The following is a 72,089-nucleotide window of genomic DNA, read 5'->3' as shown; positions in this document are numbered from 1 at the left end:
GAATAAATCCATCTCTTCCATAGTTTGCCAAATTTTCAATTTGTTAAAGCATTCTTATATGTAGATTTTATTTTTCTTGGTATGTACATATGCTGTTCAGATGAACGTGATTGGCAAATACTAGAATTATTGTCAATTTCTTTATAATCATGGTTTGATATAACAGTCTGTTACCTCTGATTATGTTATGTTCAGATTTTACAAATTTGGAATATTATTCTTTTAGCTACATTGAAACTATTAGTGGCATATCCAAAATTTCATTACAAGAGTTTGGGTAATAAGGGGGTTTACTGTAACTGACTTGGATTCTTATTTTTCTAAGCCATACATTTTACTGTCACATTTAATTTTATTATGAGCTTATTTTTGCTAAGCTAAAATGATCCTCGTCTGTTTGCTTGGTTATGGTTTTAAGGCAATTGAGGAAAAACACACACATGGAGAAAAAGCCTATTTAAAAAAAAGTAAAGGTAATAATTGGTTGATAAATTCTGCGTAATTCTCTTGAGGAAAACTTGCTGCCTTAAAGGTCAAGTTTACTGTTCCTTGGAATTTTTCACTTCCTCTGACTAGGCCCAGGATACACACCTAGGAATATATCTGATAGTAAGCATTATAATGCTACTGCTTGCAAGCTACTGCAGAAAGATTGTTGATTAATGGCTACTAAAAGGCGTATCTTTCTAATCTCATTTATGAATAACTTGGGAGATTGTAGTCCGAAGCATTGGTTCAGAATAGGAAAATGTCCAAAAGACTTCTGATCTGCCACTCTGCTTCCTTGAAGGTGGTAAATCATTCCATAAAACCTTACACTGATAAAATAGTTAACTGATGATGATTCAACTAAATTAAGAAAACCCACTGCCCCACCTCTGTAAATATACTGTACCTGCCCCCCCACTACTACCACCATCCTCTCCATGGTCACATTCAAATTTAGTGAACGTATTTCCCCACTATAGATTCTGAAATCCCTCATTTAATGGAATTGAGGTCTGAGGACTTTGTTAATCCATGAAGGGCAAAACAAAAATGAGGTATTCTCCTAGCACTCAACACGGAATAAACTTTTTTTGAAGATAGAGCTGGCTAGAAATTTAGACTGCATCCTAGAGACTATAGGTCATCATCAAATAAAAACAAAATGAGGTAGACTAGTGTAGAAAACAAATGTAGGAGTCAAGATTTTAAGTTTGGTGAAGAAAATTCAGGGCCTGAGGATGGTAAATAGATTTTGCTCAGCCTGAAATAATGGACTGCTCTATGCTTTTTAAAAGCAATTATGTTACTTTTATATCACATACATGAGGATCATACAAACTTGGTGTATTTTGGTGTATGACAGAAGTGACAAAACGTGATACTTTAATTATTGTATCCAGATTCCTTTACTACCAGAGTCACTCAACCAGGGAAACAGATTGCCTTAATGGTTATAACATTAAAGATACAGCCCTTAGTTTGTACATTCTTTACTTATACCAACTATGGAAACACTCCTTTTGGAGACAGACCTCCCAAAATACACAGCGATTAGTGTAACCTATTATATCATAGTTAACTCAAACTATTATCACCATCAGGCTATGTGTGTAAAACCATATGAAACCACTATAACCCCTGATTATTTTATACAATGTAACATATAATGCCTGAAATTAAAAGGCAAGATTAGATTTTTAAGAGGATAGAATTAAAGTGTTCTTGAGTTTTGTGAGAAATTTCCTATTACCTGAACACTGCTTAAAGCCTTGTTTTAAATATTTTCTTAGAAATGCATATTACTTCAACTCCTATAAAATGAGTGTTAAACTGAAACTTTCCCCATATTTCACAAAATAATGCCCCATTATCCCAGCACATTTAAAAAATATATGACCGTTAGAGAATCTGGATCACTCACATATTTCTAATAATAATGAAAATGGTATAGCTACTCTGGAAAACAATATGGATGTTTCTCACAAAGCTAAATATGTGTTTTCCATCTGACCCAGCAATTGCACTATTGGGTATTTATCCTAGAGGAACAAAAAATTATGCTAACATAAAACCTGTATAATTAATAATAGATTTATAATAGACAAAACCATAGAAATATTGTCCTTTTATAGGTGAATAGTTAAAAAGACTGTGACATCACACCACAGAATACTATTCAGCAATGAATAGTATTGAAAAGGAACAAATTATTGATCCATGTAACAACTTGGATAGATATCAAGGGAATTATTCTTTTTTTAACTTCTTATTTTATATTGGAGTATAGTTAATTAACAATGTTGTGTTAGTTTCAGGTGTATAACAAAGTGATTGAGTTGTACATATACATGTATCTATTCGTTTTCAAATTTTTTTCCCATTTAGGTTGGTACATAATATCGAGCAGAGTTCTCTGCGCTATACAGTAGGTCCTTGTTGTTTATCCATTTTAAATATAGCACTGTGTACATGTCAATCTCAAACCCCCTAACTATCCCTCACCCCAACCCTTTCCCCCTGGTAACCATAAGTTTGTTCTCTAAGTCTGTTTCTGTTTTGTAAATAAGTTCATTTGTATAATTTTTTTTTTAGATTCCATATATAAGCGATATCAGGAGATATTTTTTTCTCTGTCTTACTTCACTCAGTATGACAATTTCTAGGTCCATCCATGTTGCTGCAAATGGCATTATTTCATTCTTTTTAATGGCTGAGTGATATTCCATTGTATATATGTGCCATATCTTCTTTATCCATTCATATGTCAATGGACATTTAGGTTGCTTCCATGTCTTGGCTATTGTAAACAGTGCTGCAATGAACACTGGGGTGCATATATCCTTTCGGACCATGTTTTTCTCCGAATATATGCCCAGGAGTGGGATTGCAGAATCATATGGTAGCTCTATTTTTAGACTTTTAGGGAACCTCCATACTGTTCTCCATAGTGGCTGTACCAATTTACATTCCCACCAACAGTGTAGGAGGGTTCCCTTCTCTCCACACACTCTCCAGCATTTATTGTTTGTGGATTTTTTGATGATAGCCATTCTGCCTGGTGTGAGGTGCTATCTCATTGTAGTTTTGATTTGCATTTCTCTAATAATTAGCGATGTTGAACATCTTTTCATGTGCCTCTTGGCCATATTTATGTCTTCTTTGGAGACATGTATTTAGGTCTTTGGCCCATTTTCTGATTGGGTTGTTTGTTTTAATGATATTAGGCTGCATGGGCTGTTAGTAAACTTTGGAGACTAATCCGTTGGTCATTTGCAAATATTTATTATATTTGAAAAATTATTCTGAGTGAAAAAAAAGCTAACCTCAAAGGCTATATACTATGAGTCCGTTTCTATAGCATTCTTTTGTTTTGTTTTGTTTTGTTTTGCATTACACGAGCCTCTCAGCGTTGTGGCCTCTCCCGTTGCGGAGCACAGGCTCTGGATGTGCAGGCTTAGCAGCCATGGCTCACGGGCCCAGCCGCTCTGCGGCATGTGGGCTCTCCCCAGACCGGGGCACGAACCCACGTCCCCTGCATCGGCAGGCGGACTCTCAACCACTGCGCCACCAGGGAAGCCCTCTATAGCATTCTTTTTTTTTTTTTTTTTTTTTTTTTTTTTGCGGCACGTGGGCCTCTCACTGTTGTGGCCTCTCCCGCCGTGGAGCACAGGCTCCGGACACACAGGCCCAGCGGCCATGGCTCACGGGCCCAGCCGCTCCGCGGCATGTGGGATCTTCCAGGACCGGGGCACAAACCCGTGTCCCCTGCATCGGCAGGCGGACTCTCAACCACTGCGCCACCAGGGAAGCCCAATTCTTAAACAGATAAAATCTTAGAAACAGAGAACCAATTAATAGTTGCCAGGAGTTGGTAGGGAGCAAGATGGCTGTGGCTATACAAGGACAGCACAAGGAATCCCTGTAATGAAACGCTTATGCTATATCTTATTGTGGTGTATTCATACGAATCTACACATAAAATTGCATATACATACATAGACACACATACCCACATAAGTGCATGTAAAACTAGTGAAATCTGAATAAGGTTGTTGGATAGTGTCAATGTCATTTGACTGTGATATTATACTGCAGTTTTGCAAGGGGTTATTTACCATTGGGAGAAAATGGGTAAAGGTATATGAATCTTTCTGTATTATTTCTTATAACTGTTTATCTGAACATCTCAAAACAAAATTTTTAAATGATACGTCTTTTAGAAAGCAAAAATGAGTTCTCTGAAGGCTTGTTTATGACTCATGAAAAATGTTATACAGTTTAGGCTGCCCAGATACTCGTAAACTTTTTAGCTTATTGCAGTAACAGGAACTACAAGAACAGTACAGTATAGGCTGTAAAATATATGAAATATTTGGAACAGTCCATTAGCCAGGCTATTAGATTCTGTGGTAGATTAGATCATTGTTCCACAAATATTTTTTCCCTTCCTCTTTCCTCTATGGACTTTGACCATGTGATTTGCTTTGTCAAATGGATTGATAGAAGAAATGTGAGGAGAGGCTTGAAAGGTATTTGTGTGGTTGGGTTTGCCCTGTTCTACTTCTGTCCTTGCCATGAGAAGAGCATGCCCCAGGAAACCCACTGGTCCCAGGAGAATGAAAAAGACAAGGAACAGACCTGAACCAAACCCATGGTCAAGAATTAATCACAGCCTTAGATCAACTGAGCTCCAGCCAAACCACCAAAAGAGTGAGAAATCAAAGTTTGATTTGCATGCCACTTTTTTAGAGCAGTTTGTTATATAGCCTTATTGTGGCTGTAGTTGACTAATACAGAACAAATAATTAATGAGAATAGATTTCAAGACACTCTTACTGAGATTATGGCTTAGGTAAGATAGAATGTGGTATAGAAGCGTATATCATAACTGACAGTTATCAAATATCTGCTTTTTCAAAGTTGAAACTGACAGTTTAAGTACAGATCTTGGTTATCTTTTTCTCATACTTATTAATGCTTTATTTTCTCTCTGCCCCAAACTTCATAGGGTTAAAAAAAAATCTTAATGGAACTATGGCTACACTTTGATTTTTCATTGAAAGTGGTACAGCAAGAAGTACATTAACAACCTCTACCCCTCAACAATTTGATCTCGATTTTTCCACTGATGTGTCAGGAGAATAACTTTGTCAGCTTTTGTTTACTGCAGTGTCACTAGTACTTAAGCATTTAATAAATATAAATATTTATTAAATAATTGTTCAACTTCCTTAATTTCCCATCCCCCTAGAATTGTTTGCTAAGTTGTTTTTAGTCTCTCACTCCTTGCTTTTTAAGTCTGTATTAGTGATATGAAAACTGTCTGCTTTTTCTGGAAAACATTGTTGAAATTTTTGTTTATTGTGCTACCACGTGTAATCACCAACATGGCAATTTCTATCAATTTTTACTTGAAAGAAGACAAGTATTTCTTACAATGAATCAGCATGCTTTTATCCACCGATAAAAGAAACAAAAAACATTTCTCTAGTTTGTTTTGGCTTCCATGAATGTGAATCCAATTTAATGATCAATAATAGTAAGTCCATAGTGCCGCTAAATACGTAAGAAGCCTCTTTTTAATTACCTTCATTTCTTTTAACTAAATGAAATAAAATATTGTTCTACCAAATACAAATACTCGTAAATAAATCACAATCTAGAATTATTGAAATTTATGAAATATTATTTCATCAATTTATTTTATCCTTCTAAAATATACTTCTGAAGACCTGTCAGAAGGTCTTCAGAAGTACTGACTGTCTTCAGGGCAGACTGAAAAATAATGTCTTATATGCAAATAAGTGATTATGTGATTCTTATAAAAGAGTAAAATACTCTTAAGATAACCTGCTGGGGAATGTGGGTGTTTGGAATAGATATGGGAGTTATAATAGGGCAGAATGTGGTAGACTTGGATAGGACAAGACAAAGGCAAAGGAAGAACTTGAGGGAATTTATGGCTTCCAAAGCAGAAGTAGCAACAGGAAATCTTTAAGCTAAAAAAGAGCATGGGTTGCTCCAATAACAAAAAAGGAGACCTGGACACCTGTGTACTAATCAAGGGACTATTGTTTGATATAAGTTTGAAAAAATAAACGGGTTGAGACATGGAAGCCCTGCTAAGGATTAGGGTTTAATTCTAAGTACTATATGAATCCATTGAAGAAATTTAAGGAAATTACATGATCTTATTTATGGTTTCTTAATGTGGCTATCTATTGTGGGGGAAAAAGACTGGCTCGAAGTAAACAGGAAACTACTGCAATCACCCAGGTGAGAGGTGGTGATGGTCTGAACAGGCTGATGGCAGAAGCATATTTTATTTCATAAAAGGTGACCTAGAATAAGTGATAGTATAAATAATAAAACTACTAAGTTGCATATTTATTTTACTCCATGAGGTTAAAGTTTTAAAATAGTTAATGGTGATGAATTCTGAATATATATTTTAAAATAAACTCCAGCCAAATTAAAAAATGTGATAATAATGCAAAAACTTACTTCAATGACGTCTAAAACAATTATCAGGAAATTTTAGTTAATAGACCTCAAGTTAATGAATATGGCATTTAATATACAACTGATGATTAATATTGGAATGTGGTGGCAATCAACTGAATAATGCTGCTATAATGTAAGCACTTGGATTTTATCTGTATTGTACACTCCAAATAAATTTTCAGTTTATGCAAGAGTTGGCACAATGTGCATGGATAAATATAGTAACACCTATATTTTAAAAGAAAATTTAAATAAAGAGAAAGTTACTGGTATGTCTTTTAAGCTTTCTTGAACTTATCTGAAGGAAGAAATAAAGAGTAAAATTAACACCATTTAAGGGAACATTTATAATTCAGACCTTCGGGGATATTTTTACCTCTGGGTTTAGATGTAAAAAGATAAAATACTGGTTAAAAGTAAATGTGTTGAACTACAGCTATTTAGTGAACAGAACAATATTTTGGTAAATAGACCTTTTGGTTTAGTCAAATAGACTGATTTAATTAGTTCAAAATTATAAAGCAAGTGTTGATATCCTCCATTAAGAGGCTCTAAAAGAGGGGACTCTTAAATAGAACTTCTACATGATTTATGTTTAAGATTCAGATTATTTCCTATAGGGGAAAAATGATTTAACTTGTTCTGTAAGCTAAAACTCAGGGCTCTTTTTTACTAGTAAAGGGGAAAAGCTGGAGGATTAAAAATCTATTATATCCTCATGATTGAAAGAAAGTGCTTAGAAATATATTCCCCATGCCACCACATGTAAGTGCTCCACAGATCACAGTGAACAAATTTATAATGAAGGAAATAAGTGAAGTATCATAAGAAGCATAATTTGCTTAGAACAAATTACTAATTTTGATAATTGGATGAATACAGGATTGCTATCTTCAACACAGTTGTGATTAATTTGAAGTTCAGAGTTATTTCTTCAAAGTATGTGTACTTTTAATTTTTTAAACACATTTGCTATTTGGAAAAATATATCTTGTGAGACCTTTGAGTATACATAGAAAGACTCAAGATGGCTCTTAATAGCAATGTCTCTATAGAGATTTATCTTCTGTAACTGAACTTAAGATTTTACTTCTAGTCTTAAAATAATAACAATAATATTAAATACTGACTAGAATTCTGTTAGAGGTTTGGCAACATATGTTCCCATATAGAATGAAATACAGAATTAGACAAGGAGGTGAGGAATATCTGGAGTAAACTGAAAAGACCTCCACAGAAGTTTCCATATTACTTAGGTAAAAAGGCAGTAGACTTATGTGGTGGTTAATTTTATGTCTACTTGACTCTCCATACATACATGTATACATATATATGTATATAAAATATATATACAATGTATAGTATATATAATATGTATATATTTTATATGTATATATAATTTTATGCTCTAATAAACATTATTTTTTATTTTTTTGCGGTACACGGGCCTCTCACTGTTGTGGCCTCTCCTGTTGCAGAGCACAGGCTCCGGACACACAGGCTCAGCAGCCATGGCTCACGGGCCCAGCCGCTCCGCGGCATGTGGGATCTTCCCGGACCAGGGCACGAACCTGTGTCCCCTGCATCGGCAGGCAGACTCTCAACTACTGTGCCACCAGGGAAGCCCTAAACTTTATTTTTTAAAAACCATTTTTCTATTTTTTTCTTGGAAATTAAACCCTTTTAATTTTTATCTACCTTATACATAATGGTTACTGAATACTTCACAATATATTAATCTACATGTTATGATACATGTATACACTTTCAGGCTGTATATACCCATTGTCACGAATAAACACAAATGCGGGAAGGGGAAGCTATGAAACTGTATAGGGCTGTATTTATACTTGTCTAAGCTTAATGCAGGAAATTATTCTAATTTCCAACAGTTTGTCTAAACAGTTAAAAAAATAAAACTATGAACAGAGTTCAAATACAGGATTCTTTTGAGGAGAATTTCTAAAGTATACTTTTAAATGTAGTTATTTTTACCTTTCACAAAACTGGGTTACAAAATATTTTTGTTTTACAGTGCATCCTTTGCTAGGAAGTCTCATTGAAACACATATTCTATATACACACACACACGGTATGTGAATATACAGACTCACAAACTACTGGTTCTGTTTCTCCAGAGAACTTTGATTAATACTACTTCTCTTATTCTCTTGGTATCAGGAAATTACATATTATGTGAAACAATGTTAAAAATGAATAACTGATAGATTAAAAGTTGTTTAGTTGAAGTGTTGAGCCCTGCTGTTTTGGCTTTTTATTTTTTGGCTAGTTTATTCAGTCTCTGATGGATCTGTGTTGGTTCCTAGCACTTCCTATAATTTTAAAAGAAAATATTTCAGATGAAATAATTTTTTTTTCTGTGAATTTCTTCACATATAATTTTATTGTTTGGATGACACATGTCCACAACATACGCTTTGTGGAATATGAACTCTTCCAGAAATGTTTCCCCCTTACACTCTATACAGACATCTTCTCTTTAAAAGTTTTAAAACTATATTGTAATATTTTCTAACATCTTCAGTATCTTATTTTACACTCATACTAAAGTGGAACTAGAAAAAATAATACTTTAAAATGCTGCATTAAATTGAACCTGAAATGTGTGCAGCTTTAAAAAACACTTCCAAAGTGTTGTGCAGTTATCATAACAAATGTATCAATATACAAATGAGTGGAAACATACTTCTGTACTTTTATGTGCACATTATTCAATATTACCCATTTTATTTTTTTCTTATTACTACATTTGGGCAAAAATCAGTGCTTTCTAAAAATTTTTATTGTGGTTGGATTACAATGCTGTGTTACTTTTAGGTGTACAGCAAAGTGACTCAGTTATACATATACATATATCCACTCCTTTTTAGATTCTTTTCCCATATAGGTTATTAGAGAGTATTGAGCAGAGTTCCCTGTGCTATACAGGAGGTACTTATTAGTTATCTATTTTATATGTAGTAGTGTGTATATGTCAATCCCCAATCTCCCAATTTATCCCTCCCCCCGCCCCAGTAACCATAAGTGTGTTTTTTACATCCTTGACTCTATTTCTATTTTGTAAATAAGTTCATTTGTACCATTTTTCTAGATTCCACATATAAGCAATATCATATATTTGTCTTTCTCTGACTTACTTCACTCAGTATGACAATCTCTATGTCCATCCATGTTGCTGTAAATGGCTTTCATTCTTTTTTATGGATGAGTAATATTCCATTGTATATATGTACCACATCTTTATCCATTCCTCTGTCAATGGACACTTAGGTTGCTTCCATGTCTTGGTTATTGTAAATAGTACTGCAATAAACATTGGGGTGCATGGATCTTTTCAAATTATGGTTTTCTCTGGATATATGCCCAGAAGTGTGACTGCTGGATCACATGGTAGCTCTATTTTTAGTTTTTTAAGGAACCTCCATACTATTCTCCATAGTGGCTGTACCAGTTTACGTTCCCACTAAAAGTGTAGGAAGGTTCCCTTTTCTCCACACCCTCTCCAGCATTTATTGTCTGTAGATTTTTATGATGGCCATTCTGACCAGTGTGAGGTGATATCTCATTGTAGTTCTGATTTGCATTTCTCTAATAATTAGTGATGTTGAGCATCTTTTCATGTGTTTTTGGCCATCTGTATGCTTTCTTTGGAGAAATGTCTATTTAGATCTTCACCCATTTTTTGATTGGGTTGTTTGTTTTTTGTTATTGAATTGTATGAGCTGTTTGTATATTTGGAAATTAAGCCCTTGCTGGTCACATCATTTGCAAATATTTTCTCCCATTCTGAGGTTGTCTTTTCATCTTGTTTATGGTTTTCCTTTGCTGTGCACAAGTTTTTAAGTTTCATTAGGTCCCATTTGTTTATTTTTGTTTTTATTTTCATTCTAGGAGGTGGATCAAAAAAGATCTTACTGCAGTTTATGTCAGAGTGTGTTCTGATATTTTGCTCCAAGAGTTTTATGGTATCCAGCCTTATATTTAGGTCTTTACTCCATTTTGAGTTTATTGTTGTGTGTGGTCTAGGAAGTGATCTAATTTCATTCGTTTACATGTAGCTGTCCAGTTTTCCCAGGGCCACATATTGAAAAGACTCTTTTCTCCATTGTATATTCTTGCCTCCTTAGTCATAGGTTAGGTGAATATAGGTGCATGGCTTTATCTCTGAACTTTCTATACTGTTCCATTGATCTATATTTCTGTTTTTGTGCTAGTACCATGTTTTGATTACTGTATCTTTGTAGTATAGTCTGAAGTCAGGGAACCTGATTCCTCCAGCTCCGTTTTTCTTTCTCAAGATTGCTTTGGCTATTCGGGATCTACTGTGTTTCCATACAAATTGTAACATTTTTTGTCCTAATTCTGTGAAAAATGCCATTTGTAATTTGATAGGGATTGCATTGAATCTGTAGATTGCTTTGTGTAATATAGTCATTTTCACAATATTGATTCTTCCAATCAATTTGGAACATGGTATATCTCTCCGTTTGTGTCATCTTTGATTTCTTTCATCAGTATCCTATAGTTTTGTGAATACAGATCTTTCACCTCCTTAGGTAGGTTTATTCCTAGGTATTTGATTCTTTTTGATGCAATGGTAAAATTTGTGCTTTTTAAAATGTATATTAATGTTGTGAGTTTTTAAAAATTTTTATAAAAGTATATTTGATATCTTGTGAGTTAAGCATCAACCTTAAAGAGAATAAATTGAATCATAAAGATGTTTATTATCACCTGAGTTTTACGTATTTAAAATTCATTAGAAGTAGTTACAAATAAATTTTTTGATATTATTTTATTAATATTTTGTACATTTCTTAGAACCTAATTTTCAACTCTGAATAATCAACAGCCAGATTAGTAGTGATCTATATGGTACTTAATTTGCATCACTGCTGTTGAATCATTATATGTTACCTGGAGATTGATCTCTTTTGTTATTTGTACATTCACAGGTAGTTGAAAGTATAAATTAATAACTGAATGTGTATTCTTGGTTTTCTCAATGACTGATTCATGAAGTAACTGGGAAACCCTTGGGATAGCAAATCGAACTAATGAATTTTTCATTAGAGGTCCTATTATAAATTTTTTTTTATCTCTTGAGTAAATACCTAAGTTAAAATCTAGCATTCACCAAGCAGCCTACTGTTCATTCTTATGTTAATGAGGCTAATTGCAAATTTCCCTAGGTAATCTCAGTGTCAATTATTCATGAACCACTGACAACAGACATGACATTCCGAATGACAGCTCTAAATCCTTTTGCTTACAAGTTTTAAAATGTGCAGGCTGATTTGAAAGACTTTAAACATAAAACTTGCCAAAAGGAAGTGGAAAGGGAAAAAAAAATACAACTCCTGAAGCTTGAATACCTAAGATGTTAGTTTAGAATTTATTTAAGGCTAACATATTTTAGAATTTGAAAAGCTTTAAAGGAAAAAAATATTTCAAAATTCTCTTTAATTACATTGTTGGATTGATGTTTTTGAATAGAAAATATGCCTTTCCAAAAGGATTTTATCTAATTGATAAAATTAGATAAAATCTAATGTTATATAAAATCTAAAAACATCTTTTTTGGAAAGATGTTTTTCTTTTTATTGTTGTTCTTGTTATTTGTATTATTGTAGTAACTTTTTTTCCCCAGGACGAAATGTCTCTAATCTCACCAGAGTTATCAAGTATAATTTTATTTAAATTTTCTTTTCCTTAATTAGATCTTTTTCCTCATGTTGGTCATTTTCTGAGCTGTTAAGTTTCTCCTAAAAGGCTAATGAGTCTTGATTTTTTTATTCAAATTTGTGTACAGTAGGTGGTGTGAGTTTCCTCTTCAGTTGGGCAGGCCTATTTCCCATGGGATAGTCAAAGTAAGTGAGAACTTGTATATTTTTATAGGATTTTGTATGTTATATATGGATTAGCAAGCACCACTTTATAGTGAAAAAGTAGTGGTAAGGCATTCAGATTGCCTCTGCTTGCCATCATGTAAAAAAATAAGAAGGGATTTACTCCAGGAAAACAATATCCATTGTAGAAAGCCTAGTCCTCTGCAGAGAGATCATTCAGTTCTTCAGTGAGCTGTTCTGCTTACCTTGGGGAAAAGAATAAGCACTGACAAATATTCTTTTTATAGAGAAAAGTGGGAGGACAAGGAGAGACAAAAAGGGAGGATGCAACCAGCCCAGCTGTTTCACAGACATTCGTTCCATTTATTTCCATGATGACAGTCCTTTATGTTCTTACTTTTAGAATTGATGTAGGTATTTCAAATTTGAAGTCTCTACAGGCTCGTCCAGAAAGACCCACTTCTACATGTTCTGTAGCTTTGCTTAGAATTGTTCTTGAGTATATAAATATAAATACATACATATCCATATATATATATATATATCTTTAGTCCTGATCTGGACTATGGAGTCCTTAAGAGACCCTGAAGAGTTTCATTCACATAGTGGCTTTTTGAGATTCTTGGCGATTAAGAAAGCACTCCTTTTGGAAATCTCTATTGCCATTTCAAAGGGATTTGGAGAAGGGGGTGGGGGGGCACTCAGCTGGCAGTTTTTTTCTGTATGCTTTCTGTCAAGTCCCAAAGCAGGAACTGAAAGGCCATCTTTCCTGATTGTTCTCTTAATCTCCTTTTTTTTCTTATCCAAAAGAAGGAATGTGGAAAATATTTATACTTGCAAGCCTGAATTTTTCTTTCTTCTCTTGTCTTAACTAAAGAGGGAAAAAAGAGCAGATAAATAAGAGATGACTGAATTAGCAGCAGATAAATAAGAGATGATTGACACAAGTCCACGTAATCACTACACACACACACACACACACACACACACACACACACACACACACACTTGTATTTTATATGTAGGTTTTGGAAACAAGAAATACGTTGGGTGAGTACATATGTAAGTGTTATGGGTATGGGCAGCGACTGGAGAGGCATAACTTATCACTCTGGATAAACTGTATAAAACTGTGTTAAACATTGGCCCACACCTAAAATGAATGCCTAATCCTCAATAATAGATTAACAAACTAATAAAATCCACCATTTGAGTAGCTAATTTAATTAACCCAATCCACCGTTTCAACACAATGCTTTTTCACTCCAATTATACCAAACTACTTGTAATTTCTCGTTCATGTCATAATGTTTCACATTACTGAGCTGTTGCATAAGAAACTCACACAGAAAGACCATTTGGCTCTCTTACATCTAATTTAACTCATCCTAAAAAGTCTGGAATGTAACCAAAAATAAACATACTCCTCACAAAATGTACATAGGTTTTTTTAAACCTATCTGTAGCCTATTGTCCAGTGTCCTGGAGTTGTCTGATTGTTTTTTCTTGTTTTGTTTTGCTTTGTTTTCTGATACATACATTCTTGGAGAGAAAGGCCCACGTCTTGATCGATTTTGCAGGACCAGCCCCTGCATGGTGCTTCATACACAGTAATCTTCAATAAGTTTGTGTTGAATAAATGTGTCAATTGTGCTGCTCTTCCTTATTATTCACTTCTATTTGAATTCATATTTGTAGGTTCTTTCAGTCTTTGTCACTTTCCCTGTTACCCCATGCACCTACTGCTTGCATTTTCCAACCATTTGATAAATCTGATTAGAGTAATGCTGCAACATTAATCTGTCATTGTTCTGGTTCTCTTTGCCTCTTGTCTCAATGTTACACTTTCACTTTGCCCAACTACTCATTAATAATTCTCAGGGCTTTGGGGAATTTAACCTTTGGCCATGGAACCACAACTTTAATTACCTCACTCTTCACATTAATGGTCTTCCAGGGATTGCTCAATGACTACAGAGCTCCAAGGTCTTGCACTTTTCAGTCTGTATACCCATCTGGATTTATGAAACACCTTGGCTAACCAGACCAGAAATCAAAATGGCTACTGTGGTTACTATAGTTTCTATGATAGAAAAATATTGAAGGAAAAAGGCTTCAAGTGAACATTTAGAGACAGTTTCTTTTCCAGCTCTTTCTGTCTTCTTTCTCCTTAGACACTGGAGCATATACATGTCCATACACATAAGCACACTTCCTTTCCTATATTGCATTTTGGATAATGAAGGAATACAAGTGAGTGATGTGTGTTTGTAGATATGCATTTGTTGTTATTGTTTAATGACAGAAGGAAATGTGCCCCAAAGAGTGATGCACTCATTCTGATCACCACATCTCTCTTATATCTCTGAAATGTGGTTCCCTTTATCCCACTCTTCTCTATTACAAGCAAGGTGTGAAGTGTTATTTATCAAACTATTGATTAATAACAGTAGTACTAAAAGTCCTTTAACTCTTTCTTTTAATAATGAATCTGTGTTACAGTGGCATTATTAGTGTTGGGTGGGCATTAATGTATTTTAGTGGTTAAGTGCATAGGGTTAGGGGTCAGATAGACATTAATTCAAATGTTGACTTGAATGCTCAAATGTGTAGCTTTGGGAAATCTTCCTGAACTCTACCTCTGTTTCCTCATCTGACAAACTGATATGATTATAACAGCAATCTACACACGGGGTAAACCTAGGGGAACATGCAGTTATTCCAAGGGAAACTCAGCCAGGAATTGTTGCAGAGAAAGCAATTTCCTGATGCTGATCCCCTGAAGTACTCTTTCCTAAAAGTGACCTGGCTGAGAAAATGCCTGTGATTAAGGCCCCACTATGGGTTCTTTCTTATCTCCTATTTCACAATATCCTTTCTTACTCTTTGGGAGAGAAATTCACACCCCTCACCCACATGGAATCTTAACTCCCTTGCATTGACTCTAGGTGCAAAAACTTTAGGTCATTAAAAGAGACATTGGGAAATACAGATGCCTCCTTTGATTAAGGCACCATATCTGTCGCCATTTATTCTCACTAAGAGGTGCATTTAGAATAAAATTTGTACCCCTTGTGTTAAATAATCATTTATACAAATTTGTAATATATGTATACATGTTTGAATGATTACATACTCATAATTATTATAAAGTTAAATCCGGTAGGAACATTTTGTTTTACTGAAATTAGATATGAACTGTAATTTAGGTATGTTTTTGTGTTTCAGAAAAGTATGGTGTTTGATAAGACTTTCAATCAGATATAGTAGAGTAGAATAAAATCCTGTGAGGAAAAAATGGAAACATGACTTAAGGAGAAAATTAAAACATACCATCATCAACTATTAATAAAAATTTTGTTTATTTTTAAATGTATGATGATTGGCATCAAATTGCTAGGGTTTTTATATTTTATTGGATACATTTAAAAAATAGATGTCAGTGTCTATTTAACGTGCTCATAATTTGCTGTTATGGTTATATGATGCAATGCATATAAAATGAATAGCACAGTTCTTAGTGCTTATTAATACCCACATAAAACTAAACTATATATAATTTTAATCTATGAAAAAGCTATATTAATTTTAGAAGAAAATGACATTTAAAAGGACACACATATTTAAGTACCATCTAATACTGTCACCAAATGCATAACAGCTTCTTCCCTTAATTAACTGGATATGTTTTAGAAATTATGTAAATTATATATATTTAAGAAGGATGTTCATCTTTAAAGTGATGTCAGTCATTGTTTTTAATAACTTTTGAACATAAAAATTATAGATGAATACTGTAGCAAATAGGTATGTTTTGGTCTATCCAACTCCATTTAATTTATACTTCTTAAGTAAGCTCTCTTTCCTTGAAAAACTTGTCCTCCCTGACTCCTTCCAGAAGTTTGAGGTGGGGCTGCTTATTTCAGCACCTTGACCGTGGGGGTGAGGGGGCTCTCTCTACCTTACCAATCAGTATCTATAATATTTTTAGGCCAAAGATATAAAGATAATCCAAGCCATATTAATATAAATTCCTCCCTAAGATTTTTTAAGTGGGGCTGGTGAGAAAATGTCCTTTCCTTATTGATAGTACAGTTAATCAAAGAACCCATTTCAGAAGGATTCCTAATATGCAACAGGGGAAAGTCAAAAGGCAAAGCTGGAGGATGTAAAAAGATTCAAATGCAATCTAAGAAACTGAGTGAGAGGGACAGTTAGTAATCAGAGTGGCCTCAGTAAACTAAGGAATTCATATAGATGGCATAATTATGAACAGAGCAAAAAGGTTAGTGACATTCTATCCTCACTGTAAGATCTTGTTTGCTGTGGGTGGTGTTTTAAGCTTTGTGCTGGGAGTCAGAGAGGGGTCAGTACCTCCTCTGGTCAAAACTGACTGGACTTCTTCTGACAGAGGGGACCCTGTCCCAAAAAGGAGAATGTAGTGGTAACACAGTAGTGAAATCTGTATTAGGTATTCTGAATATTTTACAATTTACTCACCTTTGAAATGTGAATCTAGCATACAAAGGAGACTAAACTAAATTTATTTAAATTAATGTCTAAGAATAGTATGTTTTACTTAATAGCTAGGAATTGTCAACAGATTATAGGTAAACACAATTATTTACTGAGTCATCAGGACAACTTTTTCCATATTTTAGTTTACAATGCAAAGACAGAGATGCTTTACAAGTAAAAGACCATAATAAAATATATGTGAAATATTGAAATTATTACAGGAATAGCTATAGGTTGTAGTCCATGGCAATTTGAAAATTCTACTCATAAGTTAAGAGTAAATGATATTTCTAAATCTCAATTTGAAATTCTACAATACATGGAAACTTTTGTCCATGTGGAAATAAAGAGTAAACTAGTTTGGTCAGAATATTCTAATTCCAATAGAACAGTGTTATGAGGTAGAATTTATTCCTCATGGAAAGAAGTCGATTGAAATATTTAGCCTTTATGAGTTCAGAATATATTAAGGAAACTAAACCAGTGGCTAAGGATACTTAAGTATATGTAGGGTACTTAAATGAACTAGTGAGTAAAAGTATTATTGTTTACTTATCCATCAATGCCACTTAACAAGACGAAGCCCATGAGGTTTAAATTGTGCTACATTCATATCTGTCAATTTCAGAGGCTACATAATTGGATTAGCAACTGAGGGAGTCTAAAAGAGATGAAAAATGTACCAACAACCCAACCTGACTAGACTGTTTTATAATATAATCCATTTTCAGTGTAAACTCACACAATAGATCTGGTGAATTCACTTATTCAAGGTTGTAACTAAAAAGCTTGCCTTTTATACAATTTCAGTATCATGACTTAATTTTGTCTTATTGTAACCTTCTTTTACAATGTGGCAGGACCATATAGCTTTCAAATTTTTCTTAGTTCTGTATAAGAGTTTTTGGAACTACCTCCAAGCAATTAAATACAGTAAGAGAGGCAGCCGTGTGTTGGACATTATTTAAAAGAAAGATCATTCAGTCACTAAATTATATTTGGATCCACATATTGTGAACTAATGAAGGTACTAATATTAAGTTTGAATCTGCTCAGTTATCATGTTTAAAGAATGGGACTTTTAAAATGATACATTCAAAGAAAAAGTGGGGATCTTTTAGGGGGAAATAAGATTGTTGGTGTGTAAATACTGTTTCATAAATAAGAATTTGTAAACATAGTAACACCATTACTGACATATCATATAATTAATGCCATTGTTCTAATTTCTTTTTTTAAGTATCATATTTTATTCTACATTTTATTTATTCATTTAAAAACAATATTACTGGTTTAAAGTTGATTATATTTTTTATAATATTTTCTTTTTGGCAATTTCTTAGAAGCAAGTGTGAATTTATTACCCCATTTTGTACTTACTAAACATTACTGCAGATATCCTTATATAATTCTTTTAAACATAATACTTTGGGTGAGCAACACTACTTTACTCAACAAGGGAACAACACAAATTATTTTAATTTTGTTCACAGAGGGGAGCTATGTTCTTCTGACTATTCTAATTGGCTAAAATAGAAGTTGACCTAATTGTATTATATTTAAAAGCCTCTGCCTAATCTCGCATTCAGATGGAAATCACTATCAGGGTTGTCAAGAGCAAACAATAACAAATGTCTCTTTGTTGAGATGCAAATGTGACAAAATATTTCACAATTTGGATGTCAAATAATGGTCTTAAATTTGGTGGTAACATATTCTTCAAACCTCTGTAATTATCTGGATATTGTTTGAGTGAACTTGACCAATAAGAAAACTTGTTGCAGAAACCAAGGAAACACACGTGAGGAAAAAGAAAGGATTTGGCCAAATTATCATTTGAAATTAGAATTGTTATCAGTCAATTAAATATAACCAAACAAAAAGAAATCTTTGTCCAATTGAAAAGGTTAATCCTAAGAATGACCCTTGACTGGGAGGATTGTGAGTATCTAGAATGGTAGATTGTTTTGGTTTAATGTCTAAGGAGAAATTAAACAAACTGAAGAATAAGTACAAGTTAGAAATCCATCTGCTTCTAATACATATGGCATCTTATTCAGAGGACAAATAATTTAATAGCCAACTTGTAAAGTGCCTTTTAGAGTTAAGTGTTTTATGATTCAAGTTAGAGTATTTAAAAGTGCATTAATCTACAGGGTAATTTTTGTTATTTACCACCATTGCAAATCCAGAAGAATAAAGTTTTTTTCTGCACAGAATCAGTTTCAACAAAGGACAGGCAACTTACTATATAGATGAAAACTACTAAAACTCTCAAGTAAGAAAATCTGCAGCCACAATTCCTATGCCGTTAAGAATAGACAAAAATGTGAAATAAAATGTGTTGAATTTTCCTGATTAACCAGAAGCAATTAATAAAAATGCTTCAATTTCTTTACCCTTCTGAGTTTTAAAAAAAATCTATAGAAGTCATGGAAGTTGCTACAAAACATTATTACAATCTCCACAAATTTTATTCTGAAATTTTAATACTAAAATGGGACAGTGTTTCTTAAAAGAAATGATTTGACATAGAAAATTATATTTTACCTGAAGCAAATGTTTAGACCATGCATTTTTACTGGGAATAATATGAAGTATTTAGGACCTGAATTACATTTTTAAATATTGGCCATAACTAAACACTTGCCATATTTTTATTTTATCACTTATAATGCAATTCAAGTACTCTTCACATTTTATTGTGTTTGGCAATATTCTTTATCATTTTGCTTAAAAAAATACAATATCCTGAATATAATATCTAGAACAACAATGGTGATGTTCTTGTGAGATATTGAAAAAAAATAAAAAAGGGATAAAATATTCACCATTGCTAAAGAAACATTTATCTTTAGGACTTGATCTGACTAACAGTCTCCCACTATGGAAGAACTGATTATGATGAGAGTATAAGAATTAATTCAATTCAATCCTACATGTTAAAATTCTAGTAAGATCCTCTTAGGGATGGAGAAACTTGGAATTTTAGCTACAAAGTTACCATGAATTTGTAGTCGTAGTTCCTGTATTTAAAGGAAAAATATATCTGTCTGAGTTTGTTAGAACTGTCATAACAAAGTACCACAGACTGAGTGGCTTAAACAGCAGAAATTTGTTTTCTCACAGTTCTGGACACGAGAAGTCAAAGATGAAGGTGTCAGCAGTTATGGTGTCTGAGCCCTCTGTTCTTGACTTGTAGATGGCTGCCTTCCCTGTGTCCTCACATGGCCTCTCTTCTGTACAAGGATATCCCTGGAATCTCTGTGTGTTCTAATTTCTTCTTATAAAGACACCAGTCAGATTGGAATAGGGCCACCCTAATGACCTCATTTAACTTAATCACCTCTTTAAATCCCTATTTCTAAATACAATCATTTTCTGAGGTAATGGAGGTTATGGCTTCAACATTTGAATTTTGAGGGACACAGTTCAGCCCAAAACCACATCATGTTGATTGTAATAAGGAAATGCAAATTACCTCAATTGTTTTCTTAGATATACTTTCCAACCTGTGAAAACAGAGGGAAAATAGGACAGTCAGGAAATATTTGCAAGAATCTTCAAAGAGTATTTAAATGACTGTAAATTTTGTTTTAAAAGAACTGATCTCTCACCTAAATAAATTAAGACAGAGTAAAAAGAACATCAGAAAGAAGCTGGTAAAGCTTTGTGTTAAGAAATCATAGCAGAACAACTCCCTACTCATTCCAAAAAATGAGTCTGGGACTCTCCCCTAAACAAAGTTTAGAGGTATACTGAATCTCTGTGTATCATATACAGTCTATAAATAGTTACCTTAATTGTGATTGTAAAATACAAAATACATAGTACTAGTTCTAAAAATTAGCGAAATGGTACAGGTATTGGCACAGAAGACCTACTTTAACCACTGCATCTTTCACAGCATGTTCCACAATATTTGGAATTCCACTGCAGTAGATGAGGACACGTTTTTAAAAATTTTATTTTATTGAGGTATAGTTGATTTACAATGTGTTAATTTCAGCTGTAAAGCAAAGTGATTCAATTATACATGTTCTTTTTCATATTCTTTTCCATTATGGTTTATTACAGGATACTGAATATAGTTCCCTGTGCTATATAGTAGGACCTTGTTGTTTATCTATTCTATATATAATAGTTTGCATCTGCTAATCCCAAACTCCCAATCCATCCCTCCCCAACTTCTCCTCCCCCTTGGCAATCACAAGTCTGTTTTCTGTGTCTGTAAGTCTGTTCTGTTTTGTAGATATGTTCGTGTCATATATTAGATTCCACATATAAGTGATATCATATAATATTTGTCTTTCTCTTGCTGACTTACTTCACTTAGTGTGATAATCTTTAGGTCCATCCATGTTGCTGCAAATGTCATTATTTCACTCTTTTTCATGGCTGAGTAGTATTCCATTTGTGTGTGTGTGTATATATTATATATATATAATATATATATACCACATCTTCTTTATCCATTCATCTGTAGATGGACATTTAAGTTGTTTTCATGTCTTGGCTATTGTGAATAGCGCTGCTATGAACATAGGGGTGCATGTACCCTTTCGAATTATGGGTTTTGTCCAGATATATGTCCAGGAGAGGGATTGCTGGATCATATGACAAATCTAGTTTTAGTTTTTTAAGGAACCTCCATACTGTTCTCCACAGTGGTTGTACCAATTTACATTCCCACCAACAGTATAGGAGTGTTCCCTTTTCTCCACGCTCCCCCCAGCATTTGTTATTTGTAGACTTTGTAATGATGGCGATTCTGACCGGTGAGACGTGGTACCTCATTGTAGTTTTGATTTGCATTGCTGTAAAAATCGGTGATGTTTTGAGCATCTTTTTGTGTGCCTATTGCCATCTGTATGTCTTCTTTGGAGAAATGTCTATTTAGATCTTCTGCCCATTTTTCGATTGGGTTGTTTGGGTTTTTTGTTATTGAGTTTTATGAGTTATTTGTATATTTTGGAAATTAAGCCCTTATTGGTTGCATGATTTGCAAATATTTTCTCCCAGGCCGTAGGTTGTCTTTTTGTTCTGTTAATGGTTTTCTTTGCTGTGCAAAAGCTTATAAGTTTAATTAGGTTCCATTTGATTATTTTTGCTTTCATTCTATTGCCTTGAGAGACTGACCCAAGAAAACATTGATACAATTTATGTTAGAGACTGTTTTGCCTCTGTTCAATAAGGATACCTTTTTGAGATCCAAAAATCTCTTAGGAGGGATAAGAGACACAGTTGGGCAGATCAGAGTGAATTCAGATGTCGTGAAGACAGTATAAATAGAAAAGTTTGGGCAAGAGAATCCAAAGTCATATTATTGTACTCTACAAGTGCATATATTTTGTGGTGCATGTTACCACCTACTTATATTCTTTACATGCTAATTCCTCTGTTTAAAAGAAATATAAGTGTCTACGTGGAAATCTAAGATGCAAAGTGGACAGGTATTTTGTAAAGTCACTTGATTCTTCTGCATAAAAAGGAAATATTAGAGTTACAGAAATTCTTCATACCTTTATAGTTGAAAATTTAGGAGTCAGGACTCTGAATTAAGATTCAGGCTGATCCTTTTTATTTGTTTTAAATATTATTAAAATAATACATTTATATTATATATATTTATATATTTAAATCAGATTCACTTCAAAAGTTATATAGAAATCATTTATTGTTACAGAGAGTCTTAGTAGTTAATTCAAAATAATATGAAATGCAACAAAAATGTTATGTAATAGGTGCAGGTCTCCAAAACAACGGTCCATAGTGGTTACAAATGAATGCTATTACAATCACTGTTATATTGCTGCAAAAGGGATCTTTTTCCTTCAACATATAGAAACTAAAGCATGAGAAGGGATTTGTTTCTATAACAAAGCAAAAAGATAAAAAATAAAAGGCAATTTTAGATAAGATTATGTAGTTTATTTAAAATTGGGGAAATATTTATCTGCTGCTACCTGTATAATATATATTTAATAAATGTTAAAACATATATTTAATACATTTATCATAGCAGCTTTATGACCTAATTTTCACAGATTAAAACTATATGATCACACTTCTGTGAAGACGTATTATAAAAAAATTAATATGTTGTAAAAATATTTTCAGATAGAATGTTATATGACTGATGCTTAGGGTAAATGTAGGTATTATATTCACAATTATCAAGCTGTAGCTGTTAGAGCTAACATATAGAATACTTAAGAAAACCACCACAAGCAATAAAATGCCTTCTGCCATACTAAATCTTGCACACTTCAGAACTGGGTAAAATATTGTTTTTCTTTATTTATAGCATTATAAAATGAAAAGAACACAAAGCTCTCACTAAATGTTTATTTATATATACTTTTACTTTCTTAGAGAAACTGAAGAATTTAACTTCCATTTCTTTTTCAAGTGTCTAAATATCCACATAAGTTTCTTAAAGAGAAAGTGCAAGAAAAGTCAAGTTGCAGAGAAAACTGTGATTTAAATTCTGCATTAGTTTCTTGTGTGTGAGAGAGAAAAAAATGGGTAGAAAGAAAGTTAGACACATAGCTGGATAGATAGATTTCAGATTGAAGAAAAATATGCCTGAGAAAGAAAAGTGGTCCTTTCAAAGCAATGAGTTAATGTCAATTTATTACACACATGATTTCAGAGAAGATTTACAAGATAATATGATTTTATAACTTAAATGCAGAACACTTAGCAATATGCGATATGTATCAGATATCTGCTACTGCAATAAAGCTGCATGATAAAGGACTACAAACTCTCAGTAGTACTAAACATGTGTTAACTCATAAGTCTCATTAGTCTGGGCTTAATTGATCAAACTGGGCTCACTCGTATATCTGTTGCCAACTATGGGTCATCTAGGCAGCTCAGTTGACTGAACGGGCTTGTTTGCTTTTGGGGAGAACATCTAGCATGGCTAAGGCATTCTTGCTGGAATGACTAGGGGAACTCAGGACCTTGTCACATACTCTCATTGTCCTGCAGACTAGGAGGTACAAGTTTTCATCGTAACCACAGGAAAACAAGAGTGGACAAACCCAATCAGGAAGTTGTTTTTGAACATCTATTTACCTCACATGGGCTAATATCTTATGAGCTAAAACAGGTCTCAAGGATTAATTCAAAATTAAGGAGCAGGAAAATATATTTCTCTTTTCTTTGTTGTTGTTTTGGGTAAAGAACAGTATCACCATATGACAAAGGGCATGGATACAGCATGGGGTGAAGTAGAGGAGCCTGCAGTGTAATCAATCTACCACACCACATTAATCTGATAATTTGGAGTTTTTTGGAAAGCCAAAAAACATGAAACTAATATCTACTAATTTTCACATGGTCAACTCATTAGATTTCTAAAAAAGGTAATTCTGTAATATAAGGGTATGAGTATTAAGTATGTTTACAATACACATTCAATTATCTAACATTGAGTAAATGTAGGTACAAGTTTTCTGGGTTTTTTTTTCCAGTCGTTAAAAAAATATATAATTTTTGAATGGCTAAAACTCACTATGAAGAGGATAAGAAAAATACAAAAAATATTTTTAATATTTCCTCAAGTTCGGCCACCCTAAAATGATGGTATTTACATTTCATAACAAAATTGTACATTTTTACTTATGCTTACATGCTGCCGGAAATTAGTAGGTGTATGGATGGATGAATAAATGAAATAAAAGGTCTAATTTGGAATCACACTATAGTTAGCACATTTTTAAAAACCATTTAAATGATATTTGCATTTAATAAAAAAATTTATATCATGTACTGACTTAGTACAAAGATTTCTTTACTATAATTTGCCTTTAAAGATTAAGTTTATATAAAAATAGAGATATATACATGAGTAAACAGATAGACAGATACAGAGATAGATAATAATTTGTTATGTCTCCATTTTTTAGAACAGTTTCAGGTTTACAACAAAATTGAGAGGCACAGAGATTTCCCATATACACTCTGCTCCCACACATGCATAGTCTCCCCCATTATCAACATCACTCCCCAGAGTGGGACAAGTTTTACCAAGAATCAACCTATATATTATTGATACATCATGAGCATCCATAGTTTACCTTAGGGGTCATTCTTGGTATTGTACATTCTATGGGTTTGGGTAAAAATTAATCCATCATTATAATATCATGCAGAGTATTTTCATTGCCCTAGAAATCCTCTGTGTTCTGCCTATTCATCTTTTAAAAAAATTTTTTAACATCTTTATTAGAGGATAATTGCTTTACAATGTTTTGTTAGTTTCTGCTGTATAACAAAGTCAGTCAGCTACACATATACATATATCCCCATATCTCCTCCCTCTTGCATCTCCCTCCCCCCTCCCTATCCCACCCCTCTAGGTGGTCACAAGCACCGAGCTGATCTCCCTGTGCTATGCGGCTGCTTCCCACTAGCTATCTATTTTACATTAGGTAGTGTGTATATGTCCATGCCACTCTCTCACTTCGTCCCAGCTTACCCTCCCCCCTCCCCGTGTCTCAAGTCCATTCTCCATCTCTCCCTCCAACCCTTGGTAACCACTGATCTTTTTGTTGTCTTTATAGTTTTGCCTTTTCCAGAATGTCATATAGTTGAAATGATACAGTATGTAGTCTTTTCAGATTGGCTTCTTTTACCTAGTAATATGCATTGAAGGTTTCTCCATGTTTTTCAGGGCTTAATAGCTCATTTCCATTGTCTGATGTATCACAGTTTTCTGTTTGTTTTTGTTTTTTTTAATCCATTCATCTACTGAAGGACATCTTAGTTGCTTCTAACTTCTGGCAGTTGTGAATTAAGCTGCTATAAACATCCATGTGCAGGTTTTTGTGTGGAGATAAAACTTCACCTCTTTTGGGAAAATACCAAGGAGCACAATTGCTGGTTTTTATGACAAGAGTATATAGAGTTTTGTGAGAAACTGCCATACGGTCTTCCAAGTAGCTGTGTCATTTTGCATCTGATGAGCAATAAATGAGACTCCTTATGGTCCACATCCTTGTCAGCATTTGGTGTTAATCAGTGTTCTAGACTTTGGCTATTCTAATAGGTGTATAGTGGTATCTCTTCATTTTTCTTTGCTTTTCCCTGATGACATATGACTGGAGCATCTTTTCATATGCTTATTTGCCATCTGTGTATCTTCTTTGCTGAGGTATCTATTAAGATCTTTGGCACATATTTTAACTGGGTAGTTTGCATTCTTGATGTTGAGTTTTAACAGTCCTTTGTATATTTTGGAAAACAATCCTCTATCTGATGTCTTTGGCAAATATTTTCTCCCAGTCTGTGGCTTTCCTTCTCATTCTCTCAACATTACCTTTTGTAAAAGAGGTTTTAATTTTAATGAAGTCCAGCTTATCAATTATTTTATGATTGTGTCTTTGGTGGTGTATCTAAAAAGGTATCACCATATCTAGGTCATGTAGGTTTTCTCCTATGTTATCCTCTAGGAGCTTTATAGTTTTTTGTTTTATATTTAGGTCTATCATCCATGTTGAGTTAATATCTAGATTTTTTTTTTTTTTTTTTTGCATGTGGATATCAAGTTGTTGCAGCATCATGTGTTGAGACTGCCTTTGCTCTATTACACTACATTTGCTCCTTTGTCAAAGATCAGTTGACAGTATTCAAGGGGGTCCACTTCTGGGCTCCCTATTCTCTTCCACTAACCTGTCTATTTTTTTTCTTTTTGCCAGTACCAAACTGTCTTCATCCCTGTAGCTTTCTAGGAAGTCTTGAAGTTGGGTATATTCAGTTCTCCAATTTGTTCTCCTTCAAGAAAGAAAGGGAAAGACTATCTGGATCTTTTACCTCTCCATGCAAACTTTAGAATCTGTTTGTCAATATCCATAAAACTACTTTCTGGGATTTTGATTAGGATTGCATTGAATCCATAGATCAAGATGGGAAGAACTGACATCTTGACAATATTGAGTCTTCTTATCCATGGACGTAGTATATGTCTCCATTTATTTAGTTCTTCTCTGATTTCATTCATCAGTGTTTTATAGTTTTTCTCATATAGATACTGTAATATTTTGTTAGATTTATATTTATTTCATTTTTGCAGGTGCTAATTTGAATGCCATTGTGTTTTATTCCATTTGTTTATTGTCACTATTTTGGAAAGCATTTGACTTTAGTGTACTTTGTATCCTAACCTGCAACCTTGCTATAATGGCTTATTAGTTCCATAAGGATTTTTGTTGATTCTTTTGCATTTCTACATAGATGGTCATGTCATCTGTAAACAGACATTTTAAAAAATGTATTTTATTGAAGCGTAGTTGATTTAAAATGTTGTTAATTTCTGTTGTAGAGCAAAGTGATTGTTATATATATACATGTTATTTTTCATATTCCTTTCCATTATGGTTTATTATATTATAGGATATTGAATATAGTTCCCTGTGCTATACAGCAGGAAGTTGTTGTTTATCCATTCTATATATAATAGTTTGCATCTGCTAATCCCAAACTCCCAATCCATCCCATCCCTTTGGCAACCACAAGTCTGTTCTTTATATCTGTGAGTCTGTTTCTGTTTCATGGATATGTTCATTTTTTGTGTCATATTTTAGATTCCACACATAAATACTATCATATGGTATTTGTCTTTCTCTTTAGTATGATAATCTCTAGTTCCATCCATGTTACTGCAAATGGCATTATTCTTTTATATGGCTGAGTAGAATTCCATTGTGTGTGTGTGTGTGTGTGTATATATATATATATATATATATATATATATATATATATATATATACCATATCTTAACAAAAGATATTTCTTTCTTTCTTCCCAATCTATATATCATTTCATTTTCTTGCCTCATTGCTTTAGCAAGGGCTTTCAATATAAAGTTGATAAAGAGAGATGAGGGAAGATGTCATTGCTTTGTGCCAGATCTTCATAGAAAAGCTTCAAGTTTCTCACCATAAAGTTAGCTGTACTATCTTGTGGATAGTGTTTATCAAGTTGAGAAAGTTCTCCTCTGTTCCAAGTTCTCCTCTGTTCCAAGTTTACTGAGCACTTTTATCATGAATAGGAGTTGAATTTTGTCAAATGCTTTTTCTGCATCTATTGATATGATCACGAGATTTTTCTTTTTTACCATGGTTGAAACAGCCTGGCACACCTGGGATAAATTCTACTTAGTCATGGTTTATAATTCTTTTTATACTTTTTGGATTTGATTTTCTAATATTGTTGAGGATTTCTGTGTCTATATTCAAGAGAGATATTGGTCTATAGTGTCCCATTTTTTATGCCTTAGTCTGATTCTGGTGTTAGGAAGTTATTCTCTCTGCTTCTATCCTCTGAAAAAAATTGTAGAAAATTGATATAATTTCTCCTGTAAATGCCTTGTGGTATTCACCAGTGTACCCACATGGGCCTCGTGCTTTCTGTTTTGGAAGGTTATTAATTATTGATTCAATTTTAAATAGTCATAGTGCCTTCTGAGCATCACTTTCATTGCATCCCACAAATTTTCATAAATTATGTTTTTATTTTCATTTATTTCAAAATATTTTTAAAATTTCTCAAGATATTTTTGGACCCATGTGTCATTTAAAAGTGTCTTGTTTAATACCAACATATTTTAGAATCAGTATCTTTCTGTTAATTTCATTTTAGTTTAATTCATTGTGGTCTGAGCACAAATATCCTGTTTCTGTTCTTTGCAGTGTGTTAGTCTGTTTTCTGTTCTTTTCAATGTGTTTTATAACCTAGAATATAGTCTATCTATCTTTGTGAATGCTTCATGTGAGCTTGAGAAGAATGTGTATTCTGTTGTTGGATGAAGTAGCCTATAGATGTCAATTACATTCGGTTGACTGTTGGTATTGTTGAGTTCAACTATATCCTTACTGATTTTCTGCCTATTGGATCTGTCTCTTTCTGTTAGAGGGGTACTGACATCCAACTGTGGTAGTGGAATCACTATCACTTTCTCCTTGTAGTCTATTAGTTTTTGCCTCATGTAGTATGGCACTCTGTTTTAGGCATATACACATTAATAATAATTATGTCTTGTTAAGAAAACCCAGAGTGTTGGTTACCTTTGTGTGATTGGCATTACACAGGTGTATGCATTTGTCAAGTAATTGAATGGAAAATTTTTAATTTGCGTATGTCACTGCACATAAATTTTTACCTAAATAAAACCATAAGCTAGTTTAAAAAAAAGAATTGTCTTCTTGGACAATTGACCACTTATTATGTAATGCTCTTCTTTATCCCTGTAATCTTCTTTACTTTGAAGTCTGCTCTGTTTGAAATTAATATACTTTCTTTTGATTAATGTTGGCATAGTATATTTTTCTCTACCCATTTACTTTTAATCTATATGTATCTTTGTACTTAAAGTAGGTTTTCAATAGAAAAATATAGTTGGGTAGTAGTTTTTGATCCACTCTGAAAATCTCTGTCTTTTAATTGGTACATTTAGACAATTGATAATCAATGTGATTATTGGTATAATTGGATTAATATCTACCCTATTCATTAGTGTTTTTTTGTTGCCCTTGTTCTGATAAGGATTGATTCAGGTATTTATTGATTTTCTGCTCATATTTTCAAACTCCCACTAAATCATATTTCCATTATTTTTTCAATTACTACATAGCATAATCACATTATCACAATTGCATAATCACATTATCTTGGAGAAAACTTCCCTTTATGAAAACAGTAAATTTCTAGATTACTTCTGGATATTTATTACGCTTTAATAACATACCTTTTACTCAAATCCTGAATTTTGTTGATATTCTTAAATGTTATTACTGGGTTTTATTTTATAATACAATTTTTAAAAACCTTACTAAAAACATTTCAATCATATTATAATTATTTGCCTGACAGGGAAGAAAACAATGTTCACTGAGCACCCAATATGCATCATGTTGATGCTGGCTCCCCACAAATTACTAAAACAAATTTATTTACCATAATAATGGACAACACCACTTCTCAAAGTTTTGGCAGTGTTTCATAGTGGGGAAGAAGTCAATATTTGTTTATATTTATTAAATATTTAATTTTTAAATACATTTTAAAGTTTTATATTACAGAAAAATTCAGACATATAAAAAATAATTATAATCAACCCACATATACCCATTATCTACCTACAATTACCATCATTGCCTTTCTTGTATCTCCTATAACTTCACCTTATACCTAACCCCTCATAAATTACATTTTTTTGCTTATATACATACCTATTTATATACATACCTATATAATGAAATGTGCATATCTTAACTGTGAATTCCATCTTAAGACATAGATCTTCTCAAATCAAACCAGAATATTTCTTCTAAAAAGTGAATTCAGTCAACATGGCAGGCCATTCCCTTACCCCTCACCTACTTCTTGCCTGCAAAAGTTAATTAAAAAATTGTTTTCATTGTTGATTAGTTTCACCTATATGAATTCATGTAATGGAGTTATGCAGTCTGTACTTCTTTGTGTCCAACTACTTTCCTTCAGCATAATGTTTGTGAAATCTATCCAAGTTGCTGTGTGTACCATTGATTTTTGTCCAGTTTATTTCAGTAAAAATAAATATATACTAATGAACCAAATGGTTAAAATTAATTAATGTTAATCACTTCCAATTTTGCATGTGATTTTTCTATTTAGTCTTTGCATAGATTCATCATATTCTAGTTAGGACACTAGAATATCCACAGGTATATTGAGCATAATTTCATTGGTCTGAATACTTTTGTTTTCACTACCACATTATCTGTATCATATGATTTAGACTGTCATAATTGTGTAAAAAATGTAATTTCCTAGCCATCAGAGTGAGTGGAGATAATGTATTTTATTATGTGATGAATAATTACTACTTCTTACCACAAAAGTTATACTTTTGCATATATAATAGTTGCATATATAATAGTTATTTTAAATCTGGACTACTGGCTTATATTATAAATTTCAAAATACATTTTTTTAAATAAAGATACACCTTTAGTTCACTATTCAGCAACAACAAATACAGCTTGATTACAAAGCAATGATTACAATGATTAGAATAAAGCAATTGGATACCTTTAAGATAGTCACATTAGTTAAACGCTCATTTTGTTTTCTCAAATATTCCATTATTGGAATTGAGGAATGATAGAGTATTTTCCTACTCAACAAAATCTATTTTGTAGTACATATTGATTAAACTAAAGTTTTACCTAACAACATTTAAAATGATAAATGAAATGCTAATAGAACCATTCTTTCTTTAATCATTTATTGAGCTTCTAGTTTGTAAAAAAGTTTTAGACGAAGAAATGTTGATTTAAGATGGGTAAAATTAGATTCCTATAAACAAAGGGATCACAGGTAGTGAAGAAAGCAGACTATAAAATGGTGTTATATACAGTCTCTAAAAAGGCAGTGGGAAAACACTGGAGCACTGAGTAACATACATACTCTAGTTTCTTGGGTGATATTTGTTGAAAGTAGTGGGAGTAGGAAAGTCAAGAAATGTGTAAAAGGGAATCTAAATATTTAACTTTCAAGACTAAATTTTTAAATAAAAATAAGGGGTTGCCAGACAGTCGAGGACTGTACCTATATGTAAGCATATCTTTATGTATGTATGTAAGGGTGTGGATTTCATGATCCTTTTTAGAAAAATTTAAGTTTGGATGAGAAAATATACTGGTACATAATTATTGATAGTCTGAATAACCTAGAGGCTTAATCTTTGGAAATTGGGTCCATAATAACATGATAGAATTTAGTCAGACTTAACCACAATAATGATAATTAATCATTATAATTAGTAGAACCAGAGAGGCAACCGTTCAAGGCTCATAAATTTAATAGCAGGACATCCTTGAGCCCAGGGTTTGGTGTAAAGATATGGCACAGGGTAAGGTTGGGCCTACACAAGTGATGCTGAGCCCATTACTCTGAAGATTGCAGTGATGCAGAGGGAAAGATTCAAGCTGGTTCATATTTAAATTTGTAAGTAAACAATGCATTTGCACTGAGCAAATATTAGATACTTGAGAGTAAAGTTTAAACATTAATTTATAAATATGATACCTAAAAAGGTTTTTCTTTCTAGTAACAGGCCTTATACATGCCAGGTAAGAATAAATACATGCCAGGTTATGTTATAGTTCATAACATGTTTGTTTTGAGTACAATTGCTTTAGAACTGAAAGAAAGGCTATGGGAAACAGCTAAGGACCATTATCTAGAACTCATATGACAGGTACTGAACAAGGCACTCTATGCATCATTATCTTAATCCATTTACAGAATAACTGAAGGACATATATATAGTTAATATCTATAGTGTTACAGATATGAAAGTTGAATTGGAAAAGGTTATTAACTCACCAATATCACACAGTTAGTTTGGCAGCAATGGGAATCCTTGAGATTTCAACCTTCAGATATAAAGAAAAGTAAAAGTGAAGACGTACTATTGCCACAATAAAGGCTAGTTTACTAGAGTACATTAAATATGGGCACAGTTTCTTTGCAGATCTACCCACAAATAAGTAAAATCTATTTCCATGCTCCTTGAATCTGGCCTATCATTGTAACTTGCTTTGGCCAATAATGACAATGTTTCACAACCTCACTTTGTACCCATTTGCAACACCACCCTGCATCCATCTTGCCATGAAGAACCAAGGATAAAAGACCTAAGAGATAGAAAGAAGCCCAGTCACACAATCTCATCTAGTAAAGACCTGCTCCCAGCCTAACTGAAAGCAATAAAGACACTTCCCAACCAAACCCCAGAATCATGAGAAATAATCATTATAGAGCCCCAAATTTGGGGATGGTTCATTAGCATCTATCAATAACTGAAACAATCATTTTAAGAGTTGGGGATTTAAATAAAGTAGCAAAGAAATCTAAGCATGATTTCAATAGAGACAATCTGAGTTATAAAGTGAAAGTGGAATTACAAGATGTATGTATTTATTATTTATTAGAAGCAACTACTTCAGGGTGATTGAGGGAGTTAAAGAAGATGAGGTATTTTCCACCTTCACTTCTATAGATTATTAAAAATTAAACAGCAACTTATGGTTTTGCTTTCAAAAAAATAAAAATTGTATACATATATGCTGTTTTAAAGAACTGAAATTGTTTTTGCAACAAACTATTTGGGGAAATTGTAGAGAAATGTTTTTATATAAAATTTTTAAAGTATTCTTAGTACTTTAGGCTGCTAAACTGTTAAAGTTATACATTATAAACTGGTTCTAATGAAGAATTTTTAAGAATTTCCATTTTATTTTAGATTATGCTAATATTCTATATCAGTTTAGGCTGAATTATACAAAATAATTTACTCATGTGTGAAAAGTAAAAAATAAATACAATATAGAAATATGAAAGAATATTGAGGAATCAGAAATCATTATATCATATCATTATAGACTGCCCTATTTTATTCATTCTTTACTCACTTGACATTAGAAAAATATTAACTACATTTAAAAATATATTATTTACTATCAGATTGGAATGTCACCTGTGTTTTCCTGGATATCAAATCTGACTGGCAAATGTTTTTTAAAAAACTGCTTACCAGACCTACCAGAATGAAGCTGTCTCAGAACAGTGTTGAAATTTGTATTTTTTCAGTGAGTTGACTAAAATACAGAATATTTTAATTACTCAGATTATTAAAATGACACCTATCATTATATCTGGAAGTTAGTACACAAGATAATGACAAACATTTAAATATATTTAGTTAAGTTATACTAATGAGCTAACATCTAATGTGCTTGCTGTAATCTTACTAAGCAGTACCTCTGTTTAAACTAGTCTTCCTTAAGAGAAACTATTGGTTTCCCTCGAGAAAAGAAAATCTTATTTTAACATGGTATAGCATTGGTTTTATGTATATAATCTGTGTATAAATATATGTATATATATATTTATATAAAGATTCCAAATAGAAGGAAAATAAATAAATGTTCGCAAATTAGAAAATGAGCAATGGGACCAAATTTTGCAGGTTAATGAAAGTGGGTTGAACATTAAATCTAACATTCGTAAAGCACTTAGAACAGTTACTGATACATATGAAGTGATATATACATATTTGTGAAAATAAATTCCAGAACAATACATAGAATAGGAAATGAAATGTTTAAGAAAGCTATTCCTGCATTTATGTATAAAGAAGTTTAAGCAATAAAATGTAACTATAGAGACTTCTGTATAATCCATTTATGAGGTAAAACAGAATATATTCAATCAGATAATATCCCTTATTATAAAAAACTACCTCAAAGTTCAACTAGAATTGTTTGGTTTAGAATTCCAAGTAAATGTTGGTTTAGTAAAAATTAAATTTTGAATTAAGAAAATTGGACAATAAGGTAAAAATATTGAATTATGGAATAAGCCACTGAAACTAAGATAATGTAATGTTAAATATAATTGATTTGTTGACTGTGGTATCAACAGCTGTAAAACAAACACAGGGACAACCTGCCTATTAAAGGTAAAGAAATTTTGATGCACAAGCTGGAAAAATTCAAGTAAATTATTATAATTTTGCTATTACTTGAAAACTTTAAAGTCACATAACAGGAAGCACAGATGGGAGCAATGATAACATGTTAAGTTCAGTAATCATATTGGACTTCTAGAGGACAAGCACTCTTTCTAACCAGTAGAAGCAGCCTGCCTGCCTTTTAGTGATAAATGCTCTGATTTTTTGTGTCATTGCATCTCATTTCAAATGTTGGCAGGATGTAATAATTTGATAATAAATGAAAATATCTTTAAGTGCAGTGTTGGATGCAAACAGCAACTGGTAATCTTCCATATTTATTTCATTCCATTTGTAGTTACACTTGTAATCAAGAAGGGAGTAAAGCACTGATATTTGGGCAGACACATCAGGATAACCTCAAAAATATTAGGAGCTGGGCCAGGCCAGAGTCTGATCTGCCTCCATAGCTCCCACAGCAGGTCCTGAAGTCCTGGGATCTGACCTCATGGATCTGTGCCAGTGGCCTGGTGAAAACAGTGCCTGAGACTCACCAGGGCCAATTGCCAGTATGACCACAGTTAAGGTGGGACCAAGAGCAGTGCCAACAACAGTGTACTTTGTGAGCCTGCACAAAGGACAAAAGGTGACACACAGAGCACATTCACAGGTGAACAACTCCAGAGGAGGAATACTCAATGGCTTCTCTCCCAGTGGGAGTGCTCCAATCCCACCTACCTTGCACCACAGATCAGAAACACAGCTAAGAAACAGCTCTGGGGGCCTCTACTCCAACAACTAGGGAGCAGACCCCACCCCTGAAAAGGGCAGTGACAACCACAGAGCAAAGAAGAGGGCTTGCTCAATATCCAGGGCAGGCTCTGGTCACCACAACACCAGACAAACTCCCTATCAAGGGAATAATAGCACAAGCCTCTGGACCAACCTCACCCACCAGGGTACAGACACCATAAGCAAGAGGAACTACAATCCTGCAGACTGTGGGAAGGAGATGATGAACACAGTAAGTTAGACAAAATGAGATGATAAAGAAATATGTTGCAGATGAAGGAGCAAGATAAAAACCTACAACAACTAAATGAAGAGGAGATAGGCAATCTACAGCAATCTACCTGAAAAAGAAATCAGAGTAATGATAGTAAACATGGTCCAAGATCTTGGAAAAAGAGTGGAGACATGGATCAAGAAGATACAAGAAGTGTTTAACAAAGACCTGTGAGAACTAAAGAACAAACAAAGATAAACGATACAATGACTGATATGAAAAAAACACTAGAAGGAATCAGTAGCAGAATAACTGAGGCAGAAGAACAGATAAGTGACCTGGAAGACAGAATGATGGAAATCACTGCCATGAAACAGAATAAAGAAAAAAGAACGAAAAGAAATGAGGACAGTCTCAGAGACCTCTGGGACATTAAACGCGCCAACATTCGAATTATAGGGGTCCCAGAAGAAAAAGAGAAAGGGCCTGAGAAAATCGTTGAAGATATTATAATCAAAAACTTCCCTAACATGGGAAAGGAATTAGTCACCAAGGTCCAGGAAGCAGAGTTCCATACAGCATAAACCCAAGGAGGAACATGCCAAGACATATATTAATCAAACTAACAAAAATTAAATATAAAGAAAAGCAACAAGGGAAAAGCAATAAATAACGTACAAGGGAATCCCCATAAATAACATACAAGGGAATCCCCATAAGGTTATAAGCTGATTTCTCAGCAGAAACTCTGCAGGCCAGAAGGGAGTGGCATGATATATTTAAAGTGATGAAAGGGAAAAACCTACAACCAATAATACTTTATCCAGCAAGGCTCTCCTTCAGATTCAACAGAGAAATCAAAAGATTTACAGGTTAGCAAAAGCTAAGAGAATTCAACACCACCAAACCAGCTTTACCACAAATTCGGAAGGAACCAAAAGAGAAGAAAAAGACCGACAAAAACAAATCCAAAACGATTAAGAAAATAGCACTAAGAACGTACATATCGATAACTACCTTAAATGTAAATGGATTAAATGCTCCAAAAGACAATTGCTGGCTGAATGGATATAAAAACAAGACCCAAATACATTTTTTCTACAGGAAACCCACTTCAGATCTAGGGAAAGATACAGACTGAAAGTGAGAAGATGGAAAAAGATATTCCATGCAAATGTAAATCAAAAGAAAGCTGATATAAGCAATACTCATATCAGACAAAATAGACTTTAAAATAGACTGTTACAAGAGACAAGGAAGGACACTACATAATTATCAAGGGATAAATCCAAGAAGACATAACAATTGTAAATATATATGCACCCAACATAGGTGCACCTCGGTTGAAGGGGAAATTGACAGTAACACAATAATAGTGTGGGACATTAACACCCCACTTATACCAATGGATAGATCATAATATTTAATAGGAAACACAAGCCTTAAATGACACACTAGACCAAATAAACTAATTGATGTTTATAGGACATTCCATCTGAAAGCAGGAGAATACATTTTCCTAAGTACACACAGAACTTTCTCCAGGATACATCACATCTTGGCTCACAAATCAAGCCTTGGTAAATTTAAGAAAATTGAAATCATATCAAGCAACATCTTGAAACACAACCTTATGAGATTAGAAATCACGACAGGAAAAAAAAACTACAAAACACAAACACATGGAGGTTAAACAATGTCACTGAATAATCAAGGATCACTAAAGAAATCAAAGAGGAAATCAAAAAATACCTAGAGACAAATGACAACAAAAACACAGCAATCCAAAACCTATGGGATGAAGCAAAAGCAGTTCTAAGAGGGAAGTTTATAGCAATACAATCCTACATCAAGAAACAAGAAAAATATCAATCTAACCTTACACCTAAAGCAACTAGAGAAAGAAGAACAAACAAAACCCAAAGTTAGTAGAAGGAAAGAAATCATAAAGATCAGAGCAGAAATAAATGAAATAGAAACAAAGAAAACAATAGCAAAGATCAATAAAACTAAAAGCTGGTTCTTTGAGAAGATAAACAAATTTGATAAACCATTAGCCAGACTCATCAAGAAAAAAAGGGAGAGGACTCAATAAAATTAGAAATGGAAAATGAAAAAGTTACAACAGACACCACTGAAATAGAAAGGATCATAAAAGACTACTACAAGCAACTATATGCCAATAAAATGGACTGCCTAAAAGATATGGACAAATTCTGAGAAAGGTACAACCTTCCAAGGCTGAACCAGGAAGAAATAGAAAATATGAACAGACCAATGACAGTACTGAAATTGAAACTGTGATTAAATAACTTCCAGTAAACAAAAGGCGAGGACCAGATGGCTTCACAGGTGAATTCTATCAAACAGTTAGAGAAGAGCTAACACCTACCCTTCTCAAACTCTTCTAAAAAATTGCAGATGAAGGAACACTCCCTAGCTCATTCTATGAGGCCACCATCACCCTGATACCAAAATCAGACACAGACACCCCCCCCACAAAAAAGAAAATTACAGGCCAATATCACTGATGAACATAGATGCAAAAATCCTCAACAAAATACTAGCAAACCAAATCCAACAACACATTAAAAGGATCTTACACCATGATCGAGTGAGATTTATCCCAGGGATGCAAGGATTCTTCAATATACACAAATCAATGTGGTACACCACATTAACAAATTGAAGAATAAAAACCATATGATCATCTCAATAGACACAGAAAAAGCTTTTGACAAAATTCAGCACTGATTTATGATTAAAAAAAAAAAAATCTCTAGAATAGGGGCATAGAGGGAACCTACCTCAACATAATAGAGGCCATATACAACAAATTCACAGCCAACATCATTCTCAATGGTGAAAAACTGGAAGCATTTCCTCTAAGACCAGGAAAAAGACAAGGATGTCCACTCTCACCACTACTATTCAATATAGTTTTGGAAGTCCTAGCCATGGCAATCAGAGAAGAAAAAGAAATAAAAGGAACACAAATTGGAAAAGAAGTAAAACTGTCACTGTTTGCAGATGACATGATACCATACACAGAAAATCCTAAAGAGGCCACCAGAAAACTACTAGAACTAATCAATGAATTAGTAAAGTCAGAGGATACAAAATTAATACACAGAAACCCTTGCATTCCTACACACTATCAATGAAAGATCAGAAAGAGAAATCAAATAAACAATTCCATTTACCATCGCATGAAAAAGAATAAAATACCTAGGAATAAACCTACCTAAGGAGATGAACGACCTGTACTCACAAAACTATAAGATACTGATGAAAGTAATAAAAGATGACAAACAGGTGGAGAGATGTACCATATTCTTGGATTGGAAGAATCAATATTGTGAAAATGACTATACTGCCCAAAGCAATCTACAAATTCAGTGCAATCCCTATCAAATTACCAATGGCATTTTTCACAGAATTAGAATAAAAAATCTTAAAATTTGTATGGAAACACAAAAGACCATGAATAGCCAAGGCAATCTTGAGAAAGAAAAACTGGGCTGGAGGAATCAGGTTCCGTGACTTCAGGCTATGCTACACAGCTACAGTCATCAAAACAGTATGGTATTGGCACAAAAACAGTAATATAGATCCATGCAACAAGATAGAGAGTCCAGAGATAAACCCACGCACCTCTGGTCACCTCATCTATGACAAAGGAGGCAAGGGTATACAATAGAGAAAAGACAGTCTCTTCAATAAGTGGTGCTGGGAAAACTGGACAGCTAAATATAAACGAATAAAATTAGAACACTCCCTAACACCATAAACAAAAATAAGCTCAAAATGGATTAAAGACCTAAATGCAAGGCTGGATCCTACAAAACTCTTAGAGGAAAACATAGGCAGAACACACTTTGACATTAACCACAGCAAGATCTTTTTTGATCCACCTCCTAGAATAATGAAAATAAAAACAAAAACAGATCAGACCTAATTAAACTGAAAAATTTTTGCACAGCAAAGGAAACCATAAACAAAACAAAAAGACAACCCACAGAATGGGAGAAAATATTTGCAAACAAAGTGACCGGGATTAATCTCCAAAATATAATAACAGCTCATACAGCTCAATATCAAAAAAGCAAACAACCCAATAAAAAAAATGGGTGGAAGATCTAAACAGACATTTCTCCAAAGAAGACATACAGATCAAAAAGCACATGAAAAGATGCTCAACATCACTGATTATTAGAGAAATGAAAATCAAAACTACAATGAGGTATCACCTCATTCTCTGGTCAGAATGGCCATCATCAAAAAATCTACAAACAATAAATGCTGGAGAGGGTGTGGAGAAAAGGGAACCCTACTACATTTTTGGTGGGAATGTGAATTGGTACAGCCTCTATGGAGAACAGTATGGAGGTTCCTGCAAAAACTAAAAACAGAGCTACCATATGATCCAGCAATCCCACTTCTGGGCATATATCCAGAGAAAACCATAATTCGATAAGGTACAAGCACCCCAATGTTCACTGCAGCACTATTTACAATAGCCAGGACATGGAAGCAACCTAAATGTCCAACAACAGATGAATGGACAAAGAAGATGTGGTACATATATACAGTGGAATATTACTTCACCATAAAAACGAATGAAATAATGCCATTTGCAGCAACATGGATGGACCTACAGATTGTCATACTGAGTGAAATAAGTCAGAGAGAGAAATATATGATATAGCTTATATGGGAATCTGGAAAAATAGTACAAATGAACTTATTCACAAAACAGAAATAGAGTCACAGATATATAAAACAAACTTATGGTTACCAAGGGGGAAAGGGGGGAGGAATAAATTGGGAGATTGGAATTGACATATACACACTGCTATATATAAAATAGATAACTATTGTATAGCACAGGGAACTCTACTCAATACTCTGTAACGACCTATAAGGGAATAGAATCTAAAAAGGAGTGGATATATTTGTATGTATAAATGAATCATGCTGCTGTATAGCAGATTCTAACACAACATTGTATATAAATCAACTATACTCCAATAAAAATTAATTTAAAAATTATTAGGAGACACTAATTGAGAATTTTGTTTAAATGTTAGTGTTTCCAAAAATACATTATATTTAAAACACTTTTAGTCCGTAAAGTTGAGCAAAATCTACTGGAAATGTTAAGTCAAAAGTGAATTTAACCAAAACATAAATCTGAGGCAAATGGTATTATGAATGACTTTTAGTCAAAATGCTCTTTGAAATATGCTTCTAGCTGCATGTAATGGATGCACTAATATAGAGGATAGCAAACTATTCAACATTTCTACAAGATACAAAATACAAAACTTATTATGGAAATAATGTCATAAAACAAGGCACTTAAGTCAGTATAAATTATGAATACTAAATGTTAACCTAAATTACAGTTCTTATATTCTGTCAGAGGCTATGTTCTGTCTTCCTGACATGTATTCTTCTACTGCTCTTTTACTTGGAACCTATTTGAATAAAAACACATTGTGCTTAATTTAGCAGCTAATTATATGAAAGTGGCTGTCAGTCAAACATTAGCAAATGGCCATTTTCAAAATAAACAATGGTTTAGTGAATTTGACTACCTTTTTTTTTTTTAATACAGTTTGTATGTAGACAATTCCATAACTGCTGTTCTTGACACATGTGTAAAATTCAATCCCCATATGCCAGGAATGTTAAAATAAAAGCTCAATTTTTCTTGTTCCTGAAGTATAGTCAATGAATAGTAAAATACTTTATAAATAACATATTTGGCTCAAAACAGATATTTTTGTAAGAGGTATCTATTTGTACCAAATACTTGATATTGTCAATATTGTCTAGGATTTTATTTCCTTAGAGAGCTACAGATTTATTAAAATTCTAAGAAATGTCCATTTTACCCCAACTAATAAAAACCACAAAAATATTAAATGTATATTCCTATAATTCTTGGCCCTAGATAAATAGCTATTGCTGAGAGAAATTATTTTACAAAGTATATTTCATCTCTTCCACTCAATATACATTCCATGGCATTCCTCTTATTCTGTGTTGAAAAAATAAGAAGGTATTTTTTCTTACTACATCTGGCATTAAGAGAGCACTCTGATATGATTCTACAATTTGAGAACCTTGAACTGTTTTAAGTCTAGCACATGAGGTTCTTCGAGATACACTTATCTGCTTCCAGCAACATGTGTCATTACTCTTTACATGTACTTCTAACATAATAATTTAATATATAAGTAGAAAACTACTTTTTCTTCCTTAAACACATCATATTATCTCTTGCCTTAATGTTTTATATATGCATGCCCTCTGTCTAAAATGTCTCTCTCTCTAACATAGCCATTGAAACAGGTTTTCTGAATTAAATGGCAATGGTGAGATCCTGGAGCAATGGAGGCCATAACATAGCAAATGACCACCAGACACATGAGTGGTTACCATAATGGAAAGCAGCCTGAAGAAGTAATCAGAATGGTTTGAAACAGATGTTTGGCAGTTGCCAATTGATCCTGAAAGTGAAATAAATTGGCAAACTTCTGAATCTTTACTCGAGTTGTATATGAGAAAAAAAATTCCCTATATTTTGTGAACAGAAGTCTAATGAATCAAACCATAATTTTTTGTGTATAAGAGTGAACACAAAAAAATCATCAAATAAAAATAATATATACCAGATCAGTACTGAGAAGTTTCTGAAGGCACAAATAACTTCTAAGAGAAATTTCTCACAATCTCATATCTCCAGCTACAATTGACCTTCTTTGTAACTCACACCTATAACCTTAATTTGAGTTCCTTAGGACTCATTGATGAAAGAAGAAAAAGTGAAGCCCTAGTTTCTATGTAAAGTAAAACACTATGTTGTCATGACCTGAATGTGAATGGTGTGACATTACAGCTTCGCTCAAGGATGGTTCAGAAAGCTTTTAGCAAAAAGAAATCCTACCAGTGGCCAAGTCTTCTTGAAAGTTCACTTAGTAGTTCCCTTTCCCTAAATAGAAAAATGACTAGAAGTGAAGATCTAAAATTGACCCATAGATGTAGCCAAAAGTTTGTCTAGAAGTTCAAGGAAGAAATAAATTTGTAAATTGATGATAAAGAGAACTGGGGATGACATGTGTATAGACCTCTGAAAATTAGCTGTGAGAGTGAGGATATTTGTGATTATGTGAATGTTCACATGGTTTCATCAAGGGCAACCACTGCAGAGGAGGCTGTCATTAATGTACTGAACATAAGAACCCATTTTGATTATGTCCGTACAACCTCTCTTACTATTTACCCTAGCCCTTACTCAATAAGCCTAAGAAGTAACGAATGAAGTTAGTGAGTGACAAGGGCTTTTACTTACCAATAAGAAAGATTAACACTAATCTCCTGATATGATTGCTTTCCTTGGGAACAAACTAACTACCTGATGGCAGATGGGTTATATTGCATCCCTTCCATCATGGAAGGGGCAGCAGTTGGCCCCGACTGGAATAAATAGTTCATTTAGATCTGGATTTGCATTCTTTGCCTAAAATGCTTCTTGCCAGCAATGGCATCTGCAGTTTAAGGGACACTTTATTTACCTTCTAGGATATTATTACATAGAATCACTTATGACCAAGTAACTCATTTTACAAAGAAAAGTATGTCAGTGTTCTCATGCCCATGAAATTCACTGGTCTTACTCCAATCATCCTGAAGCAACGGGCTGCATATAACATTGGGACAGCCCACAGAAAACTCGATTACAAAGCCAGAGTTGCCTATGACAATATCGTATGAAGTCTGTGTGCTCTTATTAGATACATCTTATGCTCTGATATTACATATATATATATATATAGACTATATAACATATGCCATTTAGCCACAGACCTAGAAATTAAGGGGTAAAATATAAAATGGTTCTTCTCATTATTACCCCTAATTTCCCACTAGAAAATGGTTTAGAGGTCTTAATTCTCAAAGGAGTGAGCTATTCCCCATAGGACAAAACGAGGTTTTCATTGAGCTGGAAACAGAAACTACAACCTGGCTACTTTAAGCTACACATGCCACTGAACCCCAAAGAATGGTTTTGCTTGATTGACTTGATGATTGATCCTAATTATCATTGGAAATTGGGTGTTCCTCCAAAATGAAGCTAAGTGTTAGTTAATAAGAAATCCAGGGGGATCCTCTGCATTGTTTCTTAGCACTCCCATTGCCAGTGGTTAAAGTTTTTGGAAAACTGTAACTCAAAACAGTCAGAACCACTAACGCATAGATACTTCAGGAGTAAATGTTTTGTATATCTGATAAGTTAAAGAACTATAAATTGATTAGTGGCTGAGTACAAAGGGAAACTAGAAGTGTGATGGAACACAGAAATAATACCAACTTCTAAGTACACGACAGGTAGAGAAATGAGAACTGCTTATTGTCTTCCTAGCTTTAATATGCATGTATTTGTATATATTTGTTGATATACATTAATATACACAAATATACAAAATTAACATAGGTATGTGCTTGTATATTTGCATATATTAACAGTATATTTGTACATACATACTAAATATATATACATATATACATATTTCATTATTATATAGAAAGTATACTTTATTAGTATTAATATTATCATTAGTAATATATACACATGCATTAATGATAAATTATTTATAGATTTGTTTGTGTGAGTATTTATACTTCCCAAGGCTGTTATAAAAGATCACAGTAGCTGATTAGAGGGAGGCAGAAATGAGGATGGCAGGCAGATAACTTTTAGATACATAAATCCAATTTACTAAAATAAAGTCACTGGGAAAATGACTCTTGTTAAGAAAATGATAATATTTTTATTTGTAGAAATAGTATCAATTTTTTTCCCTTTATTGTTTCTAATCAAAAATGATGTTTATTTTTCTACTTTGAATTCTCTTATTGGATACACTATTTCTTAAAAAATCTTGGACTCAAGATTCTACTTAAATTTCAGTATCAATAATCTCTTACTGACAGATTTCATGATTTCATGTGGATTTACATGTAAATGTTTATTAAAGCACTAACATAAAATTAAAGATATTTTTGAAGTGAATAAAATCACTGACTGCCAAATAAAAATTAGCCTGGAAATAATAGTTTGGATGGTACTGATTAGATTTCTTACGTTTTAAATGGATTTGATTTCTTTAATAAGGCCTGCTAAAGTCATTTCTTAACACAGGTGTTCTCTGCCTTAAAAAATTTTCTTGACTATTATTTAATTTATGATTAGTACACTAATTTTCTTTGCCAAAGTGATTAAACAAAGTGACCTGCCTCGATAACTTTAACGCAATTCATATTTTGGAAGCTCAACTCAGCGTACATTTATTTAATACTTTGTATGTAATTGGCCCTGTTCCAGGTATTGTGCTGAAGTGCAGGTGCCCAAAATGGGAAACATAATCATTTCTCTAAAGGACATGTTGGAAATAATGATGAGAATACCAAAGGAAAAGGATGCAGAATAAAAAAGGAGCTGGTCTACAGCAGAATTCTGAGGGAAACTAACGGATATAGAAGCATATAAAATATATTATTATTGTTCAATAATAGTGAACAAGTAAGTATTCCTTCTGTCACAATGAGCTAAGAGAAAAGAATCACCAGATATCTGAATTGGCGTTCCAAAAAAAAAAAATGTTCCTTGAATAAGGACTTCTTTCCTTAGTACAATGAAAGGTCACAATGAGTGCCAATCAGTGTTAATGAAAAGGAAGACCTGGTATTAGAACTACTGAAAATTATTCTGAACCTCAAATTTATAGGCAAATAAAACACAGAGATACCAACACTGGGAAGAGAAATGAAATATATAAGAACTTTTGCCTGCAATGAAAATAAAATCAGAATTTTATAATAGTTCTTTTCTACAATGCTGATTGCTTATATATAGGAACAAAAGTTCAGATACCCGAGGAAAAAGAATTGTGGCTCAAGATATACAGTGCCAGGTGAAGATATGTTACCTATTTAGTACCTGTTTATTATATTAATAAATCCATAATATTTAATAAACTCTCATTAAGATAAATGTAAAAATATTTCAATGTATTTTAGAGATGTCAGTACTTTCAGTTCCAATCATGACATAATTTGTTTGGCTTTTATTTTATTTTGTAATTGAAGTATAGTTGATTTATGTTATATTAGTTTCAGGTATACAACATAGTTACAATATTTTTATAGATTATACTCCATTTAGAGTTATTTTTAAAAGGCTAGGGGCTTCCCTGGTGGCGTAGCGGTTGAGAATCTGCCTGCCAATGCAGGGGACACAGGTTCGAGCCCTGGTCTGGAAAGATCCCACATGCTGCGGAGCAACTAGGCCCGTGAGCCACAACTACTGAGCCTGCGTGTCTGGAGCCTGTGCTCTGCAACAAGAGAGGCCGCGATAGTGAGAGGCCTGCACACCGCGATGAAGAGTGACCCCCGCTCACCACAACTAGAGAAAGCCCTCGCACAGAAACGAAGACCCAACACAGCCATAAATAAAACAAATTTTTTTTAAAAGCCTATATATCCCTGTACTGTACAATATATCCTTGTTGCTCATCTATTTTATAAACAGTAATTTGTATCTCTTTTTAATTTTTATTTTTGCAGTACACGGGCCTCTCACTGTTGTGGCCTCTCCCGTTGCGGAGCACAGGCTCCGGACGCGCAGGCTCAGCAGCCATGGCTCACGGGCCCAGCCGCTCCGCAGCATGTGGGATCTTCCTGGACCGGGGCACAAACTCGTGTCCCCTGCATCAGCAGGCGGACTCTCAATCACTGCACCACCAGGGAAGCCCTATTTTTAGTTTTCTGAGAAACCTCCATACTGTTTTCTTTGTGGCTGGACCAATGACATTCCCACCAACAGTACAAGGGTTCCCTTTTCTCCACAGCCTCACCAACATTTGTTATTTGTAGACTTCTTGATGATAGCCATTCTGACTGGTGTGAGGTGATATCATTGTGGTTTTGATTTGCATTTTGATTTGCATGTAGGTGAATATCTACATGCAAAAGAATGAGATTAGAACATTTTCTTACACCACATACAAAAATAAACTCAAAATGGATTAAAGACCTAAGTGTAAGACCTGAAATCATAAAACTCCTACAGAGAACACAGGCATACCACTCTTAGGAATAAATCATAGCAACATTTTTTGGCTATGCCTCCTAAGGCAAGATAAATAAAAGCAAAAAATAAATAAGTTGGACCTAATTAAACTTAAAAGCTTTTCCACAGCAAAGCAAACCACTGACAAAATGAAAAGACAACCTACTGAATGGGAGAAAGTTTTTTTAAATGATATGACCAATAAGGGGTTAATATCCAAAATATATAACCATCTCATACAATTCAATACCAAAAAAGAGAAAAACAGCTCAATTTAAAAATGGGCAGAAGACCTGAATAGACATTTTCTCCAGAGAAGACATACAGATAGCCTACAGGCACAAGAAAAGATGCCCAGCATTGCTAGGCATCATCCAGTTGTCACTGGGAAATTTATAGAGCACTTTATTTTTTCTTTACATTAGCTACACTACTAGTACCTGAACTCTCACAAAGTAGCTCTGAAAATTTACAATAAATGTAACTAAGATAAATAAAAATATGTTTTGCAATAACTTTGGTGATTTTACTTCATAAAGTAACAGCAAAAATAGAAACATGGGACTTCTCTGGTGGTGCAGTGGTTAAGAATCCACCTGCCAATGCAGGGGACATGGGTTCAATCCCTGGTCAAGGAAGATCCCAGATGCTGTGGAGCAACTAAGCACATGCACCACAACTACTGAGCCTCCGCTCTAGAGCCCACAAGCCACAACTACTGAGTCCATGCACTGCAACTACTGCAGCCCATGCGCCTAGAGCCTGTGCTCCACAAGAGAAGCCACCGCAATGAGAAGCCTGCGCACCACAACAAAGAGCAGCCCCTGCTCGCCGCAATTAGAGAGAGCCCACACTCTCTATGAAGACCCAAAGCAGCCAAAAATAAAGTATACAATTCAATAGTTTTAAAAAACTAGAAGCATGTATTAAACACCTCAAATTAACTCAAAAGGATAGATCTTTACTATCATATATGTTGCAGAAACATCTCCCAGAAGAAATATCAAGAGGAGGGGGGTTATATCTTTCCAGGATATAACATTCTTCCTTATAGCCTCTGAGATGTAGCATTATCAGTAGTTAATTAAACTTTCTGAAAATTTGAATTGTCTCATAATTCCTACCCCTGCCTATATTTATTTTAAATAACCTGCTTTAAACAGATCAACCTACTTAAACTTTACACAGATAAAAATACCTAAAATTTTACATATCAGAAAAAGAAAACTAGATTCCTAACTGAGAATATTTGCTTTAATGATTTTGCTCGTCCTTTCTTCCACAGCAATAGGCACAAGATCTGCAGAATATACAGTCATCAAATACTGTTGATGGAATACATTTGTGAGTGAGGAAAATACAGAATACATTAGCAGTATTTCAAAGGAATAAATGAAGACAAAACACCCAAAGCAAGCCATTATATAATCACCTAGCCATTCAGAGCTGACCTGTATTGAGAAATGACATCAGATCCCTCCCTGGTAAGGAAATGAAGAAAGAGGTGTGGATTAATAAAGTATCATTATATTGCAGTGCAATTTTGTTTAATAATGGGCTCTCTCACTAACCCTCATTTAAATTAAAATGATTGAGTAAATGTTGAACAGTATTGCGTGCATGAATGATGGGGGGACTGTAAAAGAAATTAGCTGATGTTATAATTGAGAAAGGAAGAATCTACAGTGTCACTGGGGATGTTGTGTACAATGAGACTGAGAGATAATGCCCTCTGAATAGGGAACATCACAATTAAATGATGCCAAGCCTTCAGTAATCAGACGAGTTCCCAATTTGTGGTAAACATGGTTACTGAAAAGAAACAATCAAACCCTAGTGAAGTTAAGAACATGGTACTGTTGTCTATGTTGGCTACACATGCTTCTTCATCACAATCTGATTTTCACTATTTTAAAATTGTCTTTTTCTTGAAATTATACATTAAAAAATAATTGGCAATGTCACTTGAATTTAGCCTAAACTCATTTTGTTCTAAAGGAAAACTGAAAGAATTTTATGTATATTAAAGTTTTTACTGGTATTTATTGATCCACCTAGTGTTGAAGTCAATATTGTACCAGTTGCTTCTGAAACTATTTAACAACATTCTTCACCTTGCAGTAAATTTTTGTATTTCTTATTATCAGCTGAATTAAATACTGCTGAAAATTAATTACTATTAGGGCAGCTTTACTGAAACATTTGACTCTATTATCAATGATGCATTTACAAATATAGTTGAAATTCTCATTGTATATTTTCTGCCATTAACAGACTATGCCCTGTGTTGCTTAAAGTTGACAGCTGAAAATATTACATAGGTGTACACCAGACCCTTCTAGGGTACAATCCAAAAAATATAAACTAGTAATGAATTTCACAGAGCAGAAACTAAAAGATAAAGAAAAAGTTCAGAAAGACCTAATGTTTCCTTCTTAAACATTCATTACCATTAACTATTCCTCTTTACATTAAAAATAATTCAATAGAATGCCAATATGATGTATTCAATATTTTATTACTCTTTCCTTTTCTCTGATTTCTTCTCCCTTTGAAGATAAAAGAGTTATTTTAATTAGGATGCAATGGGAATAAATTCAGAATTAACATATGTTGGTGTTCAATAAATGCAATTTTAATTATAACCTTTTCCTGTTTGTTTCAAAGATTCAGGGAAAGAAAAAAACACATCAGAGAAAAAACAAATATTTCTTAACATTTTATATTAATGATATACTGCCTGGAACTTAATTTTGATGTGTCTATGTGTATTTTTTAATTTGAAAAGTTTGCTTATTCTTCTAGATAGGGAGGAAAATCAAAGAATATATAGAAGCCTCTTCATTGCTTTAAGTGGACAGGGAGAATGTTTTTCTACCTGAGCATTGGCAGAACAGATCTGAAAAATAATCTGTTTCATTAAAAAGAGCCAGAAATGCTCAGAGCTCCAGGCACAGTCCAGTCCATGGTAGAAAAAAAAACAGAAGTAACATGGCTATCCATGAAACTCAAAGACTATTAATTGATTATATTTGCCTAATAATTTAGGGTTGTCTCTGCAGGTTACCTGAACATTATTAGGATTTAGAAAGTCCTTTTCTCAGACACTGCACAGAGGAAGATAAAGTGAATTCAGACATTTCTAGAACTTTTAGAGTAACCAAAGGAAGAATTTTCTTCACTATTTTGAAAGGCAGAACTGAAGTTAACAACTGCAGGAAAATGTTGACTTATTAGGACAAATAATTCTATTAGATCAAACTAAAATTTCAGATAAATTACCCATGGATATTTTTATGTAGAAAGCTATGCTATGTTGGGTATATCTTCTTAATTTCAAATGCATACAAATATCTCATTTGGGGGACAAGATAGCAAAGTAGAAGGACTTGAGCTCATCTCCTCTCATGAAAACACCAAAATCACAACTAACTGCTGAACAACCATTGACAAAAAAGACTAAAACCTACCAAAACAGATATTCCACATCCAAAGACATAGAAGAAACCACAACAAGACAGTAGGAGGGGCACTTTTGCAATATAATCAAATCCCATACCTGCTGGGTGGGTGACTCACAAACTGGAAAATAATTATATTGCAGAGGTTCTCGCACAGAAGTGAGAGTTTTGAGCCTCACATCAGGCTCCCCAGCCCAGGGGTATGGCATTGGGAGGAGAAGCCCCCAGAGTATTTGGCTTTGAAGGCCAGAGGGGCTTGGTGCAGGAGCTCCACAGGACTGGGGAAACAGACTCCACTCTTGGAGGTCCCACACAGGGTTTCACATGCACTGGGACCCAGGGCAAAGAAGTGGCTCGATAGGATTCAGGGCCAGACTACCTGTGACTACTGGAGGGTCTCCAGGGGAGGCAGGGGTTGGCTATTGCTCACTGTGGGGGCAAATACTGGTGGTGAATGCCCTAGGGAATACTCATCAGTGTGAGCTCTCCCAGAGGTCGCCATTTTGGCACTGAGACTTGGACCCACCCAACAGCCTGCAGGCTCTAGTACTGGGACTCCTCAGACTATACAACCAACAGGGTGGGACACAGCCCCACTCATCAGCAGACAGGCTGCCCAAAGTCCTCCTGACACAACAGCCACCTATAAACACACCCCTTGACACGGCCCTGCCCCTCAGAGGGACAAAACCCAACTCCACCCACCAGTGGGAAGACACAGGTCCCTCCCACCAGGAAGCCTCTGCAAGCCCCAGGACCAACTTCATCCACCAGGGGGCAGACAGCAGAACCGAGAAGAATTACAGTCCTACAGACTGAGGAACAGGGGCCACAAGCACAGAAAGATAGACAAAATCAGACAGCAGAGGAATATATTCCAAACAAAAGAACTAGATAAAACCCCAGAACAACAACTAAGTGAAGTGGAGATAGACAATCTACCAGAAAAAGAATTCAGAGTAAAGATAGTAAAAATGATCCAAGATCTCAGAAAAAGAATGGAGGCACAGACCAAGAAGTTACAAGAAATGTTTAATGAAGAGCTAGAAGCTTTAAAGAACAAATAAGCAGAGATGAACAATACAGTAAATGAAATGAAAAATACACTAGAAGGAATCAACAGTAGAATAATGAGGCAGAAGAACAAATGTGATGTGATGTGATGTGAGCTGGAAGACAGACTGGTGGAAATCACTGCTGTAGAACAAAATAAAAAAGAATAAAAAGACATGAGCACAGTCTAAGAGACCACTGGGACAACATTTCTCATTATAGTGGTCATAGAAGGAGAAGAGAGAGAAAAAAGGTCTGAAAGAATATTTGAATAGGTAATAACCAAAAACTTCCCTAACATGGGAAAGGAAACAGTCACCCAAGTCCAGGAAGCACAGAAAACCACATACAGGATAAACCCAAGGAAGAACACACTGAGACACATGTTAATCAAATTGATAAAACAAAGAAAAAATATTATAAGTAACAAGGGAAAAGCAATAAATAACATACAAGGGAATCCCCATAAAGCTATCAGCTGATTTTTCAGCAGAAACTCTGCAGGCCAGAAGGGAGTCACATTATATATTTAAAGTGATAAAAGGGGAAAACCTACAACCAAGAATACTCTACCCAGCAAGTCTCCTTCAGATTTGATGGAGAAATCAAAAGCTTTACAGAAAAGCAACAGCTAAGAGAATTCAGTACCACCAAACCAGCTTTACAACAAATGATAAGGGAACTTCTCTAGATGGAAAAGAAAAGGCCACAACTAGAAACAAGAAAATTATGAAATGGGAAACTCACCAGTAAAGGCAAACACAGTAAAGGGAGGAAATCATCCACACACAAATATGATATCAAAAGCAGCAAACGTGAGAAGACCAGAGTACAGATGCAGGATATCTGAAATGCATTTGAATTTAAGAGACCAGCAACTTAAAATAATCTTGTATATATATAGACTGCAATATCAAAACCTCATAGTAACTGCAAACCAAAAATCTACAATAGATATACACACAAAAACAAAAAAAGGAAACCAAACACAACACTAAAGATAGTCATCAAATCACAACAGAAGAGAACAAAAGAGGAGGGGAAGAAAAAAGACCTACAAAAACAAACATAAAACAATTAACAAAATGACAACAAGAACATACATATCAATAATTACCTTAAATGTCAGTGGATTAAATGCTTCAGCCAAAAGACACAGACTGACTGAATGGATACAAAAACAAGACCTGTATATATGCTGTCTACAAGAGGCCCACTTCAGATCTAGGGACACATACAGACTGAAAGTGAGGGGATGGAAAAAGGTATTCCACGCAAATGGAAATCAAAAGAGCGCTGAAGTGGCAATACTCGTATCAGATGAAATAGACTTTAAAATAAAGACTGTTACAAGAGACAAGGAAGAACACTACATAACAATCAAGGGGTCAATCCAAGATGATAGAACAATTATAAACATAGATGCATCCAAAATAGGAGAACCTCAATATACAGGCAAATGCTAACAGCCATAAAAAGAGAAATTGTTAGTAACACAATAATAGTGGGGGACTATCATACCCCACTTACATCAATGGGCAGATCATCCAGACAGAAAATCAATAAGGAAACACAGGCCTTAAATGACACATTAGACCAGATGTATTTAATAGATATTTATAGAGCCTTATAACTGAAAGCAGCAGAATAAACATTCTTACCAAGTGCACATAGAACATTTTCCAAAATAGATCACATGCTGGGCCATAAAGCAAACTTTGGTAAACTTTAGAAAACTGAAATCATATGAACCATCCTCTCGAACCACAATGCTATGAGATTAGAAATCAACTGCAGTAAAAAAAAAAAAAAAGTGTAAAAACATAAACACATGGAGGCTAAATAATATACGACTAAACAACCAATGGATCACTGAAAAAATCAAAGAGGAAATCAAAAAATACCTAGACACAAATGAAAATGAAAATGCAATGATCCAAAACCTATAGGATGTGGCAAAAGCAGTTGTAAGAGGGAAGTTTATAGAGACACAACCTTACCTCATGAAACAAGAAAAATATCAAAAAGACAACCTAACTTTACACCTAAAGCAACTAGAAAAAGAAGAACAAACAAAGCCCAAAGTTGGTAGAAGGAAAGAAGTCATAAAGATGAGAGCAGAAATAAATTAAATAGAGACAAAGAAAACAATAGAAAAGATCAATGAAACTAAAAACTGGCTTTTTGAAAAGATATACAAGATTGATAAACCTTTAGCCAGACTTATCAAGAAAAAAAGGGAGAGGCCCCAAATCAATAAAATTAGAAATAAAAAAGGAGAGGTTACAATGGACACCACAGAAATACAAAGGACCATAAGAGACTACTACAGCAACCATATGCCAATAAAATGGACAACATGGAAAAAATGGACAAATTCTGAGAAAGGTACAATCTCCTAAGACTGAACCAGTAAGAAATAGAAAATATGAACAGACCAATGACAAGTACTGAAATTGAATCTGTGATTTAAAAACTTTCAACAAGCAAAACTCCAGGACCAGATGGCTTCAAAGGTGAATTATATCAAACATTTAGAGAAGAGATAACACCTATCCTTCTGAAACTATTCCAAAAAATTGCAGAGGAAGGAACACTCCCAAACTCATTCTATAAGGCCACCATCACCCTGATACCAAAGCCAGACAAAGACATCACAAAAAAAGAAAATTACAGGCCAATATCAGTGATGAATATAGACAAAAAAAATCCTCAACAAAATTCTAGCAAACTGAATCCAACAATACTTAAAAGGATCTTACACCACAATCAAGTGGGATTTATTCCAGGGATGCAAGGATATTTTAATATCCATAAATCAATCAGTGTGATGCACCACATTAACAAATTGAAGAATAAAAACCACATGATCATCTGAAAGGATGCAGAAAAAACTTCTGATAAAATTCAACATTCATTTGAGTGAAGATTCCTGCCATGTCCTGCCTGCTATCTGCCCTCCACAATGGGGTCTTGCTCCAGGACTTTTTGCTGCACACTTGTAAGATCCCTTATCCAATAATGGGTTGATGTCTTTGTCACTGTCTCTGGGCAACTACAAGGTTTGCAGACCTGCAGGGTGCAGCCAAACACCAATTTAGGTATGTTGACTGCCACCTGGATATACAAGAATTAGTCATTAGCCACTGCAGTCACTGACCTACAGCACACCCTAGAAGAAATTCAGGGTAAAGATCAGGAATAAGTTGACACACTCAAAGGCACATTCATGTGCAGGACTATCTCGGGGCAAAAAGGAACACGTCACCCTTGTGCTCTGTCCAGCACTTTCCTGATAACTAACTCTGAGACTTCTGTTGCAGTTCTCAGTTCTCCATACATGGGTATCAACAAGTCACAGCCTAACGGAAATTTATTCTTCCCTCTCCCTATGACACAGGTGGCGAGAACCCTGTGTCCAATTCAGCTCTATCACTGATTAGCTATTGTGGCCTTAAGCAAATGACTCAACCTCTCTGGGCCTCATTATCTTAACTGTGAATTGTTTCAAGGTTTGAATAACATCATATACAACACAGCGTAGATAAAATATTAGTTTCAAAAGAGTGCTTAAAAGGTAATTTGAAGTTTGGGGTACAGAAAACCATTGAGGAAGGGATACTTACACAACCCTGTGGAAGAATCCATTCTCCACTTCAGGGCTACAAACATACCCAAGCACTCTAAATTCAGGGCTGACCCAATGGAACAAAGCATTCAATGGAAAGGACAAGAGCCTTTGAAGAAGGCCTACCCCCTTCCCTCCAACAACCCTGCAAAAGAAAATGGCTGCAAAAAAATGAAATGTTGATGAATCAGAGAACCCATGGAGAGCCCAGCATCTCATTCCTTCCACAAATATTTACTGAATGCTTACTAAGTGCCTGGTCCTGTGGTATGTGGAAAGAGATACCATATAATCCTGCAATCCCACTCCTAGGCATATATCCAGAGAAAACCATAATTCAAAAAGATACATGAACCCCAATGTTCACTGCAGCACTATTTACAATAGCCAAGATATGGAAGCAACCTAAATGTCCATCAACAGAGGAATAGATAAAGAAGATGTGGTACATATATACGATGGAATATTACTCAGCCATGAAAAAGAATGAAATAATGCCACTTGCAGTAACATGGGTGGACCTAGAGATTGTCATACTGAGTGAACTAAGCCAGACAGAGAAAGACAAATATCATATGATATCACTTATATGTGGAATCTAAGGAAAAAAATATATATATATACAAATGAGCTTATTTCCAAAACTGAAAGAGACTCACAGAGAAAACAAACCTATGGTTACCAAAGGGGAAAGAGGGGAGGGATAAATAAGGAGGTTGGGATTAACACATACACACTACTGTATACTAAAATAGATAACCAAGAAAGACCTTCTGTATATCATGGGAAACTATACTCAATAGTTTGTAATAACCTATGAGGAAAAAGAATCTGAAAAAGAATATCTATCTATATATATCTCTGTATCAATCTATATATGTGTGTGTATATATATATTTATGTATAACTGAGTTGCTGTTCTGTATACTTGAAACTAGCATGACATTTTAAATCAACTATACTTCAATTAAAAATAATAATAAAAAATTTTAAAAGAAATAAGAAAATAAAATCAATCACCAAAAGGAAATAAATTGAGAGTTATGTAATAATGTCCAATATGATGAAACTAATGAAATCCACATTAATACACATTATATGCAAATTGTCAAAAGTCAAAGAAAAATAATTTTGAAAGCAGTAAGAGAAAAGCAACTCTCAGATATGAGGGAACCCCCATGCTATAGATTAAATGTTTGTGTCACCTCACAATTCATATGTTGAAATTCTAATTCCCAATTTGATAGTATTGGGAGGTAGCTCCTTTGGGAGGCAATTAAGTCATGAGTGTAAAACACTCATAGATGGCATTAGAGCCCTTATTTAAAAAAACCCTGGGACATCCTTCATTTCTTCTGGCTTTATCTTAGACTTCCCAACCTCCCAATTGTGAGAAATAATTTTTTGTAGTTTATAATCTACCCAATCTACGGTGTTCAGCTCAAACAGATGAAGACAGCCCATATGACTATCAGCAATTTCCTCAGTAAAACCTACCAGGCTAGAACAGAGGATGTAGGATGGTATATTCAAAGTGCTGAAAGGAAAAAAAAAAAACCACAAACCCTGCCGAGCTAAAATACTTTATCTACCAAAACTGTCCTTCAAAAATGAGGGAGAGATTAAGACTTTTCATATATACATAAGTTGAGGGAGTTTATCACTACTAGACCTGCCTTACAAGAAATGCTAAAGGGAGTCAATCAAGTTGAAACAAAATGAAGCTAAACAGCAACATGAAAGCTCAATGAAAAAGTAAAAACACAGATAAATGCAAAATACTGTAATACTGTACTGGTAGTGCATAAATCACTTTTAATACTACTATATAAACTAAGACAAAAGTTAAAAAATGCTAATATGTTAATGAATACACAAAATAAAAAGATGTAATTTGTGGTAAGTATAACAAAGTGTGGATAGGGAAAAGTAAAAGTATAATGTTTTTGTATGTGATTGAACATTAAATTATTATCTTAAAATAGATTGCTTCAACTATAACATGATTTATATAAGCCCTGTGGTAACCACCAACAAAACATTTATAGTATCCATAAAAGAAAATCAGAACACATCACTGTACATTAAAAAACAACCTAACAAAACACAAACAAATCTAAAAGAGGAAATGAGGGACAAAAGAACTACAAGACAGAAAACAATTTACAAAATGGCAACAGTGTGCCACAACTACTGAAGCCTGCTTGCCTAGAGCCCGTGCTCCACAACAAGAGAAGCCACCGCAATGAGAAGCACGTGCACCACAACAAAGAGCAGCCCCCACTCACTACAACTAGAGAAAGCCGGCACGCAGCAAGAAGACTCAAAGCAGCCAAAAATAAATAAATTTTTTAAAAAAAGATTTTAAAAGACAGAGTGGCTGACTGGATAAAAAAACAAGATACATGCCACAGCCATGGGCTCCCTGGGTGGGCACCAGCCCCCACCACTGTAGGCTCTGGAATTGGGCTCCAGCCACCACCACTGCCATGGGGTCTGGGAGTGGGTGCCAGCTGCCGCATCTGCACACTCCCTATCAAGTGGATAATGGCCACCATATGCTAAGGGAACAGGCGGTAGGCATCCATACTAAAAACATCCCTCACACCAAAATTTTAAAACCACACAAGCTACACAAGGATGCTCCCACATAAAAATAGCCCTCCAAGACCAGGGTAGATAATTGTTTTTCCTAAATTCAAAGAGTAAGAGAAATTTAAGTGAAATAAAGAAGCAGAGCAACTATTCCCAATTAAAAGATCAAGAGAAATCTCCTGAAAGAATAAACAATGAAACAGACTTCTTCAGTCTAATAGACACCCAGTTTGAAAAGGAGATAATGAAAATACTGAAGGAATTAAGAAGAGCTATCAATAGAAATGCAGAATACTGTGAAAAGGAACTAGAAACTATAAAAAGGAATCAGAAAAAAATAATTTGCCAAGATGAAAGCTGAGCTAAAGGCAATACACAGCAGATTGAATAATGCAGAAGAAAGAATAAGTGATCTGGAAGATAGAATAATGGAAATCACAGTCAGAACAGCAGACAGAAAGACAAATGAAACACAGTGAAATCAACATGAAACCTATGGGATAATACAAATTGTGCCAATCTACGCATAATAGGGATCCCAGAAGGAGAAGAAAGAGAAAAAGGGAATCAAAGAAATTATGGCTGAAAACTTCCCAAACTTAAAGAAGGAAACAGATATCCAGGTTCAGGAAGCACAGAGTGTCCCAAACAAGATGAACCCAAACAAACCTACACCAAAACCTATTATAATTGAAATAGCAAAAGTTAAAGATAAAGAGAGGATTCTAAAGGCAGCAAGAGAAAAACAAAGAGTCAATTACAAGGGAACCCCTATAAGACTATCAGCTGATTTCTCTACAGAAAGGTTGCAAGCCAGAGGGAGTGGCAAGATATATTCAAAGTCCTGAGAGGAAAACATCTGCAACCTAGCATACTCTACCCAACAAAATTATCATTTAGATCAGAAGGAGAGGTAAAGAATTTCTCAGACAAGCAAAAATTAAAAGAATACAGCAATACTAAACCTGTCCTAAAAGAAATATTGAAAGGTCTTCTCTAAAAGCAAAGAATCTATAGGAAAGAAAAATCACATTTGGAAATTAAATCACTTAAATAAGCCAGTAAAGAGATTAAAAAAATTCTGTGAAAGCAATGATAACCCCAATGAACAGCAAAAGGATAAACATGAAGATGTAAAAGAGGACATCAAAAACATAAAATATGGAGGAGGAGAGTAAGAAAATGTAGACTTTTTTCAGAATGTGTTTGATATATTGGAAGGGGTTAACATACTTGAAAAACAGGTTAACTACAAATCAAAAACTTACAATAGATTCACACAAAAAATAAGAGAACCTAAGCATAATACAAAAGAGAATCACCAAACCACAAAAGGAAAAAGAAAAAGAAAGGAACAAAGAACAAATACAAAATCAATGGGAAAACAAGATTTAAACTGGCAATACATATCTATCAATAATTATTACCTTAAATGTCAATGGACTAACTGCTCCAATCAAAAGACACAGAGTGGTAGACTGGATAAAAAAACAAGAGCCTACAATATGCTGCCTACAAGAGACCCACTTCAGGGCAAAGGACACACGTAGATGGAAAGTGAGGGACTGGAAAAAGATATTTCATGAAAACAGAAATAACAAGAAAGCAGGGGTCACAATACTCATATCAGACAAAACAGACTTTAAAACAAATGCTATAAAGAAAGGTAAAGACACTATATAATGATAAAGGGATCAATACAAGAAGAGGATATTACACGCATCAATATATGGACTTAATATAGGAGTACCCAAATACATAAAACAAATACTAACAGACGTAAAGTGAGAAATTGATGGGAATACAATAACAGTAGACTTCAACACCACTCACATCAATGGACAGATCTTCTAGAAAGAAAATCAATAAGGCAACTGAGATCCTAAATGATACAACAGAACAGTTAGACTTAGTTGATATTTCCAGGACATTACATCTAAAAAACCCAAAAATACACATTCTTTTCAAGTACACATTGAACATTCTCTAGCAATGACCACATACTAGGGCAAAAAATGAGCCTCAACACATTTAAGAGTATAGAAATAATTTCAAGCATCTTTTCTGACCACAATGGCATGAAACTAGAAACTACAGAAAAAGAAATAAGAAAAAAAATGATTACATGGAGACTAAACAACATGCTACTATGAAACCAGTGAGTCAACAATGAGATAAGAGAGGAAATTTAAAAATACCTTGAGACAAATGACAATGAAAACACAACCATACAAAACATATGTGATGCAGCAAAAGCAGTTCTTAGAGGGAATTTCATAGTGACATAGGTCTTCTTCAAGAAAAAGAAAAATCTCAAATAAACCACCTAACCTACCAACTAAAAGAATTAGAAAAAGAAGAACAAACAAACCTAAAGTCATCAGAAGGAAAAAAAACCCTAAAGTCAGCAGAAGGAAGAAAACAATAACGCTCAGAGAATAAATAAATAAAACAGAGATTTAAAAAATAATTTTAAAAAATCAATAAAACCAAGAGCTGGTTCTTTAAAAGGGTAAACAAAATTGACAGACCTCTGGCCACACTCACCAAGAAGAAAAGAGAGAGAAGCCAAATAAATAAAAGAAGAAACGAAAGAGGAGAAATCACAACTGATACTGCAGAAATACAAAAAATCGTAAGAGAATACTATGAACAATTATATGCCAACAAATTGGACAACCTAGAAGAAATAGACGTTTCTAGAAACATACAGCCCACGAAAACTGAATCAAGAAGATATAAATAATTTGATCAGAGCAATCACTAGAAATGAAGTAGAATCTGTAATAAAAAAAAAAAAACTCCCTACAAACAAAAGTCCAGGACCAGATGGCTTCACAGGCAAATTCTATCAAACATACAAAGAAGAACTTATACGGATCCTTCTCAAACTCTTCCAAATGACTGAAGAGGAGGAACACTTCCAAAGATATTCTATGAAGCCACCATCACCCTGATACCAAAACCAGACAAAGACACTACCAAAAAAGAAAATTACAGGCCAATATCTTTGATGAATATAGGTGCAAAAATTCTAAACAAAATTATTAGCAAACCAAATCCAACAACACATAAAAAAAGATCATACACAATCATAAAGTTGGATTAATCCACGCGTCACAAGGATGGTTCAATATGCACAAATCGATCAATGTGATACACCACATCCACAACAACAAAAAAAGACAAAATCCACATAATCATCTCAATAGATGCAGAAAAAGCATTTGATAAAATTCAACATCCAGGCTTGGGCCCTGTTTGCACCCATCCTGTTGGCCATGTCCTTCAGGGTGGTGGGCACACTGCAGCTCCTGGTGCAGGCTGCAGTGTCCACCACCTCAGAGTCGCCAGTGCTCGATGTGAAGTGGTCCTTCCTGTGGACCACTGAGTCACTGAGTGGCCAGGCCATGGGCTGGCCTTTGGTTGCCTCTGGGGGCCTCAATGTCTCTGCTTTTGTTTGTTATTCCCATACAGACATCAAAGTGCCTGACTTCTCTGACTATTGTCGTGCTGAAGTGTTAGATAGTACAAAGTCTTCAAAAGAGAGCAGTGAGAATGGATCAAGAAGATGTGGCACATATATACAATGGAATATTACTCAGCCATAAAAAGAAACGACATTGAGCTATTTGTAATGAGGTGGATAGACCTAGAGTCTGTCATACAGAGTGAAGTCAGAAAGAGAGAGACAAATACCGTATGCTAACACATATATATGGAATTTAAGAAAAAAAAAAAAGTCATGAAGAGCCTAGGGTAAGACAGGAATAAAGACACAGACCTACTAGAGAATGGACTTGAGGATATGGGGAGGGGGAAGGGTAAGCTGTGACAAAGCGAGAGAGTCATGGACATATATACACTACCAAACGTAAGGTAGATAGCTAGTGGGAAGCAGCCGCATAGCACAGGGAGATCAGCTCAGTGCTCTGTGACTGCCTGGAGGGGTGGGATAGGGAGGGTGGGAAGGAGGGAGACACAAGAGGGAAGAGATATGGGAACATATGTATATATATAACTGATTCATTTTGTTGTAAAGCAGAAACTAACACACCATTGAAAAGGAATTATACTCCACTAAAGATGTTAAAAAAAAAAAAGAGAGAGCAGTAAGGATAGATGTCATCTCTCAGTTTGTTTCCATCATGAGTGCTTCTGCTAATGTGTTGGCCATGTCGAAAATTGAAATCAAGTTATCTGATATTCCAGAGGGCAAAAACATGGCTTTCAGATGGAGAGGCAAACCCATGTTTGTGCACTATAGAACCAAGAAGGAAATTGATGAGGAAACTGCAATTGAAGTGTCCTAGTTGAGGGACATACATCATGATTTAGAACGAGTAAAGAAACCTGAATGGGTTATCTTGACAGGTGTTTGCACTCATCTTGGCTGTGTACGCATTGCAAATGCATGAGATTTTGGTAGTTATTACTGCCCTTGTCATGGGTCACAGTATGATGCACCTGGCAGGATCAGGAAGGAGTCTGCCCCTCTCAACCTTGAAGTTCCCTCACATGAGTTCACCAGTGATGATACAGTGATTGTTGGTTAGAGACCTGGACTCAAGTCACAGCCTCCTTTCAGTCTTTGTGTCAGCTCTGAAGAGTTATTTGAGAACAAATCTTCTGTATTTTGCATTAGCTGATTTGAAATATTTAAGACTTGCTAATAATGTGTTTGCAAACATGTAAAGTAAATTGAATTTAATGTTGAGTACTTTCAAGCATTCACCTAATAAAGACACTGTTAAACATTTAAAAAAAATTCAACATCCGTTCATGATAAAAACTCTTACCAAAGTGGGTATAGAGGGAACATATGTCAACATAATAAAAGCCATTTATGACAAAGCCACAGCCAGTATAATACTCAATGATGAAAAACTGAAAGCCTTCCCAGTAAAATCTGGAACAAGACAAGGATGCCCACTCTCATCACTTCTATTCAACATAGTATTGGAAGTCCTAGCCAAAGCAATCAGACAAGAAAAATAAATAAAATGTATATAAATTGGTAGGGAAGAGGTAAAATTATCATTATATGCAGATGATATACTATATATAGAAAGCCCTAAAGACAACACACAAAACCTACTAAAACTGATAAACAAATTCAGCAAGATAGCAGGATACAAGATTAACATACAGAAATCAGTTGCATTTCTTTACACTAACACTGAAATATCAGAAAGGGAAAGTAAAAAAAAAAAAATCCCTTTTAAAACCACACCAAAAATATAAAATACTTAGTAATAAACCTGACCAAGGAGGTGAAAGACTTATAAGCTGAGAATTATAAAACATTAATAAAGGAAACTGGAGATGATTCACAGAAATGGAAAGATATCCCATGCCCTTGGACTGGAAGAGTTAACATTGTTAAAATGGCCATACTACCCAAAGCAATCTACAGATCTAATGTGATCACTAACAAATTACCCATGACATTTTTCACAGAACTAAAACAAATAATCCTAAAACTTATATAGAACCACAAAAGACCCAGAATTGTGAAAGCACTCCTGAGGAAAAGGAACAAAGCAGGAGTCATAACCCTCCCAGACTTCAGACAATACTACAAAGCTACAGTAATGAAAACAGCATGGTACTGGCACAAAAACAGACATATGGATCAATGGAACAGAATAGAGAGCCCAGAAATAAACCCACACATCTATGGTCAATTAACACATTTTTGATGGGGGATTTTTGCAGAAACTAATGCCTGTGGCCATAATATGTCTCTGGTCAGAAATCTTCAACAAAGGAGGCAAGAATATACAATGGGAAAAACACAGTCTCTTCAGCAAGTGATATTGGGAAAGCTGGACAGCCACATGTAAATCAATGAAGTTAGAACACATCCTCTCACCATACACAGAAACAAACTCAAAATGGCTTAAAGACTTAAATATAAGACAGGACACCATAAAACTCCTAGAAGAGAACATAGGCAAAATATTATCTGACATAAATTGTACCAATGTGTTCTTAGGTCAGTCTCCCAAGGCAATAGAAATAAAAGCAAAAATAAACAAATGGAACCTAATCAAATTTACAAGCTTTTGCATAGCAAAGGAAACCATAAACAAAACAAAGACAACCTAAAGAATGGGAGAAAATATTTGCAAATGATGTGATCAACAAGGGCTTAATTTCCAAATATACAAACATCATACAATTCAATAACAAAAAACAAAAAATCCAATCAAAAAATGGTTAGAAAAACTAAATAGACATTTCTCCAAAGAAGACATACATATGGCCAATAGGCACATGAAAAGATGGTCATCATCACAAATTATTAGAGAAATGCAAATCAAAACTACAATGAGGTATCACCTCACACTGGTCAGAATGACCATCAAAAAAGTCTACAAATAACAAATGCTGGAGAGGGTGTGGAGAAAAGGGAACCCTCCTGCACTGTTGAGGGGAATGTACGTTGGTGCAGCCACTATGGAAAACAGTATGGTGTTTCCTCAAGAAACTAAAAATAGAGTTGCCATATGATTCAGCAATCCCTTTCCTGGTTATATATGCAGAAAAAAACTATAATTCAAAAATATACATGCATGCCTCTGTTTATATCAGCACTATTTACAGTAGCCAAGACATAGAAACAACCTAAATATCCTAAATATCTACAGATGAATGGATGAAGATCTGATATTTATACAATGGAATATTACTCAGCCATAAAAAAGAATAAAATGCCATTTGCAGCAATCTAGATGAACCTAGAGATTATCATACTAAGTGAAATGAGTTGGAAAGAAAAAGAAAAATATCATATGGTATCACTTATATGTGGAATCTAAATTATGACACAAATGAACGTATCTCTGAAACTGAAACAGATTCACAGATATAGAGAACACACTCGTGGTTCCCAAGTGGGATGGAGGTGGTGGAGGGATGAATTGGGAGTGTGGGGTTAGCCAATGCAAACTATTATATATAGAATGGATAAACAATAAGGTCCTACTGTAGAGCACAGAGAACTATATTCAATATCCTATAATAAACTGCAATGGAAAAGAATATGAAAAATATACATATATAACTGAACCACTTTACAGTAGAAATTAATACAACATTGTAAATCAATTATACGTCAATAAAATAAATTTAAAAAAAGAAATGTAGCTTTATGGTACTCAAGGATGAGAGTCTGCAAGGCATTTTAAGATCTACAATAGAAAATTACTCTACACCATAAAGTCTTTTAAGCATTTAAAAGACTTGAGGGACTTCCTTGGTGGCACAGTGGTTAAGAATCTGCCTGCTAATGCAGGGGATGCGGGTTCGATCCCTGGTCCAGGAAGATCCCACATGCCGCGGAGCAACTAAGCCCGTGTGCTGCGACTACTGAAGCCTGTGCGCCTAGAGCCCATGCTCCAAAACAAGAGAAGCCACTGCAATGAGAAGCCCGCTCACTGCAATGAAGAGTAGCCCCCACTCTCTGCAACTAGAGAAAGCCCGTGCATGGCAATGAAAACCCCAATGCATCCAAAAAAAAAAAAAAACCAAGGTTACCCACTAAATCACATTCTTATAAAAAAAAGGAAAGACTTGAGGTACATAATCAAGTGTTACAGAAGAACATTAAAATGTTATTAAGGTTATGTGTGCTGTGGTGAACTTGGGTGACCAACTAAAGTAACCTTTTTATAATTATCTTCATAAGGTCTAAATTATGGTGGATAAAAGCATAATTAAGAGACAGAAAAAATGTAGAGATAAATTAAAAATAAACGACTGAATCAATGAATGAACTAAGGGACAAAGGAAATGAAAGACCCTAGAATAGCACCTGGGTTTATTGATAGAGTATCTTGGTATTCCATAGATTTTTGTGCTATTGCATGAGGTTCGAGAAGGATCTGATTGAGAAGTGGGAGGAGACCATGGGTTCAGTTTGAGATCTAATAATACTAAAATGTGGAAAGAGGCCTTCATACCAATCTTCTTTCAGTAGGTGAAGGTTGCCAGGGTACAATACTTTATTCATCAGAGAACCTATTGACTTAGTAAATTGTTACCTGGAAGTTAGGCTATACAATATACTAAAAGGTAAATGACAATCTACATGAAATCAGGAAAGAAAATAAAATAATGAGACTGTCTTGAGTCTTCATATGTTTATATTATGCCATAATATTTTTCATACTTATTGCTTTGGACTACATCTACTAAAAAAATATAGACAATATCCCTTAGTTTCTTAATAAGAAAAGTAGTAATTTTATGCTGGTGCTGTAATCATCTTAAATATAAGAGGAAATGAGTTACCTCAAAGTTCGAATCCTTGACTTGATTGTGTCCCTAATGCTGATCATGCATGAATATTTACATCTATCCCCCCAGAACTGATGCAGAGGGCTCTTTCCATCTTCCTGTGAACTTTGTACCTGTTAAGGAAGCATGACCTCATCAAATGTGTTGTGAATAACCAATGCAAGTAATATGATTTTACTTACTTCTATTTTGAGAAGAAACAAAAGAACATTGTTGAAAATTGTATCTGTCTATCTCTAAGAGATCTGATCACTCTCTGACTTGTTAAAAGAAATTATTGAGAGGCTAGCATGGAAAAGAGAACCTCCCTGAAATTTGTCTGATAATTCAGCTAACAATGAGGGATATTCAAGGAAATGTTTCAAAGATACTTGTTTCAGATGCTTGGAATTATATCAGGGCATGATATAGACAATGGGAAATAACTGGTAATTAAAACCATGGGAAGAAATAGTATTTCCCAAGGAGAGTATGTTAAGGGGAAAGAGAAGACTATAGGAGAGAATTCTGAAAACTATGACAGTTAAATGGACAAATACAGGAAGAGTATAATAAATAGGAGATCTAGGTGTTCTGACTAGATTGGTATGAAAACAAAACAACCCCCCCCCCAAAAAACAGGAGAGAAATAAAGGAAGAGACTTGGTCAGCTACGCCAAATGCTGCTGAGAGATCACGCACAGACTGAGCACTGAATTAAACAAGGAAAAAGAGTTACAGCAGAGGGATTGAGGCTGAATCCAAGTTTCATCACTTGTAGCATGAATGGAATATGACAAAATAGACAAGGAAACAGTGGAAAACTCTTATGTTAGGTATGAGAAAGACAGTAATGGTCCACAGCTGAAATGTGGTATTTGGGATCACTTAGGGGTTTTTGTTTGTTTGATTTTTGAAAGAAGTTTAAATTATTTTGGAAAGATCCTAATAGAAAGGATTAAATGCCAGATAGAGAAAATAGGGGAAAACTGAATTTAGAAACTGCCCCACTCCCCAGAAAAAAAGAAAATGTTAAGCTCCAAAGTACAACTAATGTGCTACATTTAAATGTAAGAGAAGGGACAGGAGAAATAAAATTATTTCTGGAGAATATAACTTTATTGGTCTTATGACAAGTAAATGAGAGTGGTTTCATTATTTAACTGATATTTTAAATTGTGAAATAAAGGCATCACTGTCTGTGAAAGTAAGGGGTTGAAATATCTGGAAACATATGGAGAAGTTTCATGAAAGCACTGTAAAATACACTGTCACTGCAATTGATTTTTCTTATTTTTTTAAGTGAAAAAATAGTAAGTTTAATTTTTGTCCCTTCTCTAATGAGGAAATTGAGTCACAGGATGGTTAAGTAACTCCTCCGAAGTCACACAGCCAGTAGGAGGAGAGAGTCTATGTTCTTACCATTATTCTATAGGAATAAACTTAAACATTTTCTAGTCTGAGGGTTTTAGGAAGGTGATGTGAGTTAGTGGAGAGAAAACTAAGTGGTGAATTGGATAACTCATGTTCTAGTCCTAACATTTTACCAAGTAGCTTTGTGATCTTGTAAGACCAAATCACTTGATCTAGTAACTTATTTGGATACCAATTCCTCTTACAAAATAAGGCATTTAGATTATATTATCTTTAACATCACTTCTAATTTTATGATTTTGTGAGATTATGATATTAGGATCATAGAATACACAGCACTGTCGACTCATATAACAGAATTGGGTAATAAGAAGACTGTCAGTTACAGCATTTATCTATAGACAATTTATATGGAGAGTTGCTTTGATTGTTAACAGGATAATCTTATAGTAATAAACAGTAATAAAATGCACCTCTTTCCTTAGTATTGTTCAAAGTTATAATAATTTAAATGAATTAACCAGCTTTGGAAATGTTACTTTTCCAATAAACGGCAAAAGAAAAAAAAGATTAATAAATGATTAATTAATAAATGATTCAGACTCATTTATTTTTACTTCCAAGGGTGATTTTGTCTGACATCTTATATGTGCATAATTATAGCCAAAGCTCTAAAATTGTACAAAAAGCTTTTTGCCTTTTCTTCCCAGTCAGCAGAGCAAAGATTATATCTAACTGCTACATTTTCACGTGTTTGAAAACAACTTCTCTCCTCATAAATGTGCAACTGTTTTGGTTGGAAACAGCTGTAGCTACTGCTAGATGTTTTCTGCCTAGAGATATGCGATAGGTAGACAGAGTAAAAAAAAATCTAGAGTGGTTTCCACATTGGGAAAGAGAGTCTAGCCTGGGGTTGAGAGTGGTATGCTGAAAAGAGAAGCTTATCATCACAGGTAAAAAGAATCAGAGGCATGATTCATATCCGGACTGGTACACAGATACAAAATTTATACAATCTTATTTAAAGAAAAGAGAAGGTGGAGTTACCTATTACCTTTTTATTTTCTGTTTGCTACCACCCGGGAATTTGAATTAGGGGCTGGGTCCGCAACAAATACTATATTAACGCTATACTACTTAACTGTAGTATTGGGGATAAGAGTAGAAAAACAGATCAAGAAAACACAAGAGTCCAGTCTGAACTGTAATTGATGAATTGTGCAGGCTCAGTATGAACAACTCTGAGAGTTAAAAAATCTAGGGGGACTCAGTCATAGGTGGTCTCCCACAATTTTGTAGATTTACCACCAGGAGCTTGACCAGATTCTCATAGTAAATATCAGAGAAATATCCCCTCATGTTTCTGGCAGAGGAAGGGGAAAAGAAACTATTTTGAAATATGCCAGAGTACTCTGCTTTTAACAAGGTCTACCCTCAGGAGAAACTAGTCAATCAGGGTCTAACCTATTGGGGTATTATCAGAGCCTAAGAGACCTGGAAGAAGGGAAATACCCAACTCCAGCCCACTCTAGCCATGCTGTCCCACCTAAGGTGAGGCAGGGGACAGAGGAACACTTGTGAAGCTCATAATTCAGAGCAACCTTACTTTTAGAAATTTATACTGAGGCTATATCTCTACATATGAGGGAAAAATGGACATTATTCAATGTTACACTGTTAGCAATAGCAAAATGAGAAATAACTAGAATGTCTATTTGTGGAAAAGAATAGAATAAACTGTGGTATAGACACACAGTGAATTTCTATGAAGCCATAAAAAAGAATGAGGAACATGTCTATGAACTGACATGGAGTGGTTCTGAGGATATATTTTTAAGCAAAAAAAAAAAAAAAAATCAAGTTGCAAATTGTATATAGTATGCTACCTTTTGTACAAAAATAGAAGGGCGAATAGGAATAGATACCATATATTTGCTTATTCTTGCAAAAAAAAAAAGAAAAACAACATAGGAAAGAGACAGAAACTCCTAAAAATGGTTACCAATTGGGTGTAAATGGGACTAGATAGAAAGGCAAAGAATTTTTAAATATAATTTGTAATTTGAGCTATGCAAATGTTCTCTATATTCAAAAAATAAATTTTAAAAGATTAAAAAAGCAAACCCTAAAATTAAATACAAAGAGAAACAAATGACTCTAACTTATACGTTAAATTGATAATATAGCCACACAGGGAGAGGAATTAATTCAAGTACCTTTGGAAACAGTGTCTTAACTATAAAATCCTAGTGGGATCAATTCTAAGAAGAAGGAGAACTGCAAGGAAATGTTAAACTTTATCTAATAGGTTTATTGTTAGTTGTAATACTATTTTAATTCTTAAACTGTTGAATTTACAATATAAGATGACAAATAAATATATTATTGTAAGGGATCAAGATTTTCGCTATGAGAGAAAAATAAATAGAAATATAGCATTTAAAGAGCTAAGGAAAAATGATGTAATGTTAAGTTTGAATTGGAAATATCAACATGAATTTATTTTAAAAGTATATTTCCTAGCTTTATCCGTTAGACTAGAAAAAATGGCACCCTACTAGCAAAGAGGTACTCAAACACTAATGGGGTCATATCAAAAGGACAGAGGTGCATACTTAAAGGGGCTCCTCTTGACCAAATTTGATATAGTTGGAGCATTGAAAAGTATAAATATTGTAATAGATTATAATATATTAAATTTAAAAATAAGTCCATTGTGATATTCAAAAGGAGCAGAAATAGGAGGGGGATGTAGTTCTTTGAGAAAAATTCCAGTTAACAGATAGGATTAGCCATTTTGCCATCTCCAGTTTAATAACTTATCTAGGTAAATACCATCAATGAATGCTAAAATTGGGATATGGGATTGTAGGGAAAGAGGATATTCACATAGTTGCAAAATATCACTCATAGATTACTTACTGAACATAAAGGGGAACTATAACTTTAAATAAAGAGTGCCAGTGATCATTGTCTTAATCAAGTAATTAACTTAGCATTGATAGTAGTAGTTTTATGGTATTATATGTCCTCTGATGTAATGCATTAACTACACAATAGCTCCTATAAATTAATCTTGCTGGAAATATTTAACCTGAATCTAAGCATGAGAACACAAATAGACAAATTCAAAATTTCCACATGACAACTAGCCTGGACTCTTTTTTTTTTTTTTTTTTTTTTTTTTTTGCGATACGCGGGCCTCTCACTGTTGTGGCCTCTCCCGTTGAGGAGCACGGGCTCCGGACGCGCAGGCTCAGCGGCCATGACTCACGGGCCCAGCCGCTCTGCAGCATGTGGGATCCTCCCGGACCGAGGCATGAACCCGCGTCCCCTGCATCAGCAGGCGGACTCTCAACCACTGCACCACCAGGGAAGCCCTCTTTTTTTTTTTTTTTTAAGTCAGTATGATAAAGAAACAAAACCAAAAAGCTGGAGGACTATTTTAAATTTAAAGAAATTTAAAAGGCAAAAACAGCTAAGTATAAGTTTTGCACCTGGGTTGAAACTTTGAGAAAAAACTAGATGTAAAAAATGGAACTATGGTTCTTTTTAAACATACTCTTAATTTTAACAAGGACACGTTAAAATTTTAGGGAGGAAGGGTTATGCTGTATGCAAAGTATTTTCAAGTAGTTTGGAGAGAGAATGAGAAAGAGGAGGCGTGAGAAAGAGAGACAGAATGCAAATGTGGCAAATCGGTATATCTAAACGAAGTACATTTGAATGTTCATTGCACTATTCTTCCAACGTTTTTATAAGTTTGAACATTTTCCAAATAAACAGTTGGAGAAAAGTAAAACAAAACAATAACAAATATATTAATGGGTAATTTCCATTATCATCCGTCGGAATGCCTTGGAGCTTACTTTGTGGAGATGCCTCAGTTTAAATATATTATTCAGGAAAAAAATATATAAATACACACATACATATATATGTATTTTATGTATGTATGTATGTATATGTATGTATGTAATATATATATAGTTGGATATACATATATCTGTATATATCTGTATCCATATATAGTTGGAACCTAGCTTGAAAGTAACTGTATTTACTTAAAATTTGTATATTTTTTGTAAACTCCAAAATTGGTGCAAAAGGTCTATCTCCAGGCTTTCTCTGAGGCAATCTTATTAGTTACATGGAAAAGTTCCATAATCTTCAGAAAGCAAAAATGTAAGGTACATGACTTATTTCCAAGGAAAGGCCTCAGAGGCAGAGTGGTGGGACAGACTGGAACACCACCATGGTGTCAGTCATCCTGCTGTTTCCCTCCTGGAAATGTAGGGAAGTGGCAACAGGAAATTTGAGAGATAAAGTGAGAGAGAGAGAGATTGAGAGAAACTAACAGAGTCTAAATTACATAGTAGGCACTGGCAATCAGAGACAAGTAAGACCTAGGCCCTACAGTATTCACAGTATATACTGTGTAAGACAGATAAACAAATAGAAAATCAGTGGTTCGTTGTATTGTGGGAAACTAAAGGGGCTACACAATCCATACTGAGTGGAATCTGATGTAATACTAGCCTGATTTCTGAAAGATGGTCCAAAATTATTCAGCTAAAATGCAGAAAGGTGTTTCTGAATTAAAATAGTGAATTAACACTTCCTGTAGGATTTCCTTCCTCTCCCCCCAATAGCTAATTAATAGCAACTGTACAAGAAAATGGAGATTATTCAACTTAATAAGTAAAGACATAGATTATATAGCTGAGAATATGGAAGAGAGGAACAGCTCTAATCTATTTCCATACATCAGCACCTACACTAATAAGACAACACAATACTCAGTATTTTCATCTATACCTCCAATATGGTAAATCTAAGTAGTTACATGTATTTGTTTTCTCTTCACATAGGAAAAGTAGAAAAAATTCTAGGGGGAAATAGTAAAATAGAAAAACAGAGAATGTGGACAATGGAGGTGATTCCAGAGTTATAGAATAAAATGACAAAAATGATTTTAAGCCCAAGGGTATCCCCGCAAAAAATTATTCATCCTTCCACCAAATAATTAGTGTGAATATTTGTACAAGAGCTTTAACAAAATCTCAAAGAGAGAACAGAGCATACTACTTCCCCCAAATTTTCTCCTCTGCCATTCCTTCAGGCAACAGAAAATTGGTAGAAGAGGAATATATTGTTCTT

The sequence above is a fragment of the Phocoena sinus genome, chromosome 5 (assembly GCF_008692025.1).
Source record: "Phocoena sinus isolate mPhoSin1 chromosome 5, mPhoSin1.pri, whole genome shotgun sequence".
NCBI lineage: Eukaryota > Metazoa > Chordata > Mammalia > Artiodactyla > Phocoenidae > Phocoena > Phocoena sinus.
This window is presented reverse-complemented; position numbering follows the sequence as displayed.